This window comes from Pleurodeles waltl, chromosome 5, assembly GCF_031143425.1.
Source record: "Pleurodeles waltl isolate 20211129_DDA chromosome 5, aPleWal1.hap1.20221129, whole genome shotgun sequence".
NCBI classification, from domain to species: Eukaryota; Metazoa; Chordata; class Amphibia; order Caudata; family Salamandridae; genus Pleurodeles; species Pleurodeles waltl.
In genome coordinates this window covers 469,459,701-469,531,789 of record NC_090444.1, presented here as the reverse complement: position 1 = coordinate 469,531,789, position 72,089 = coordinate 469,459,701, and positions in this window count along the sequence as shown.

Sequence of the window (72,089 nt, the reverse complement as noted above, 5' to 3'; positions counted from 1 at the left end):
GGTCTGCTAACCAAGCCTAGGGCCACTACTCTGAATAAAAGGCATATGCAGAAGTAGTACAAGTACAACTGCCAAAGACAGACTCCTGTAAGTCCCTAGTAGCTAACAGGGCACAGGGGAATGAAACTACCTCTACGTCCCTAGTAGACAATAGAGCAGGGAAGTTTTGACTGTCCACTATATGTAATATGAGATGCCAGGTGCAGAGCCAGTCTCCGTAGGCATACTGGCAATACGTCTCCTTATGACAGGACCTTGGGCGAGGGTAACATGAACAACTTGCACCATTTAAATATCCCTTCACATGTGTGTACATGCTATCACACTTGCCTACACTGGAGACTGTAATCCTCCCCCTCCCAATGCCTGATAGCCTGCTGTCTGCACTGTGGGACACTGCACATATTGGCAGATGTCTGTGCTGTACCAGATGTGGGTGTGGGGCCCACATCCCATGGAAAGTCCATGGCATCCCTGAGGGTAAACTAACCAATAGATTCAGGTTTCAACACTTAGGGGGTCATTACAACATTGGCTGTAAAAGCCACTTACCGCCGTGCAGAAGACCGCCAACACACCGTCGCGGCCACGGAATTCCACCATGGTCATTATGACCCAAAGGCCGGAATCTGCCAAAATCTAGACACCCACACAAGTCTGCCACACCAAAGGTCAGTGAAATACTGGAGATAAGAAATCCTCCACCGTCACGCCAACAGGAATACGCCCACACTATCATGACCCACGAATCCACGTGGCGGTCTTTCAACCGTGGTATTCCATTGGCGGTACACACCGCCGCACTCAAAATACACACACATTTACAAAACACTACCACATTGGACAATTCCAAATATACACACCTGATACACATACACTCACACACCCAATACAATATAAAACACACACCCACATCACCCACAAACCCCTACGACAACAATTGTGACTGAAGCAAGAGAGAGACACCACCATCTACAAACAAGCATCCACAGGCACTGAACACCATCACCCACATAACAGCCACGCACCTCACACAACACACCACTAAATATCACCCCACACATCAAAACACACACCACCCCACACATCACCCACACCACCCCATGGCACCGCAAAGACACACCAGGTTCTCTGAGGAGGAGCTCAGGGTCATGGTGGAGGAAATCATCCGGGTAAAGCCACAGCTATTCGGATCACAGGTGCAGCACAACTCCATAGCTAGGAAGATGGAGCTATGGTGAAGAATTGTGGACAGGGTCAATGCAGTGGGACAGCACCCAAGAACACGGGATGACATCAGGAAGAGGTAGAACGACCCCCTGGGGAAGGTGGGTTCTGTGGTCTCCAGACACCACATTGCGGTACAGAAGACTGGCAGCGGACCCCCACCTCCTCCCCCACAACTAACAACATGGGAGGAGCAGGTCTTGGCTATTCTGCATCCTGAGGACCTCGCAGGAGTAGCTGGAGGAAAGGACTCTGGTAAGTCAAATCTTTCACTACTTCATCCCCCACCCTACCTGCGTTCTATCACATACCCCCACCCTCGCCCTCACCCCCATCGCTCCTACTCCTCACACATGTCCCATTATTACAAACCACCCATCCCATCCCAACACCAAGCCCTGCATGCAACACCAAAGCATGGACACCCATCACCAAAGCATGGCCACTGCACATCCCCATACACCCCCTAAACCATCAACACACAAGGTCCTACACAGGAATGCAAGCACTGGGGTACACGGTCACCCACCCACTGCACACCATGGCACACACAGATGCAATAATCATGCTTTTACACCCCTGCAGGACCCCTACCCAATGTCACCGGACAGGAGGGTCCAGACATGTCCACTCCACCCACAGAAGAGGCCCACAGTGATGACAGCAGCTCTGTCCAACTGGATCTAGACGACCAGCCCGGCCCATCTGGGACCTCAGGACAGTCGGGTCCCCTCACACTGGCACAAGCCACTACAGGGCTTCCCCCTCTGGAAACACCAGCACAGCACCCACCCAGCGGGTCCATACATCTGTCCCCAGGACACGTCAAGCAGCAGTGTGTCCACCACTACAGGGAACCCAGGCAAACCCACCACCCCAACAACAACAGGGACCTGGGGACAGTGGCAGTGGGCACATGGTTCAGGGGACAGAGGCCCAGGAACACAGGGGAACTGGGAGGGCTGCTGTGCGACAGAGGGAGGACAGGCCCAGGGGACCCACTCTCCACGAGGCCCTCTCCAACATCATGGGAGCCTACCACCATTCCCAGGAGACGATGGCAACGGTACTGGCCAAGTTTCAGGAGACCCAGCGGCTGCAGGAGGAACAGTATTTGGGCTTCAGGGAGGAACTCAAATCCATCAATTCCACCCTGGGCACCATTGTAGGGGTGCTGAAGGAACTCGTCAACACCAGGAGGGACACTGTGGCACAACAAGGGGCCCCTGACACTAGCCTGGACGATGAACTGCCCACCACCTCCGCCGGTGCTAGTGGACAGGAGGCACCGCCACAGGACCACCACACCAGCACCCCACCCCCTGCAGATGGAGAACCACCCCGCAAACGGTCCCTGAGATCCAGGACAAAGACAGAGAACGATGCCAAGACCCCCGCCAAGAAATGAGACCACCATGATTGACCTGTGAGACTAATAGACTGGACTCTGCCATGGACATTCCTCCACCATCACCCCTCACCATTTTACAACCCCCTCCAATAATGAGCACTTAAATAAACTCCCTTAAAGCACAAAACAATCTGGAGTCTGTCTGTTATTTCGAAATAGTGTATTAGCAATTACAGTGCCAAAATGCTCTTTTAAATGTAATGTCAACATACCTATGTCACACAGCTATAGTCCATGAGGAAACAAAGCAGATGTCACACAGTGGGACCCACGTCTGTGAAATCATAAGGGAAAGTGACAACTCAGTGACCATACACTGGGTGAAAATGACAGACAGTAGAGAGGTGTTAGATTTAAATTAGATGTGGCAGGCAGTGTTGTCTTCTTACCTGTGTCTCACTGGAAGTATTGCAGGATCACAGTTTTCCTGTTGTCGATGTCCTCTTCTTCTGCTTCCTCGTCTTCACTGTCCACAGGCTCCACAGCTGCCACAATACCTCCATCTGGACCATACTCCTGCAGAAAAGGCACCGGTCGTCACAAAGCCGTCACAATGATCTGGCATACCTTCTTTGATGAGTAGAATAGTGAACCACCTGTCATATGGAGGCACCGGAACCTAGCCTTCAGGAGGCCGAAGGTCCACTCTATAACCCTCCTAGTTCACCCATGGGCCTCATTGTAGCGTTCCTCTGCCCTTGTCCAGGGATTCCTCACTGGGTCAGTAGCCATGACAGGTTGGGGTAACCAGAGTCACCTGCAAATGGTGAGGGACAACTGTTAGACACACACTAACTCTTAGGGACATCCCCAGACCCAGACACCTAGTCACACTGTATTGGGTCCATGTCCTCACCTAATAGCCACACCCGGTGTCTCTGTAGTTGCCCAATCACATAAGGGATGCTGCTATTCCGCTGGATGTAAGCGTCATGAACTGAGCCAGGGAATGTTGCATTAACATGGGAGATGTACTGGTCTGCCAAACACACCATCTGCACATTCATGGAATGGTAACTCTTCCGTTTTCTGTACACCTGTTCACTCCTGCGGGGGGTACCAAGGCCACATGTGTCATATCAGTGGCACCTATGATGTTTGAGATATGTCCCAGGGCATAGAAGTCACCTTTCACTGTAGGCAAATCCTCCACCTGAGGGAAAACGATGTAGCTCCGCATGTGTTTCAGCAGGGCAGACAACACTCTGGACAACACGTTGGAAAACATAGGCTGGGACATCCCTGATGCTATGGCCACTGTTGTTTGAAAAGACCCACTTGCTAGGAAATGGATTACTGACAGCACCTGCACTTGAGGGGGGATTCCTGTGGGATGGCGGATAGCTGACATCAGGTCTGGCTCCAACTGGGCACACAGTTCCTGGATTGTGGCACGATCAAGCCTGTAGGTGATGATCACATGTCTTTCCTCCATTGTCGACAGGTCCACCAGCGGTCTGTACACCGGAGGATGCCGCCATCTCCTCACATGCCCCAGCGGACGGTGCCTATGGAGCAGAACAGCGAGCACAGAGTCAACCAACTCTGAGGTACGTAAACACAGCTTACTCTGAAAATATTCTTAAATCAAAATTTCCCTGTATGAGTGTTTAGGCAAGGCCTAGGTATGTGTGAGGAAGTCAAAAATAATGCCATGTGGGCCCCTGAAATGGCGGCTGCCTGACCTGTAAGGTGGGACAAGGGGATATGAGGTAACTGCGCTGGCGTTGAACACCATCGCAGTAGGCGGTCGAAGACCGCGGCGCAATTCTGCATTGGTTAACATTGGACGCTAAGGGTCCCAGGAGCCAATGACGATGTACGCCGGCGGTGACGGTACGCACCGCCGCGGACGTGACTGCCATTTTCTCTCTGTTCAATCACTCGATACCTGATCTTTGACAGGAGAGGACCTACACTGCAAGTGCTGCTGTGACCTCAGTCTGGAAGAGACAATGGCTCATGTGTCTGGGGAAAGGGCCCCTGCCTTCACATCGGATGAGTTGGAGAAACTTGTGGATGGGGTCCTCACCCAGTACACGCTACTCTACGGTCCTCCAGACAAACAGGTAAGTACACTGTGAGCATGCTGTATGGGCAATGCCTGTGTGGAGTGGGGTGGATGAAAGATAGGGGGGGTGAGAATGAGGCGTGCATGAAATGACGGTGAGTGCATGTGCGTCATGGCAAGGGTAGGGATGCGGGCCAATGACTGTGACGGTGCAGTTGGTAATTACTTCTCTTTTTCCCCTGTACAATTCCTGTAGGTCAGCGCCCACCAGAAGAAGGACATCTGCCGTGCCATCGCCAAGGAAGTCCGGCCCCTGGGGGTCTACCACAGACGGAGCACCCACTGCCAGAAAAGATGGGAGGACATTCGCCGCTGGAGCAAGAAGATGGCGGAGGCCCAGCTGGGGATGGCCTCCCAACGTGGGAGGGGTGCCCGTCGCACCATGACCCCCCTGATGTTCCGGATCCTGGGGGTAGCGTACCCGGAGTTGGATGGGCACTTGAGGGCATCACAGCAGCAACAAGGGGGTGAGTACACTCTCATTCTGCTGATTCAGCACACATTGTAGGTGTCTGGGTGGGGGAGGTGGGCTGTGGGTTCCCCTAGGCCAGGGCGAGTTTGGTAGTTAAGTTCCCTTCTTCAGGCAGGCCCTGTGGCACCCAACCCCACCTGTGTACAGTGCCAACTACACCTAGTCAGGCTCCTGTGACATCCATGTGTGCAGAAATCAGCCATAGCCTTGTAAGCCATGTCCCAGGGATTGAATAGTGGACCCCAAGTGCGCAGCGTAGTGCAGGGGGCTTCTGTGTCTGTCGTGTCCGCCAACTGTAGCGGTATTGCATGCACTGAACATGTCTTTCTTCTGTCTTCACCCCCCCCTTTTGTGGTCTCCCTGTTCTTGTGTGCATTAGCATTAGGAGGAGCAGTGGCACCGGAGCAGGAGGGAGCTGCATCCCACATGGCCCTGGAGGGCGACACTACGGACTCCGAATTCACCAGTGGGACGGAGGGCGAGGGGAGCTCCACGGCGGGGGCAGGAGCTGACACCCGCGATACGGACTCCTCCTCTGATGGGAGCTCCCTTGCGGTGGCGGCCCATCTGTGCCCCCGTATCTACTGGTACAGCCGCCACTCCCCTACCAGCACCGCCCTCCCAGCTGCCCCTCAGTGTTTGCCCTGTGCCCGTTCACCCAGGAGGGCGGGCATCACCTTCGCCCCAGGCACCTCAGGCCCTGCCCCAGTCACCCCTGCTGCCCTCAGTGAGGAGGCCATTGACCTCCTCAGGTCCCTCACTGTTGGGCAGTCTACCATTTTGAATGCCATCCAGGGTGTTGAGAGGCAGTTGCAACAAACCAATGCATACCTGGAGGGCATTCACTCTGGTCAGGCAGCCCTTCAGCGAGCTTTTCAGACTCTGGCCTCAGCAATGATGGCAGCCATTGTCCCTGTCTATAACCTCCCCATTCCAACTTCCTCCACCCAGACCCACACCCCTGTACCTCAGCCTATCCCACGCACACCATCAGACCAGCATGGACACACCTCAACACACAAGGGAAGCTCTGGCAAACATAAGCACCACACATCCCACAGGCACTCACGCAAGCATCACACACATGCAGACACAACAACATCCACTGCCTCCACTGTGTCCACCTCATCCTCGTCTCCCTCCTCCCTCCCAGTCTCGTCTCTACTCACACCTGCATGCACTACATCCTCAGCCACTACGTCCATCACCAGCACACACACCACCACACCCGCTCACGTGCAGTCACCACCCCCACTACCATTCACACATCCCCTGTGTCCTCTCCCAGTGTGTCTGTGAGGCCACCTCCCAAGGTACACAAATGCAGCCACACACCCACCCAACAGCCATCCACCTCACGACAGCCTCCAGCCCATGCACCTTCACCCAGAGTCAGCAAACGTACACCTCCTACAACCATAACCTCTTCCTCCACTCCCAAATCCCCTCAAGCTACCTGTCCCAGTGTTCCTAAGAAACGTTTCCTGACCAGCCTTGACCTCTTTTCCCTCACCTCCCCCACCCCTTCAGTCTCCTAGGGCCCGACTCTCAAGGTCCCAACCTAGCACCTCAGCCACAACATCGGAGGGAGCCAGTAGTCACCGGATTATGGAGTGCACTAGGCAGCAGGGCAGCCAGTGTGACAAGGAGTCACAGCACGGACAGTCCCCCACCTGTCAAGCATAAAAAGTTGGACAGTGCCCGGTGGGCGAGGGGAAAGAAATCAGCCACCAAAGCCGCTCCCAGGGGTACAGTTGGGAGTGTGGAGACAGCTGCGACACCATCCAAGGTGGGGAAGGGGCACAGTAAAACCGGCAAGTCTGGGAAGATCAGCACGGCGGACAAGACCGCCCAGGAGATGACCGCCAGCAGCCCTGCTGCCCAGGAGACGACCGCCAGCAGCCCGCTGCCAAAGACAGGACCACCAGCAGCAGCCCCGCTGCCCAGGAGACGACCGCCAGCAGCCCCGCTGCCAAAGACAGGACCGCCAGCAGAAGCCCGCTGCCCAGGAGACGACCGCCAGCAGCCCCGCTGCCCAAGACAGGACCGCCAGCAGCAGCCCCGCTGCCCAGGAGACGACCGCCAGCAGCCCCGCTGCCAAAGACAGGACCAAGACGACCGCCAGCAGCCCAGCTGCCAAAGACAGGACTGCCAGCAGCAGCCCCGCTGCCCAGGAGACGACCGCCAGCAGCCCCGCTGCCCAGGACAGGACCGCCAGCAGCTGAACCGCTGCCCAAGCCAGGACTGCCAGCAGCTGAACCGCAGCCCAGGACACCGCCACCAGCTGAACCGCTGCCCAGGACACCGCTGCCAGCAGCACCGCAGGCCAGTTCAAGACCGCCATTAGCTGAACCGCTGCCCAAAACAGGACCGCCAGCAGCTGAACCGCTGCCCAGGACACCGCCACCAGCTGAACCGCTGCCCAGGACACCGCTGCCAGCAGCACTGCAGGCCAGGACAAGACCGCTACCAGCTGAACCGCTGCCCAGGACACCGCCCCCAGCAGCACCACAGGCCGGTGAGCGCCAATGATTCCGATGCTACTGAGTCCGCCACGGGCAGGATGAAGCACTCTGGGCATAAAGCCCCCTCCAGAACCAGTGGAGAAAGGCATCCACTACCTCAGTCCTTGGCAGGATGAAGCACTCTGGGAACAAAGCCCCCTCCAGAACCAGTGGAATATCACATCCACTACCTCTGTCCTTGGCAGGATGAAGCACTCTGGGCACAAAGCTCCCTCCAGAACCAGTGGAGTATCACATCCACTACCTCTGTCCTTGGCAGGATGAAGCACTCTGGGCAAAAAGCCCCCTCCGGAACCAGTGGAGAAAGGCATCCACTACCTCTGTCCTTGGCAGGATGAAGCACTCTGGGCACAAAGCCCCCTCCAGAACCAGTGGAGAACTGTTATCCACTTGAGAGACTGTGGCTTTGCACTCCCCAGGATAAAACAGGGGGCAAACTACCCACTGTAGAGACTTGACAGACTGTGGCTTTGCACTCCCCAGGATAAAGCAGTGGGCAAACCACCCACTGTAGAGACTTGTGAGACTGTGGCTTTGTACTCCCCAGGATTGAACGGTGGGCAAACCACCCACTGTACATACTTGTGAGACTGTGGCTTTGCACTCTCCAGGAATGAACAGTGGGCAAACCACCCACTGTAGAGACTTGTGAGACTGTGGCTTTGCACTCCCCAGGATTGAACTGTGGTCATGGAGGCCCCCTCGTGGATCTGGCGTTGTGCACTCATCCGGCTGAGGTGCCCCCCCCCTTCCCTTCCCCCTGAGGTGCCTGTTTTATTTCTAACTGATGCCCCTGCAGTGTTCTCTCTTGTTCGGGTAATGAGTGTGGGCCTCGCCCATGCCTTTTCAGCCCAGTGATCCACGGACTATGATGGTGGAATCCCTTGGACTTGTGTTCTTGGTGTAAATAATTGTATATGGTATAAATGTATATTTTTGTAAATATTTTTGATGTATGTAATTGAATATATCACAATTGTTCGACTCATTTCCTTTTGTCCTTTCATTCTTCCAATGGGGTGTGGGGGTGTAACTGTTATGTATCAATATGTATTAGCGTGTGTGTTGTAGTGGGTGAGGGTGGGGGTGGGGGTGTTGTGTGTGTGTGTCACTTGTTCTTTCCCTCCCCCCTCCCCTGTGTCGTAGGTGCAGTACTCACTGTGGTCTTCGCTGCCGGTGTTCGTGCTCCTGGTAGAGGAGCAGGAAGATAAAGGCTGGCAGAATCTGGAGCCGGGGTTCCATGGCGTCCTGATTCCTCGTGGGGTGTGTAGAGCTGAGCGTTTTCCCTTCGAAGTCCTGTTTCCGCCGTGTTTTTGTTCGCAGTGAATCCACCATGGAAAAGGTGGCGGATTAGTGTGTGGTAATAGTGTGGGCGGTACATTGTCTTCCGCCTGTCTGTTGGCGGTTACCGCCGCGGTGTTTGTTTGTACCGCCGTGGTGGTCGGAGTGTTAAAGTGGCTGTCTATGTTGGCGGTTTCCGCCACGGTCGTGATTCCATTTGTTTTTCCGCCGGCCTGTTGGCGGTTTTACCGCTGCTTTAACACCGACCGCCAGGGTTGTAATGACCACCATGGTTGGCACATGGGGTAAACCTTCAAAGGTGTAGTGTCAACAAAACATAGGAAATGTGCCCTATGCATGCTGTGATCCCAGTAATGCATGTACTTTCATCCATATCCAATTACAGTACATACATTGGACACACAGAAAGAGAGGAGAGTGTAAAGCAAAACTATTCACAGGCAACACAACAATCCATATGACTATAAAAATGATTTCCACATGACACCATACATATATACACATATATAGGTGATTGTATCAAAAAATCAATGCAATGTCCCAATGCTTGTTTTTTTAACCCATTGCATCTGCCAAAAATGACACATTCCATCCGATGTGTCGGAACTTCCTCATGGTGCCTCATCATGCATCATAAAAAATCCACGCACTGGTGTGTAGTATCAAAAAAATTACGCATTGGCTCAAAACGTATTGCACCAGCAAAGGAAGTGATGTAATGAATCAGCCATGCTGCAAACAAGGAACTGGAAAGTTACTTTCACTTTCTCGCACACTCACTGTCTTTGTGTCTGTGCTTGGGAGAGGTTGTGTGGTACTGTTGGTGGAGTGAGGAGTGCAGTCCATTGAGTTTTCTGTGCTGCCTACTGTCCCTGTTGTATTTCTGAATTCTGTTTTATCCTTGGTATAGATTAGTCTGTTGGAGTAGTTGGGGGTAGTTAGGGTTTTTCATTTTTCATTCAGTTAAATGTGGGTTTGAAATCGTCAAGGAAGGAAAGGGAAGGGCCTGTAGCATGAGTGCAGGGGAGTTAGGGGGCTTTATATGGTTGGTCACCCACTACCTCTCACATATGGTGGCTATGGGCGGTCGTGTGATCCAGGGCTACGGGACGGAGGCCCGGAAGCTGCGGAGGGGGAAGGTTCGCTTCCACAGATCTTCGAGGTGGAGAGGTCAACCCACCAGCTGAAACATTGATGGGCAGACCTCATAAGCAGGAAATGTGATGTCGACTACCTGGGAATCGAGGTCGGAGAAACTGTTGGTAAGTACCAATTCTTTGTGGCTGATTCCTTGTATTGCACTTGCAATTAGATGTCTGCTAGCCACAGGGTTTCCTTTACTAAGTTAGGACACAGGGCAGGGCTGCAAGTGGTGTTGCTGTGCCTACACGCATCCCTGACAGGTGCAGCAATGTACCGTAACTATGACATATGGCACATTCCTGTCCTTGTCCCCTGTGCTTGCTCACAAATTGCTGATGAGCACCAATTGAGGCACGCTTGTGTCATGGTGCAAGGGTACATGGTTGACAGGGGCGAGTGTTCATGCGTCAGAAGCAACACCTTCCTGCCCATACACAATCATCAACTGTGTTTTTCATCATCTATGTGTACTGTAGAAAGCAGCACACATAGGATGAGGAAAAGCTTGGAGTAATCATGTATTTCTTTCTCATTGGGCCACTGTGACGCTTCCCCTGAGGATCCATTGGAATCACATGAATTACGAGCCTTGGAATCATGGCCTAGCACACTGTGCTTAACAGAAATGTTGCTCTAGTGGTACAGGGTGACACTTGGGCTTGTAAATGTGGCCAATAGTGTCAGTGGTTCACATATGTCAGGGCACAAATTCCATCAAACCCCACAATAGTCATTTTATGGACAAAGCATGAAAACATGTGTGTTTGTTGTCTTAGACCATGCAGCAAGGACATTTAATGATGTCTGTTAAATGATGGGACAAGGATGTCTAACTACTGTTGTATGTTGCATAGTCATGTACATGTGAAAAAAGAGTACGACAGGAGCATTGCTAGTCATGGCTGAATGTGTTCTGTGAGTCATGTACATGCACAGTGCCACTACACTCACCTAGCCTTAACAAAACTTGGGGTAGTTATTCATTTGAAACCCTCACAATATGTAACTGAGACATATATGTATGATACCATCACACATCTGTACATATCATCCTGCCTACCATTGCATGACGTTCAGACATGCCCAATGGCCCATTTGAATTGTTACAACCACAAAGCCATAATGTTAATGTGCAAGTCATGTGTAATGAGCAATATTTGACAACAGTGTTAATTGTTCAACATTCACAGTGCTATGTCGCATGTTATGTCTTGCAAGTGGCCCGAGCAGTACACAACATGAGAGGTCAAAAGCTTCAGTGACCCCGATGCTACTAGTGAGTGTCATCCTTTATGTTTAATGGCTAGTGCAACGATCGTGTGTGATGTATGCTGTGTGCAATGCCATGTACAAAGTGCATGTATACAAAGTGAAACTCCATAGACTATACATGTGTATGGACAGTAAGGTGGAAGTTGGTTCCAGGATGTGCCTTTGCATTTGACTTATGTCAAGATGGTCCCGATTGCTATGACCTAGGGCCCACAAATATGCTGGTATGACCAAAAAGCGAAAAAGCAAAGACCACAATGCCAGGATCTTTGAACATATGTGGTAGTGGAATCATAACTGAACATGGCGGTTCACTGTATACCAGAGTAAAGCTTTTCATATGCACAGATAGGCTGTTGTTACTGAGGGTGCAACCTATGTCTGATGTGTCTGGCCAGCCCACACATGGTGTATAAGTAAAAACACAGTGATGACAGTAAGAACATGTACCAGAAGTACAGGCTCCTACACATCTATGCAGGGTGACAATATGTGGTTTACAGAACATATTCCTGCTGTGTGTGTCACAGTAAATCATGTACTACCAGGACTGAGAACCAGGTGAATAGGGCCCTAGGGTTGGCAAAATTATGGTCAACATACCACACTTGGATTTGCCGTTGATTTGCCCACTCCTCTGGTGTGATGCCCCATACTCTATATTGTGTATGACAACAATGCTATCCCCTGTCATCTTCAGAGAATTGGAAATATGTCTTAGACTAGAGGGATGTCCGTACAGCAGTGACATATGACATGCCAATACCAAATTCAGCTTTGGATAGTACCCGCCATGATAGTCGACAGGATGTAATGCAAACTGGTGCATACAGTGATCAGAATTAGCCATTGCTGTTCTAAGATCCATTTGCAGATGAGATGTAGGGCATGCATGCACCTATCTATTAAATGGCTCTGCTACATGTGGGTGTGCAGCAGGGTGACATGAATTGCGCACCCATATGTACAGGCAATGGGCTGCATAGTGAGACACAAACAGTTACTTTGGGAGTATGCTAAGAATAATGGCACGGTTGGCCGTGTATGTACATTAGTGTATTTGGGAGCAGTTTCAAGTATCTCTGTGTGATGTGAGGGAGCTATCAACACTCCATTCTCATATATGATATCTGGCACATGCAATTTCCATATAGCAATGTGTACAGATGTGTATCCTTGCCATATCAAGCACATAATGGTATGAGACATGCCACCTAACTTACAGTCCTTGCTCATATGACTTTGCTAAATGCCAATGAATCCAAGGGCAATGGAGTATGCAAAAGGGACATTGAGGACCAATGCAACATGATGAGTGTGCCATACCATGATAACAAAAGAATAGTTTCATAACCATTTTCAATAATGACATGGTCATTCAAAGATGTCTCATGATAGGGCTTTGCTATTGTGTAACATTTGCATGGCCTTGATATCCTAACCATAATCAATAGGGAGATGATAGATATTGGGCAGATGTCTAGTCACATTTCCCTCCAAGATATTATTTTAATTTGGGATGTGCATCATGTGATGTCTGCAGATAGTACATGGACTGATTGATGTTCATTTGCCCAAGGGACCTTTGCATGACATGTATTAATCCTGTTTACACAGACAACATAACCCCATCCCAGAAGAGAAACTTTGAAAAAAGGGCTGAGTGTTATCGCCACATCAGCAATGTGAGAAAAGCATTCAAGAGGATGGGGAAGACCTAGGAGCATGAGAGAGACTGGGGGTGAGTGTTTGCATTATTCAGCACTCCGTCCATCATCCTTTTGTGTTGCTAAAGTTGTCCTAAGTGGGAAGGGTATGCCCAGATCTGGGTCCCTTGCTCACTGCGCCACTGGATTCAAGATAGCCTGGCTGATGAAGGGTGATACCTTAAAACTGGTCCCAGGATGCTTGTTTCCGGTCCAGGGAGGACCTGGCTTGGCAGTTCGGGCTGGACTGTTCCCATGAGGAACAGGGTCAAGACTGATTTGCATATGGCTGGGTCCAAACTGGGATGGCATGGTGAGCAAAAGAATGATGGATTAAACCCAGTTCTGTGACTGGGGTGAGTGTTTGCATTGCTCAGCACTTCGTCCATCATCCTTTTGTGTTGCTCAAACCATTGACACAGTCACCTCCACCCACCATCGACAGGGCAAGTCTCTGGCCACAGAAAGGGGTAGGCCTGAAGTGGCAGGTCAATTCACAACCACCATCACCACAACTTCCCCAACCACACCACAGGCCCCACCACTAGTCCTTTGGGTGGATTTCAAGCACAACATCAGACTGAAATAGCTGGAACAAAGCTACGCATCTCAAACATGGAACATAAACAGTTACCAGGTGTTCATCATCCTCTGGAAATTCAAGGCTGATGTCATAAAGAAATGAGGAGCAGGATGGCCCAAACAAACACTTAACTCCCTTTCCCTTGTACATAGTTTGTTTTATAGCTGAGGTTTTAGATAGTTGGTGTTAGGTAAGTTAGTGTATTGTAGTTTTAGTCTGTAGTAGTTGTTATTAGGGGTGGGTACTCTATTTGGGGTTTGTTATTATTGGGTGTTATTGGGGAGTATGGTTTAGATCTGTGTATGTTTTATGAAAAAATAAAAAACAATTATTTTTTTCCCAACAAATACAATTAAATATATCTTTGTTTAGTCCGAGATGTTTAGATAGTTTACGTAAAGCTGTAGTTACTGTTGTTCTTGTCTACAGATATGTTTTAATGGGGATGAGGGGTTGATGGTTATCATGTGACATTTAATGTAAAGGATAAGTTAAGGTAAGTTAAGTTACTTGTAGGTATAAGGTATTTTAAAGTAGTGTAGGTTAGGTAAGGATAGTTAAGTTAAGTAGTTTAGGTAGTTTTTAGTGTAAGTTTAATAGTTTTATATACATTTTATTGTATCATACAATATTGTCTCTATCATGATTTACTGTCCTGGATTTAGCAAGTCCGCACAGGTTATGATTGGTACACGCATATGGCTTTGCAAGCAGTATTTAGAAACATGTGACAAGGAGTGCTCCTTATGAGCAAGCACATGCCAGGTTGGCAATGGGATACGAACAGCTATCTACAAACATCATTTAGCAATGTGAGTGACAATCTGGATGTGAATGGATGCACATTCCACTACAGATATTCATGGGCATTTGCTCTGTGTTGGTAGGTCATGGGGCATGCAATTGTGTAATGTTGTTGTCATTGCACTCACCGTAAATCATGGATTAGTTAGACACACACTTAAGCCTGCCCCTCACAGAATTATGCCTGCCCCTCACAGACTTAAACTAGCATCATTTGATTGTCACATCAATGTGAGATTTTTGCTACTGTCCTTGCTTAGACCAGTCACTTGTGGTGAGAGTTACATCAGCTGTCTCAGTGACTGCATGATACCTGTTACATTACATGCTCAGGAGCCCCAAAACCTGTTTTTCATCAATGAAAATATCATATTCTTCAAGTATGTTCACTCAGTCTGTGTCTTTGTCTTAGATTGCAATCCAAAGATATCTCTTTGGTAAGCAGTCACTGTATTAGCTTCACACAATGCAACATGTTCATATTGTTCCTGCTTCAGACACACATACAACACCAAGGTTGTAGTAAGTAATTATTTGCATGTGTTAATTTACGTGCAGTACTGATATACATTCCATGAGACAACAACCCCAGCAGATATATTTATCCATTGGATGTCCAGACAGAGCCCATGAGGGTCAACATGTCATGGGACATGTGTAGGGGAGGAGTGCTTTAGTGAGGAGGAGGACCACATTACCATTAGGTACAAGTTAATGCCTTGTATGGAAGACAACTTGTCCTCATTTGGACTGAGATACCTCAGGAGAGCCTCTAGGGTATCCGCCACAGTCTCCAGTCCCACCCACACTGTATTTACCAGCTCCCGCTGTACTCCTACCACAGTTTTTCAGAATGTAAGTGCTGGGTCCTGGGAGTCCAGGGCAGGGCAGTTGGATGTTGGGTGGATCATCTGGAGACCTGCAACATTGTCTAGCTCCCTGTGACCAGAGATGGTGTCTGTATGGCGCCCAGAACTTGTTGGAGGGTATACAGATGTATGGTTTGCAGCTGGTCATCCGCATCATTGAAGAAGTCCAGGACAAGCAGCTGACCAAGAGATATAGGCCCTCATTCTGACCCTGGCGGTCTTTGACCGCCAGGGCGGAGGACCGCGGGAGCACCGCCGACAAGCCGGCGGTGCTCCAATGGGGATTCCGACCGCGGCGGTAAAGCCGCGGTCGGACCGGCACCACTGGCGGGGTCCCGCCAGTGTACCGCGGCCCCATTGAATCCTCCGCGGCGGCGCAGCTTGCTGCACCGCCGCGGGGATTCTGACCCCCCCTACCGCCATCCAGATCCCGGCGGTCGGACCGCCGAGATCCGGATGGCGGTAGGGGGGGGTCGCGGGGCCCCTGGGGGCCCCTGCAGTGCCCATGCCACTGGCATGGGCATTGCAGGGGCCCCCGTAAGAGGGCCCCTACATGTATTTCACTGTCTGCTGCGCAGACAGTGAAATACGCGACGGGTGCAACTGCACCCGTCGCACAGCTTCCACTCCGCCGGCTCGATTCCGAGCCGGCTTCATCGTGGAAGCCTCTTTCCCGCTGGGCTGGCTGGCGGTCTGAAGGAGACCGCCCGCCAGCCCAGCGGGAAAGTCAGAATTACCGCCGCGGTCTTTCGACCGCGGAACGGTAACCTGACGGCGGGACTTTGGCGGGCGGCCTCCGCCGCCCGCCAAGGTCAGAATGAGGGCCATAGTGCCATCCTCTGCAATAAAATGGAGGTAAGTTAATGTTGAGCTCTGGTAGATGTTGACATGAGTGATCAGGTTTACAATCAAGGTTTCCAAATGAACACTTTAAATGCCTCATTTCAAGGGTCCTAGCAGCACACTGCACATCTGGAGTGTCATTGAATTTGATGCTCCACTGGCACAGTGTGCAGGCCCCTATTTTAGAAGACCAGACCTCTCCAACTTGTGTAGCTTGTCATTGCCCTGTAATTGTGTACCCCTTTCACACATTACACTGCATGCAAAGTTGAGTTCCGTGGGTGTTGATGTGGGTGTTCCCCTGCAACAACCATGGAATCCAAAGGAATGTGACACATTCCCAGATTTAGATATCTAGAAATGCGACAGATTCCTACACAGCTTCAGGGGTGGATGCGTAAGCGTTGCGATGTTTTTTGTACATAAGGCCCTAAATTCCTTAATGTCACTCTGTACCTTGTAAATATACACATAGTTTTACACCCAATGTGCTACCTCTTTTCTGGCAGCCATGTTGTTTGTGCACTGCATTTATAATGTACTCCTGGGTTATACCAAGAAGTGGAGGCTGTCTTCTCTGAAAGAGCCAAAGTCTCATTTTCACCTTGGCACTCGTAACCAAGAAATGTTAATATCCTCTTAGTTCAGCAGAGAGGCTTCTGCTGTATATATTTCAGTCAAGGTCCTTTCAAACATTTTCTCATGAGAACCGGGGGCTCATGTTATTTTGTTTTAAACAGGTGACTACTTCTTTGGCTACGTAAAGAAAATGTGTAAAGGCCATGTGATTTATAGGCGTGTAAACATATGAAAAACTTTGCCAGGGAGAAGCTACATTGGTTTGTTTCACAATTACTGACTTTGTTGCTTTTGTTAATAAACATGTTCCAGATTTCCAGTAGGCTGAGAGAGTGGCTTTGCTTAACAGTCTCTTTGACTTTGTTTTGCTCTATTTTACTCTGCATCTTCCTGTCTTTGCCTTTGTCTGTCTCTCTCTGAAGGACAGAGCCTGCCACGGTATGCCTGTGTGTCCATCTGACTAGTTCTGTTTTTATCTCTGTCTTTCTGTGTCGATATTATGTCTGTATATACAGTCAACTAATGTTCAATCTATTTATGTACTATTAGTCTACGACAAATCCTAATATTCATTCTATTAGATGGGTCTACAGCACGCCAAATAGGTGTGAGTGAAAGATGATTTAAAGACAATATAATATACCTGTATATTTGGTTTTCATTGGAAGCTCTTATACAAAACACTGGATTCAAAATGGTGCTATTGACTTCTTTGATGTCAGAGCAATGAAAAACAGAGCTCAGAAACTCATGATCTAATGGATGTGATCCACTGCTTCTCTAGGTTTCCATAAACTCAATAGAGGTGGTGGAATGCATTTGACTGTCACCTTTGGCCACCCTTCTGGATCTCCAATCATTCGAGGGAGATAGGGAAATGCAGGAGGAGATCTTGTGTCACCAACTGTCATCTCTTATTTTAGCTGTTGGTTTCAGCATTCCCATGGCTCTCAGGAGAACATATATAGCCAGGTACCACCGAGGCCTCCCGGCAACCCCAGAGTTTAACAAATTTTAGTCAATAAAAACACAGTTCTTGGGCTAGGGGTTGTAAATGGCCGTCTGTAAACGGCAATTTAAAATCCATCATCACTTTAAAACATTTATATGCAGTAAGCACATCATATTTACAGCTTAATTTACATGTGTCGATGTCTAACCTTAACAGAGGCACTAACACATCTGGTTTCCTAACTCTAAAGTCCGTTGCTGCGTATCCACTTCAGTGACAGCGGATGAGATCATGACTGCCCCTGATGGTGCCTCCCAGTCCCAGATCCACCCCTTCGGCTAAGTGACGAGGGGTAGGTCCCTCCATATGGGAGAGCCCCACTACCCGTACCTCTCTGGGTGCAAACTTTGTGCAGGGGGCTTGCCTGCCTACCAGGATACTTACTTCAGATGCACCCTTCAGACTCCCCTCAAGGGCCAGTGCTAGCTTTATGCCCACTGTTTATGCACGGGTGGTTGGCCCAAGGGACCAGGGGCCAGATTTAAGAAGATTTGATTTTGCGACTCGGAAATTGCGAGTCGGTGCGACTCGCAATTTCCGAGTCGCAAAATCATATGCAGAATGGTGTCTCAGACACCTTCTGCAAATCGTAAGGGGGTCGCAAAGACCCACCTCACTAATATTAATGAGGTGGGTCGCAATTTGCGACCCCCTTGCGATTCCCTGCACTCACAGGGATGGTGGCATGCTGGAGACAGCAGACCTCCATGTCTATGACTGCTTTTTTAATAAAGCAGGTTTTTTTTTTGTATTGCAGCCCGTTTTCTTTAAAGGAAAACGAGTTGCTATACAAAAGAAAAAATGAAACCATTTGTTTTTGTTTTTTCAGAGTAGGCAGTGGTCCATTGGACCACTGCCTGCTCTGAAAAAATATTTATGGAGACATTCACAAAGGGGAATGCGTTAGCACCCACTTGACATGGGTGCTAACTGCGAATTGCTTTGCGACCGCGTTCGCGGTCACAAAGCAATTCTGCATCGCGTGCGAATCGCAAACAGGAAGGGGAACATGTCCCCTTCCTATTTGCAAGTCGCATTCCCATTTTGCGAGTCGGAACCGATGCGAAAAATGGGATTGTGCCTCGCGATGTGCGTTTTGCATGGCGCAAACTGCGAATTTCGCAGTTTGCGCCATGCAAAACGCTTCGTACATGTGGCCCCAGATGCCAGTGATCGCTTGCAAACCCCTGTGCCACTGGTTGTTGCCTTCAATTCTTTCAATTCTCAGGCAGAATCCCTCAGAGGGTCCCGTGACCTCGGTGTTCTACTCAGTAAGAAAGGTAAGCTGAATTGCCCCATCAATCATGATCTCACCCTGCCACAGGCCAGCATCCACCCCTCTTCCGCAGTCGCTCACCAAGCCAAGAAGTTCTCCAAAAACATGCCATTGCCAGCCTGTGACATGTGCACCCCATCCCTCAAGAAGAGGCACTCCCCTTTTATGTAACATTGTGGAATGACTGACAACCTGGGTGGCCTGAATAGCTTGTCAATCTTTTTATTTATCCGTATCATCAATTCATTCTGAGCTCTGACCGATTTGCCATCCTTTCACTGCAACTCGGGGATGATACTTGACCAAGCGAGCACCACACACAGAAATTTCTTCACCAACCAACCAACTTTCAAAACCACCAGTTTAAATAGCTGCCCCCACCCAAGAGGAACCAAGTCATTACCACAAGGTGCACAATGATTACGTCTGCAGGCGTGCAACCTAATAGCAGCATTGTGTCCAGTGCCTGCCTCAACTGGGCAAGCTGGAGCCCTCCATAACTGTGAAAGGCAAACCCGAACCCTGCCTGCAATGTGTGTGATACAGACACTTCTTGTATACAGCTCACCAGCTCGCCGCACATAAGAGTGGCCGATGACCCAAACATCTGTGATCCCCTCAGCTCCTGTGTACACCAGAGCTCTCGAGACATCTGACCAGTCACTCCATTCCCCACACCAGACACCTAAAAGAAAGAGCAGGAGAAGACAAAATGAGATGAGGTAGAGCACTCAAAGCAAATGCAGTCTCACATAATGTTTATAACAGTCCAAGGATCACCTGCCAATTCTCTGCCTCATAGCCACAGCCCCATCGCCACTGCCGCCGTGGCTGCCCCGATTCTAAAGGAAGGAGTTCTGAAGTCAGATGAGTCAAAACCTGCTGCAGACAAAGTGCTTCAGTATTTTTGAGAATCAGTACCTGGTCAGCGGGGTGCAGTCTGCATGGACTAACACAGGCCCTCCCCCCCCAGGGCCGATGAGTCATGAAGACCTCAAAGTTGTAGATCGGACAGCACTCACTGCCAGTGGCCCTAGGGAGCAGTATGTGGTCACCCTCCATACTTGATCAACCTTAGAATGAGGAATTTTAATCACTAGGGCCTGCGCCCTGTCCAACCATTGGATGTCCACCAGCTATAGCCCTCCCTCAGTATCCTCCTTCCTCCTGACCACAAGCTCACTAAGCCTAAGGGCCCCATAAACGGCCAGGGTAAATGACTCCTTGAATAGGATGACCTCCCCAAGGGAGCTACATGTACCTCCAAAAGTCCCCAGGATGTCAGCCAGCTTGGTCGCGTATCAATGGCGTGCCTAGAATCTGGTCTGGCCCCCTCAAGCTGCTGCCAGCACTTCAAAGCCTTCCTTACCGGGAAGGATTCAGTCCCATCAGGTAACCCAAGTAGTTCAGTGAAGAAGGAAATTGCAGCGGTGTGGTGCCTAGCACAAACAACTGACTGTCCCTTGCCTCTAGCCAGTTCTGAATAAGCATTAAAAGCCCCCCCCCCCAAAGGCCCTCCTGGTCCTGGGTGCTAAACCAGCTACCATAAGGTCTTGTAATCTTTGGCACCAATCAGCCACAGGTGCTTCGGGAAGGGCGTGGGGAATTCTTCCGATCCTGTGTGGTAGAGCCTGAAAATGTTCATCTTAAAATGGGACAGAGCATCAGCGGCGTTGTTCAAAACACCAGGCAAATGTTTAGCTCTAAAAAGGACATTTAACCGCAGGCACAGCAGCACAATTTCCTTCAGAAGCCTCAGAATCATTCTGCATTTTGCAGCTTGTTGGTTGATGCACTTTACTAATGTCATGTTGTTCGACCAGGAAATCACTGACTAATTGTGAAAGTGTACAGGCCACACTGTCAAAGCCAAGATGATCGGGAACAGCTCCAGAAAGCCAATATTGTCCACCAACCCAGACTGCACCCATTTCTTGGGTCAAAGCTGCGCACACCATGCAGCCCCAAACATGGCTCCAAACCCCTCATTGCCCGCTGCATCCATAAAGAGACCCAGCTCTCCATTGGACCTAGACTGACCTGACTGCTCAATGAAAGTTGCACAGAAATAACTCCCAAATCCTTATATCGTACTTGTCCTCATTGGATAGCCTTGTGTGATGATGTTTTACTTTCAAGCCAGCCATGGCCTGGCAAAAGAACAAGAGAAGGGGATGCCCCATTGGAATGATCCATAGAGCTAAATTAACTTGCCCTAGTAGCCTTTCCAGCTAATGGAGTGTGACCTTCTTAGCTCTCAAGCATGTCTGCAGGGCTTGGAAGAAAGTATCAACCTTCCCCACCGGAAGGCTGGGCACCCCAGCAACAGAATCCCATTGAATTCCAATCGTGGTGGCTGGGCCTACAATCTTGCCCTGTGCTAGTGGGACCCCAAACTCCTCCATTAGTCTCTGAAAGATCCCCAAAGCTTCAGTGCGCTGCTCAGAACTGGGGGGCATGGAGCAGAAAATCATCAAGGTAGTGAAGCACCCACTGGTGTCCGGACTTCTTCCTAAAAACCCATTCAAGAAACTTGCTAAATTTCTCAAAATAGGAACAGGACATGGAGCAACCCATAGGCATACACTTGTCAAAGTAGTAGTCCCCCTCGAACTGGAAACCCAGCAGATGGATATCTTCTGAGTAGACATGCAGCAGCCAGAAAGGAGACTCAGTATCAGATTTAGCCATCACAGTCACGGGCCCCAGCTCCTGCAGCATCTGGGAAGTTTGATCCAGGGACACATATTTGACTGAGCATAACGTCCTGTCAATAACTTCGTTCCCAGAATGGACTCTGGGAGCTGACAGGTTGTGGATCAACCTGAACTCCTCTAGTTCTTTCTTAAGAACCACCCACAGGGGGGAATGAACAAGGCCATCTATAAGGACTACATCAAAGGGGCCTGCTACGCGTCCCAAACTCAGCTCCTTTAGGATATTTGCCCTTGCCATATCCGGGCATCTGAGAGACTGCTGGTTCCTACATTGGGGGGAGGCCACATAGGGGGTTATTCTAACTTTGGAGGAGGTGTTAATCCGTCCCAAAAGTGACGGAAAAGTGACGGATTTACCACCAGCCGTATTACGAGTCCATTATATCCTATGGAACTCGTAATACGGCTGGTGGTATATCCGTCACTTTACCGTCACTTTTGGGACGGATTAACACTCCTCCAAAGTTAGAATAACCCCCATAGTCTGTTGGCTGGATCTTAAAGCCCTCCTTACAACCCTCATACAATATCTGAGCAGCCCCCTGGCTAGTGTAGGTATTGGCCCAAGGGACCATTGCCATTAAGTTAACTGGGAAGGGAGCTTTGCCAAAATCCGAATCGTCATTCCTGCTTCTTGTTGCTCCTATCTCTGGATTTTTAAAACACTTAAGCCTTCATAACAGGCTGGCGGTACCTTTCCCCATAATATGACATTGGCGGTTTGGCTCAAGTCAAACCGCCAATGTACCACTCCGTCCGCTATGGAGGTAACAGCCACCGGGCTGGAGACTTCAGTCTCCACCCAGGCAGCCTTCACTGTCCCACCTGTGGGATTATGCCCCCACGCACTGCCATGGTTTTCCTGGCAACCGTACCCCCACGAAAACCATGGTGGTAGGCACTATCAGTGACAGGGAATCCCTTCCTTGTCACTGATAGGGGTCTTCCCCGACCCCCTCCCTCTCCCCTGGTTTCCTTCTGGCAGAATTCTGGCTATGATCATAATATAGTGGATGGCTGGTAGCCGTGGCACCGGTATTTTGGTGCCATCGCCGTGGCGTTAGGCGGTTTATGCCGCCATTTTTAAATGAGGGCCTTAGATACTGGGTGGGAGGTGTGACCATCGAACGGACAGCAGCATTTGAGTCTACAGGTCCCCTGAGGTCAGGAGCAGGTGTGCTGGTTAAAATCCCAGCAAGCCCCTTTCTTTGGCTCCCTTGCTGGTCCACTGGCGGACCCTTACCCTGCTCGAAAGGGCTGACCTGCTGTACTGTGCGGCCGAGTCATATATCAGAGTTAAGTGATTATATCAATCTGATCCCATCCCAGGGAGGGCCTATTGGCTTTAATCCTCCTAAACTCCTTACCATAATCCTTCCAGGCCGTACCACCATATTTATCATGTGTACCCACAAGTGTGTCTTGATAACAAGCCAGTTGGCCTCCCATATCATTGAAATGCTTCGCCAAAGTAGCCTGATAGGTTGAGAAACCTCTGACCCAATTAACCAAAATCTCGTCAACCTTCTTATGAGTCCAATAGCCACATTTCCTACAGTGCGCACATTCTTTATAGTGCTTAACCTTCTGTATCTCAGACTTACCAACAAGCAAATCTAAAATATCCACGTAAGTCCCTTTCTATATTTTTTCCTTCACCTTCATTGGAACAAGCAAACCCAACTGCTCATGTTCAAAGTGAATATCACCTGAACTCATAGGGGGTAAGGACAGCCCCGTACCTGTACTTGCCATCCTCTGGGCAGAGGCAGATGCCAACGTAGCTGCCGCTCCCCCGGGATTGGTTACACTCGTTGCTGCACTCAACACCACCAGCGCTTGGCTCAATGGCTGAGTAGAAACAGGGACCACTTGGAGGGTCTGAATCCCTGCAGGGGCTGATGAAGTAGCGGGGATGGTCCAGTCAGCTCCCCACCCTTGAGCCTGAGCCCAGCTGCACTCCTCTGCGCTCCCTGACCATTCTTTGTGCTACCCAGGTGAGAAACCAGACATCACACTTTCTCTATAGCATCACCCTCACCAATCCCTCGCTAAGGCCCCCCCCACCAGAGGTTCTGGCAGCATGCCCACCGCAGAGAGCCATGGCAACACAGATGCTAAATTAGCCACCAAGTCCAGCTGTACCTGTCCCCATGCATAGGTAACCCCTTTAGCAACACTACCAGCCACCACACATCCAGTGAAATTTGCAGTAGTACACTGTACAGCCACCTGGCCAGCACCACCAGGAGTTGGGGCCGAGGCTCCAGGCACAGCCCCCAATGACGGGACCAGTGTATTTGCTGTAACAGACTGAACTGTTGCCTGAATAGAATTATCCTAAGCCAGGGTCAGACTCACCGGTGTTACTGACAAGTGGCTAGGGTCCTGATTCCTCTGAGTGTCCTGGTTACTGACATCTAGCCCTAATGGATTACCTTTACACCTCCCCTGCCTACAACCTCTCTTCTGAACTGGGGGAATGCCTCCCTGGGTGGCACTCCTGCTCTCCTTGATCTTACTGCCTGCTCCCTGGGCACCTCAGGTGGCTGTGACTTCAATGATGCAATGGCCTGATCCATCACATCCGTTTGAGCATCAATGCCTCTAACAGCGCTTTGGGCCAGGATTGCTTAGCACTCCTTTGCCTATTTGCAGCCATGCTGATCAATCCTTGCAGACAAACACCGCTACAACCACCCTAGCACAAATTCTCAATGGCCACAAAGCATGCAGCTAGCCAGGGACTAGAAAACAACTGCCCAAAGGCCTAGCAAAACCAGGAATACAGGAGAAAGGTCTAAAAATTGGCCAGCAACACCAACTAAAACAGTACCACTGGTAACGCCCACCAAATGTTGCCAAAGCCCCTCAGAGAGAAAACAAGCGGCTAGTAAGGCACCAGAAAACAACTGCAAAAAAGGGGATATGATGCCCAGTGACTCTAGGAAGCCAGGAGGAAGAACACAACAATGACACCAGCAACACCAGCTAACACAGTTACAAATGCTACCAATGCTACTAATGCCCCTCATGAAAATTACTTACCCCACTGCCCAGGGACTACAAGAACAAAATCCCTCCCTCACCTGCAGCACCTGAGCCCCTGCCGGAGCCACCATCGGCTCACGCTCGGGTCAGGTGAGCAGAGCTCAAACCTGTGTGGCTCCCAGCAAGGTGCAATTGGGCTGTTACTTTGTCCCATGACGGTGTAGAGCTTGAAGCGGAGCGAGCCTGGACCTGCAGTCAAAAAAACAAAAGAAACAAAGAGAAAAGTGAAAATTGCCCCATGCGTTCCATAAATGTCCTGAGTGTGAAGTGGAGATCCTCCTGCGGTCAGTGAGCGGGAGAGAAAGACCCACTTGCCAACAGCGACCCCTTATATGGGTGGGGTCGACGTGTGTATTTTGTTCACACAACCAAGAAGCAATAGAAGTGCTTCTGGGGTGCACTGGCGTTCCCTCCAATTGTTAAGCACTGTATTAGGGGATCAGAGGTGCATTGCGCAACACTCCCAACCAGGTGCCCCCGGCCAGGCGTAGACCCACCATATGTTGGCCTCCCCAATATGAGGGAGTCCTGTACAGTCTGTGCTGAAAGAGGCTCTGTTAGAACCCCTGATAGAGCAACACTAGCTCTCACACTGAGAGCCGAGAGCAAAGTGGAGCAAAGACTCGGAGGACGAATATCAAAAACTGCAGGATACCCTACATTATTTTAGAACAGGATTGAGAAAAGTGTTGCTGAGGGTGCTGGAGAAGGGTGTCAGAGCATAAAGTATTTTGTTTTTATTTTGAATGGTGAAGACTCTTGCTGAGGGTATCACAAGATCATGGCAGGACAATAAGAATTATTTATATGACTGAATAGAGGAGGGGAGAGATAGTCAGAAGGTGTTGGGTGATGGATATTAGGAATATGTTATTGTTAATGTACAGCATGGATGCTGAGGGATGTGAGGCTATGTTGAACATGGCTTTTCTCTGACTCTTCTATTCCTGCACTCCTGACTCATGAGATCAGCTCAGCAGGGGAACATGTTTTTGGGGTGAGGGCATACACAACATATAATTGTAGATCTGTCTATAACATGGTGGCCTCCCAGGATTAGCATCACAAACTTTACTCTGATTGTCTATTTGATGTGCTTTGGCACCCCTCTATTAAACCAACCATATATTGGCAGATCCACATGTATAATTCTCTGTAAATCTCTTTCAAGGAGGCACCAGAAACGTACTGCTTTGAAGAGGAGAGAAAGCATATTTGTAACACATTTGCATGGTAATTGGAGCAAACTTTACTTTTTAGAGATGACCTGAACTTTACATGGTCTTTCAAAACTCTCACTTAAAATAGAAAAGAGTTTCAGATGTTGACAATGGCTACCACTAAGATACACCCACTCATCCCCTTTTTCTTGTACCTTAGGAGAGAGAGTATTCCAGAAGAAGGTGTCAACTTTAGGTCTGGAGTACAGCAGAAGATGATGAGATGCAGGAAGAAATGTACTGCCCCATACCAGAGACCAGGTGTGTTGCAAGATTCCATACCACGTGAAGCCTCTAAAGTACTTTTAAAAGCCTAGGTACAGGTCATTGCAATATATAAGTTTTGATTCTCCTTTGTTGCGTTTGCAACCACTCTGTTATCTAGGGGAAGCAATGGAAGAATTCTATGTTGCATTCTCGGAGAAGCAAACCATGAACTCTCCATTGGTGTGTTGATGAGAACTCTTTGCCATCTGAGACCTTTTGCCACTTCTGATGGAGTTAGGAAGGGGCTGAGAACTAGGCACCTAAAACTCTGGGTCCAAAGTTCTTTTTGCCACCTACCACCTAACATGGTTTTAGCACTGGTTAGTTTTAGGAAGCTTTCATTCATCCTTATATTGACAATTGGAAAGCAGAAATAGCTATGTTTGGTCTTTGCCCACTGACTAAAAGTAGCAGAACCTGCTATCATATGGTAGGTAATGAAGCTGAACAGCAAGTGATCAAAGAGACAGATCTAAAGATTACAGAGCATTGGATTAGGCTGTGTTCATTAGAAACCCCACTGGAGATTAAACACCTTTAAAAAGAGGGGCTGTAAGGCAACCATTTAGGAAGTGCTCTCTAAGAAGGCTGTCATATATTTTCAAAATCCATTTCAACAAGGCACCCACGAGTATGACATTGCTGACAGTGTCAAGAGGTATCGTCAAAATGCATAACTGACAAATTATATGCTTCCTTTGTGCTCAACATTACTGAAAGGGGTATAAGCGTCTCCAGTCAGAGCATTGAGAAGTTTGCCAGCACTATCTGTGCATCGCCAATGACACATGATCCACTGTCTGGCCTCCCTACCGTTCACTGAGCACTGCTAGGCTTTTTCCCACCACCAGACAAAAAAGCCTCCAGGAGCATGACTCTGACTGAGAAATAACTGAGAAGCACAATCATCCATGTCTAAAGTCAAGTGATTTGCTGGCCGCCCCATCCCTCCCCCCCATTCCTCTCCCCCATCAGCCAGCCATGCCTTCATTCTCTCTTCATCCTTGCCTTTCCCAGGGTATTCATCCAGTAAAGAGTGTACAAAGACAAGAGCAGCTCCTGTTTGGGCTTATTTGGGGACCTTAGAAGCTCAGTCAGAACCTCTGTACCTTTTGTTGCCTGTCATCATCATCATCATCATCATCAACACATCGCTTTATTCGGTTAATTTAAACCATCAAAGCATAAATCACACAATACAAGAATAAAATTTAAAATCATAAATAACTTACATTCAAAAATACATAAAAGGTATAAAAAAAGAAATACTAGAATCAAGGAGGTATTTCTCTTCACACAATACATAACTACCTAAACCTTGTTCCTCAAAATAGCCAAAAAATCATCCAGCGAACTAACACCCTAATCATGGGGCCTCGTAGTAATCAAGAAGAATTTTTTAACTGGCAAATTCGAATACGCCATGCAGCTGCAAGGAACTTGCTAACTGCACAGAACAGGGGACAGGATGTGTCCCTCATCATAATCCTTAAAGCATCTATACAACTTCTGATCCCCATGTTCTTCCAAACTGGACGTAGCCACCTCTGATGAGAAATCCTATATGCTGGGCATATGAACATAAAATGCACAATGGTTTCCGGAGAAGTGCTACAACTCGGGCATAAATCAATTCTCGGAGCAGAATGCCAAAAGATTTAAGAGGCAGGCATCCATATCTGAACTGAATATACAGACTCTTGCTTAATGGATCAGTAATAAGATCCATAAACAGTTCAAAACACGGATGCCACTTGGTGTCAAGAAATTGAGAAGTCAATCTGCCATGAGACAAATGAAGCAAGTAGTTTCCCCTGACATATGCCCAATAAGCTGTTTTTAGATGCTTCTTCAGCTCTTTCCTTAAGTTATAAGGATGGCTCCAGTAGTTACTAAGACCCAGAATGTAAAACCATTTTGATATGTGTTTGAACCAAGGAATAGTAACCACGTTAGGTCTATCTAAAATATCTTGGATGGATTCCTTATATGTGAGTAGCTCAGGAGTAGTCAAAACACGTACCCAGAAAAGCAGCGGTCTTAAAGCTATAATATCTGAGATACGTGCAAGTCCGAGGTCCCAATACATTGGTAACAAAGGAGTATTACGTGGACAAGCCAATAGTGATCTTACAAAATTATTTTCTCCTATTGAAAGTTTACCAGCATTTGAGTATCCCCAGACTTCTGCCCCGTAAGCCACAGCACTCTGAGCCTTTGCCCGATAAATTTTTACTGCTGGAGTGACTACTCTCTCGATAGTCGACTTGTGGAAGCGCAGAATTGCTCCAGATCTATGTTCCAGGAGGGCTGAGCTTTTATTAATCTGGGCCTCCCACTGCATAGCCTTACTAATTCTGACCCCCAGATAATCAATGGAACAAACCTTACTCAATGGAGTCCCTTTGTGAAGGATGGTATATCCTTTGGTGGGACCACGTCCCATGGTACGAACTTTAGTTTTGGTGTGATTAAGCTCCAACCCAAAGTCATCACAAAACAAGCTAAACCTATCCATTAATACCTGTAGGCCCATCGGTGTTCGGGAGATCAAGAGAGAATCATCAGAGAATAGCAGAATCAGGATTTTTGTGTTATTCAAAGAGGGCGCATCATTTTGGCAATTAGTAATAACTTGCACTACCTCATTGATGAACAAGATGAAAAGAGTCGGAGCAAGGACACAACCCTGTCGTACCCCTCTCCTGATATCTATTCTGTCAGTGAGTTCCCCCTGGTTGCCCCATCTTACTTGTGCATAAGTGTTCTCGTGCAATCTTTGGAATAAATGTACTAAGTTCTCTGGGGTACCAATTTTGTTCAGAGCTCCCCACAGTTTCTCTCTTGGCACAAGATCAAAAGCAGATCTCAGGTCTACAAAGGCCACATATAAATTCTGTATGGCTAAGGTGACATACTTCCAGAATAATAGTGACAACCTAAAGACTTGGTCCATAGTGTTAGTTTTTGAACGAAATCCAGCCTGTAGAGGGGATAAAATCTGATTCTTCAAAACCCATTCCGTAAGTCTGGCCAGAATTTGTTTCGCAAAAATCTTTTGGAGGATATCAATAAGGCTAATCGGTCGATAGTTCGCTGGCAAACCTACATCGCCTTTCTTGTAAACAGGGATTATTTCTGCACCATGCCATGAATCAGGAATGGGACCACCTGCTGCTATGGCATTGGACAATACATTGATATACCATGCCCATATAGTGGGCTCAGATTTAAACAGATCCCCAGGTATCTCATCAGGGCCAGGGGCTTTAGCTGGCCTCAGAGAATTAATAGCATCAGTTGTTTCGGTTATAGAAAAGACAATGCTCTCCGAGGAGCTTTTTGTAGAAGTTACATCAACATCATAACTGATAACCTTAGGGTCATGCAATACAGTATAGGCATACATTTCAGAGAAATGGGTCACCCATCTATCGGGTTGAATGTATGAGCTGATAGAGTAATTTCCCCCTCTCGATCTGCAAGCCAGCAGTCTCCAAAAAGAACCATCATCCTTATTTTTAACTGCAACCAATAACCTCTGCCAGATTCCATCTTTCCAGCTTTTTTTTGCTTGCTTCAGGGCCTTAGCATATTTAGATCTAGCATCCACAATATATTCTTGAAAGAGGTTTTTAAATGCTTCTTTTAAATTAGATCTTGCTAGAGCACAATCCTTATTATACCATTTGTTAGAAGAGATGATATCAGGCAACCGCTTTAGGCGAGTTTCTTCATAGAAAATACCCTGTATGGTATCCACCAATTCCGTATGAATTGTCAGAATAGGTATAGTAGCGACCTCTTGTTCCCCAAAAACCGAAAAGAGATTTAGAAAAGATAAATAAATATCCCTGATCTGATATGGATTTGCTGCCACATTTTTCCAGCTAACACGAGTTCGTCTATGATTCAGTCGAGGGATTGGAACATTAGTAATCTCTATGTGTCGCGTTTTTAGAAAAGCTTTGTTGGTTAGTACAAGGCACAAAGTATTATGATCACTGTCATGGCAAGAAATGATTTCCATATCTAGAGTACTAGACCAAAGCCTGATATCCACCAGAATGTTATCGATAGTACTAAAAGAAAGCCCTCGCTTAAATGTAAGAGCACGATTTGGATCAGATCTAGTGCGACCGTTGCATTCTCTCAAACCATATTTTAAACAGAGTGCGGCCAACTGCATAGATACACACGATGCAGTAGAGGGAACCATTTCCTTGGGTTGAGGGATACCCCATAGTTCATCTTCCTCACTAATTAAGGTAATAATAGTGCCATCAGGTACAAAAGAACAGTTAAAATCACCTGCAATCATCAAAAAATGTGAAGGATCTAAGGACTCTACAAACTCAGACAGATGTGTGAGTATCTCAGATTCAATGGTACGTGGAACAGACCTTGCGTGTACATTTAATACAGTTAACCTAAAGCCAGGACAAAATGTGAGCTGTATACCCAACAAATCATGAGAGTTAAATTCAATCACAGAATGATCGCAATCTAGCCTATTATTCAATGAGATCATAAGTCTTCCTATACATCTGCCAAATCCTCTAGTAGCGGATTGGGCAGGAGAGAAATAAGACGTGAAACCCTCTAGATGGTACGATTCCACAGCCCAAGTTTCCTGAAATAAACAGACATCGTAATTGTTAACAAAGCCCAACCATTCTGGATCATCTAGCTTTGATTCTATTGCCGCAATGTTCCAGGACATAACATTAAGTTTTGGTTGTGAAATCACCGTTTGAGTTCTTATTTGAGGTACAGTCATTAAACTCCCTTTATATTCTTCCTGACATTCTCCATTTGTTGTAATTGGCATTTTTGCATGAGAAGCAGATAGTCAATCCAAATCGGAAAGTGAAGGGGAATGATTCTCAGCCTTGGATGATAAATGGATAGCTGGTAGAATAACGACTCCATCTGCCTGATTTCCAATTGAGCAGCAGCCCCTGTGCAACATGCCTCCAGGAGGGTGTCTGCAGAGTCTAAGGACCGACTTCCTACCAGAACTTAGAGAACTGGTCCGTGCATCAAAGGATATGAGGTTGTTGACAATACTGCTATCATAAAAGAGTATGGATATAAAATCAAAATCCGACCCCAGATGATTATGTCTATGGACCTCTTGTATATCAGACTGGATAACAGAAAGACAACTCCTTTGTGTACGTATCCAAAAGATTACTTTGTTAATGAGAGAATCCTTGGATTCTATGTTGCCCTGTGGCAATCTGGATACCCCAGTTAAGTATAAGCAATTACCATCCCTCCTTCGACCGTATGTTCCTTTCGGATCAAGCGATTGTATAGGTCTCACGAAATCAAAGGAAGAAACTCGAGGGGGACTTGCATGAAAACCTGCTCTAGGAAATCTCTCATGGACTTTGTTCGAAACTGTAGGACAAACAGTACCTGAGTCCCGCCGCCCAACAGAGCAAACATATTTATTGGCACCAGGTTTAAAGGTTCGCTCATTAGTATTATTAATGGGCTGGCAGGATGGCCTGTCGTTGGTTCCCCTGTCCCGGTTACAAATAGGAATGGAAGTCATTTTGCCATTACAATGAGATAAACTTGGAACGTTAGTGCTGGTTACCGGATCGAGTTTAAGAGCAACCTCATCGACCAAAATACCCTTGGAATCTCCCCTCTGGTCTTTGTGATCGGAAATTTGATTCAGAAGTGTTATCAATAATGACTTAATATCATCCAGTTTGTGGGAGATGATTACCAATTGGGAATCTTCATTACTGCCCACCTTTCAAGCCTAGATCCCCTTGTTAGTTCCATCTGCGGTTAAAATTTGAGGGCATTCCTGTCTTATATTGCTAGAGGAGAGAACCGAAAACCTATTGGAGCATGGAATGTCAATAATAGATGGTGACATGGAACTAAGGGGTAAGACGTTCTCAGCATGAAGTCGTCCTGCTAATTCCACGGAAGCTAAAGATGACGAAGACTTCTTTGGAGGAGAGGGGAGTATATCCTGAAATTTGGGAGGAGGATGCAAGTCCACCTCAACCTCCATCCTGGGCATAGATGGTTTTTTCTCAAACAGGTCAGGAATCTTCTTGGGCGGGGAGGTGTCTAGATTGGAGAGAGCAGCAATGGAAGGACTCTTCAGTATTGCCTCAACCTCTTCAGAGTCAATTGTTTTGAATTGGTTTGAGTTTGTGGCACAACGCCCAACCAAGATCTTATCAGGCCGTTTTTTAGATTTCTTAACCACTGAAGGGGATGCTGGTACATCAGCAGCCTTCCGCTTCCCCATGTCATAAATCTCTGTTAAATGCACACTCAGGAATATTGGCCCAACGTTTAGACTCCCACTAGTAGTGACCTGCAGTGAAAGATGGGAAGAACTCAAAGGGCTGGTTAGCCCAAGAGCTACAGTTCAGCACCCTTTCTTATAGCAACCACTGCAAACACTACTGTCAATAAACATGTACAAACCCACTAACCACCTACCGTGCCAGCAGAAATTAATACTTCCTTCTTAGGAGGCTGGCCCAGCCCAGCCTCTTCCAGGCGCTGACAGGCGCAGGATGGGCCCGCCCTTGGCCCGTGCGCGTCCCGCGCAGCGGTGATGTGCGGTGCGCTATAAGCGCCCGCGATGAAGGGGCCGCTCCCCCTGCAGTCAGCAAAACAAAGTGGATCCTGGGACTTGGGACTTGGTGTCCCTCTGGTCGCGGGAGCAGGCGGCGGTGATGTGCTGCACGCTATAAGCGCCCGCGATGAAGGGGCCGCTCCCCCTGCAGTCAGCAAAACAAAGTGGATCCTGGAACTTGGTGTCCCTCTGGTCGCGGGAGCAGGCAGCGGTGATGTGCGGCGCGCCGAGACCCAGCCTTACACCAAGATTGTTCAAACAGAAACACCACACCCCCACATCATACACCAACAGCTACACACCTACATACTGCTCAGTATCACATATACGTCAGCATCAACACAAACTTAGAACTCTTGCTCATTAAGGTGTATTCTGTAGGCATCCATGCTCATGATATAACTGACACCATCCAAGACAACCCAGATGCATGATTCATCACAGAGAAATGACTTACACATACTTACATCCCATCCTTATCGCTCCCTTATTGTCGTTCCCATGACTACAATATGCAATGCTCAGACCACATCACCGAATACACAAAGAGGATTTGCCATCATCCATAAGTATTCTTGGTCCTGCATCCTCAGCAACCCAACAACTCCAGCATTAATCGAGCTCCTGGCCTGATACTACCCTTTCTCAGCATCTGAAACTACCACGTTCATTCTGATTTACATATCTCCAGGGTCCAATAAGTACTTCATAGAAGAAATTTGCATCCTCATCACCTCTGTCTCCACTTAGCACACTCTCCCAATGCTACTCAGAGTATTCAACTTTCGCAGTGACTCAAAGCACAAGTATTATAAAATATTCCTCTATAAACTTCTCAATACCATGAACACCCACTGCAATGCCATACCCTGAACGCCATTTGAAATGTCTCATATTTACCACAGTGCAACATTCTTATATACCAGAACTGGACAGATCTACTCACCATCCCATTTTCTAACATACACACCGCACTAATTCAATTGAGGACAAACAACAAGACCGTCCTATGGATACACTCTAAAAATAACTTACTAACCTGACAAACTCCCTTCAGCCCACATCAGATGTTGGCATCATCCCTAACCTACAGAATACTAAAAAAAATGAAGCACTTTTTGCACTGCTGAGAACTTATCCAGAGAAACACAAACCTTCAGCACCCTTATAGACCCAAATAATTTCAGAGAATAAGCACTTCATATGCAAACAAGAAAAGAAATGGAAACGGGCAAATATCCATGAGGAACTTCCTTAATTCAAAGCACACTGCTTGTGATTGATATGCACTGCAACCAGAATCTACTTTCTACAAAACAATCAATGAAGGACCCTAACAAGCAAAGCACCCTCTTCTATAAAGTTAATACTGTACCAATACATTTGAAGACTCCCCCCAATCCCAAGTAAACGCCTATAATCACTTTTTCAGTCAAATCAACAAAATTAGATACTATGTCAACATCAGGAGACAGATACCCAAAGTGTCTCCAATCCCTCAGTGTTTCACCTCTACGTGAACAAGCCTTTGATCTCATCTCACATGCAGAACTCACCAACAACCTTAACTCCTTCAAGGGAACCCTTCTAGAAGACAATACTTTGTCATCATCCTTGGTGAAAACTCTTCAGGGATATGTCCTATCACCCATTGTCATGACTTAACACCTTCCATAAGTAAGGATTATTCGTGGGGCTATCAAGAGAGAAAGGAGTTTCCCCAAAAACACAAGACCAAATTCAGAAAAATTATCTTTTTCAGACTTACGAATCTGACTTTAGTCATCATTGCAACACAGAAACAGCCACTCTTTAGGCAATCGACAATAGCATTTTCATCAACTACAAAATTAGCTTTTGCCTCCTCATCCAGGTTTTGCAGAATTTGACATATTTGCCACAAAGTAGCGATAAACATCCTGGAAATATGCATGGATTTCTCTGACATTGTCCTGTGATGTTGTCCCTCTTACCTCACCAAACTCCACTCTCTCACACAGATGGGAACTTTGATTGGCCAGATACTTCATGCTTCCTGTGGAATTTCACAGGGGCCAACTGCTTGCCCTATCATCTTCATCCTCTACATGGAACACCTTTGATCTGTACTCACCATCAACAGCATCAAGATCCATCAGTAAGCCAATGACACTCAAACATACCTCAAACCTTCCTCAACTGATAACATTCAGCAAATGCATACCTTCTTTGAACTAAGCCAAAATGAGATGTTAAATACCTGCCTCTAGCTCATCCCCAGAAGAATTTCTTCTTTTCACCAACACTATCAAACAATTACACATCTAAGGTTGGCTATCTCATCTAGACTGCTTCACCTCCCCAACTGACCACTAATGGAAAATCACTTGGAGTCACTCAATACAGATATTGCCTTCACAAACTGCATCACCAATTATTACGGTCACTGAATTGTGTAGCCTTGCTCCCCATGGAGCAGCATCTTTGCCCCATCCTCAGTGCTGCTCTAACACACAGTGATGCTTCTCTCCATGTGGTGCTAAATTGCTGTCCCACCTAGCTGTACCTGAGGTGACCATATCATGTCACATCTCTTCTTGTGGCTCCATGTCATGCAGTTCAGCCAGCCACGTAATTTGCTCCACTCCCAGTTACTGTCACAGGCCTACCTACCTCATGTACCATGTGGATTCTTGGTCTTGGTCATAGCAATTTCAGCAGGAAAGAGTATTAATGCCTGATTTCCTATGTGTGTTTCTGTCTTGTTCGTGCAAAGGTTCACCTTCCCACACTCATATGCTTGCTGATCATTATACTTGTTGTTAAACTCACAAATGCAGCAATCATTCCACGGAGGAAAGGTCTGGTAATGCAATGCACTCAGAACTCTGGCCCTACTTGGTAAAGCATGGTGGTGAATATTTATTTTATTAGTTCATTAAAACCATAAAACATTCCTTCAACATAAAATTACGCAAAACATTATTAGTGCAATAAAACATAAATAGTGCAATAAAACAACACATAATTAATACATTGGGCAGGTTAGCCGCACTGAACTCTGGCTACGATTGTAGGATTTAATTACAAGGTTAGTTAAAAATGTGACTACATTAACTAACTGCCCTTCCTCTTTCCAACCTGGTTTTTCACAGAATGCAGTTTTCATATTTCGTGATAGAATGATTTAGTACCCCTGTCGTGGTTCCTGTCCACTATTTTTTTTTTTGGGCGGGGCTATCAGGGAAATAAAAATTTCCAGAAATTGGACGAGCCTAATATTCAGTATGGTGTTTCTTGAGTTAAGTGTTTCAGTTAGAGCTTGTCTACATGATCTGACCCCTAATTCATTTAGTTCTTTCTTCAGCATTTGTCTTCTTTCAATGGCCAAAGCTGGACAAATACAGACCACGTGCACTAAGGTTTCTGCCGCCAGATGGCAAAGGCGGCATTCTGGTTGTCTGTTTGCAACACCTTCTTCCATTTTGGCATGAGGTCCAACGTTGGCATATCACTCAGCCTTAGCTTTAGAAATCGTTGTTTAATTTTCAGTGAGTAGTGGGAATCTAATAATGGTGATTCTTTGAATACGTTATATGAATTAGGAACCAACCAGCCATGAGACCTTTTAGCCAGTTCTTCCCTATCTTCCAGCCAGCTGTGTAATTTGCTTGATTTGTTTTATTAAAAGCTGGGCTAGGAAGCGACTGATCCCATACATCAACTAGATTCAGATGTATTATGCTTTTTTATAGATACTTTTTTATAATTACTGTTACCTCTTTTCAAATTAATTTCCTGCCACACTAAGTTAGCCAGCGTCCCTTTTGGGCATGACACAATTTATAACAACATTTGAAAAATGCCTCAGGTCGAGCCAGTGCTGCTTGACCAACACAAATTCCAGTCTGATCTGGGCTGGGGAAGCATATCTGGGTAACCAGAAGACATGCTTGTAGGTCTTTACCAAAAGTTTGTACAGGAGAGCTTCTTCCATCCCCCTCATTATTTCAGTCCCATAGGCAAGAGTTGGAAGTAATTTTGCTCTCATTATGGCTGTCAGTGGATTCAGAGAGTGGCCATGATTGGTATTTACAAGCGTTCCAAAAGCGTGAATCAGTGCTTGTGCCTTGTTTTTTATCACTTCTTTTTAGGACACATAATTACCTCTTGCGTCTATCATAACTCCTAGGTGTCTGTACAAGGTTACTTCCTCTATTGTCTTTCCATTCAGATACCCCTTGCATTGGCTAGAAGGTCTTACGTTAAGGGCAATCATTTTAGTTTTGCTTTGATTTATTTCTAATTCATGTATTCTTGCATATCCTTCTAGGTTATTCAGCAGTTTTTGCATGCCAATTCTAGCGTTGCTAAGCAATATCAGGTCACCTGCGTATAGCATGTTGGATAGTTGGTGGCCACCAAGAGAGGGGGAGTGGGCTGACTGATTATTTAACTTGGTAGAAAGGTCTGCTATGTACAGGTTAAAAAGAATTGGTGCCAGCACACAACCTTGTTTTAAATCAACTGTTGTTTTAACTGCCCTAAATAGACATGAGCCTCCCCCAAGTTTAACCTTCACCCACGTATCAGAATAAATCAATTTAATGGCATTTAAAATGGTTGATGGCATCCCCCATTGCTGTAGTTTTGCCCATAGTTTGCAGGGGGGACCACAATCAAAAGCAGCTTTAAAATCAACAAAACACAGGTATGTAGGAGTCCCAGTTGCTTTTGCTCTGTTGATAGTCAGACGTAGTGCCATAAGGTTCGTTAACGTTCCCTGGTTCTTGGTAAATCCACTTGGATTTATGGGAAGTATGTTATTGTCTGTAATCCATGCCTCTAAATGTTGCAGCAAGATTACAGAAAAATACTTGAGATCGACGTCTAAGAGGACGATTAGTCTATAATTGCTTGGTGAGGCAGACTTCCCTCCCTTATATATGGGGTGGATTATTGAACCCTTCCAACTTGCCGGCACAATTCCTGTTGTGAGAACGTGATTGAACATTGCAGCCAGGAAGTCAGCCCATCTTTCTGTTGCTTGTTTAAACACAGCTTATGGTAGACTGTTGGGGCCGGGCACGCAATCAGTTTGTGACCTCCCGACGCATTTATTATCTCTGACGCCCTGATTGTCAGGGTATTCAAAATGTCGGGTTCCCAAGTGTTGGGATTCCCCAGGGTTAAAACTGCTTCTCCAGTAGAAAGCTCGCTTAGATTTGACTTAAGGTGGTTTGCCCAAACTTCCTGTGTTATGTTGGCATTGTTAGCTGCTTTTGGACTCTTTTCAATAGAATGAATTAGTTTCCAGAATCTTTTAAAGTCTGATGATTTTGACGCATGATATAGCTTGGCCCAAAGAGTTTCATGCTGATGTTTTTTTAAAGTACCATATTTCCTTTTTTAGGAGTTTCCTTTGCTCTCGCATGGCGCTCAGTAGTGTTCCATTCTCCAGGAATTTGCGCAGTTGCCTCAGTAGCCTACCTACCACTTCTTTCCTCCTACGAACAGGCTGCTGAATGTATGTGCAGTTGCGATAGTTCAATTGTGCTCTGTATTTTGTATTTCCCGAAGGACCTTGGCTTGTGAGGTCCTTGACGGAGTTCTCCCAGACCATTATCAAAATGGGGGGTGTATGGCCATGGATTCTATCCTCGACAGAGCTTCTTCTGCTTGACTTTTGATGGAGTTGGATGACCATTTCAATCGTTTAAGGTTTTCAGTGCCGATCTCCCCTTTTGCATCCTAACTGCCTGCGGTTTATGATTGCTTTCTACACAGTCCACGATTCTGAAGTCGTTCACCAACGTGTACAGAGCAGGATTAACTAGTCTGTAGTCTAAATATGATACAGTTTTTCCTGAGGATCTTGTCCATGCTGGCGGGGTGTCGTCCAGATTCCGACCATTTAGCACAAATAGGCCTACAGACTCACACATATGTATGAACTTCTCCCCTATCTTATCTTTCTTACTGTTCACTGGGAGAGTTTGTCCAGGCACCGTTGCTACTGTTCGAAAGTGATCCTCACCGGGATTATGGAATAAGTAAAGGTTAAAATCACCCGAAATTAGCCAATGTGCTGGGTGTATTGTACTTTTTATATACACCAGAAGCTGTAGCAGGTTATTAACTTCAGCTGATTTCTTTTTTGGATTAATATATAAATTAATTAGAATCAGTGGCTCATGTATATTCTTTCCCCAACCATCTAGACTGACCAGTTACAACAGTAGATCTTCCTCATTAAGCTCTGAGGTCTTGGCGAGAATACTTGTGCTGACATAAATTGCTAGGCCTCCCTTTGCCCTACCGGATTTGCTAGTTTTCATGGCTGGTTTTCAGAAATTCTGTGTATCCAATAAGGGGTGTAGACTTCTTGGCCCATGACTCCTGTATCAGTATGATGTCAAATGAGCTAAAGAATTGGATTATTGCTGGGTCCTCCAATTTTGCTTGTAGGCCACCTATATTCCATGAGCAGATGTTTAATACCCCTTGTGAAAGTTGTTCCTTTACTATTCAGCTTTTTCCAGCCGCTCCTGAGGATAATGCCAGAGGTAACCATCTGCAGTCAGACTGTGATTTCTGCTTGAAACTAGTATGCTTCTTCCTTCTTCCTTCCATATTTTAACTCTTAAAGGGGACTGAGCTGCTGCCCTTTTGCTAGTCTTTACTTCAGTGGCTTCACTTAGATTAAGGGTAGCGTGTGCTCCACGCAGAATTGACCATGCACCTATGGACTTGTTGGAGTGATGATTTTGTATCTCTCACCTTGATATATGACCACCTCAATACCCCAGGCTCTCAAGAGGTCCTTCCTCTCCAGGATTTGATTAGGGAGATCAGGCGCTGAAAAGATAACAAGTGTTGGGTCAGTAAGCTGGTTGCCTCTGGTTTGGATGAATATTATAGCAGCAATGTCTTCCTTGGACACATGTTAGAGATTTGAAGTGCTTTTATGAGTTTTAAGATGGTGGAACGGTTTAGTACAACTGAGGAGGATCTTGAGGTGAATTCCGGGATCCAAAGCAGCTGATGGTTCAGCTCGCGGCTGCTCATGCGTTGTTGAATTGACCAGTTTCGTCTGTGTAGCAAGTTTCTTTCTGTGTAGCAGGTTGTTCATTTCTCATGCTACTTGTGTTGGTCAGACTTAGTCGGCTAGTCTCTCCTGTTATATTGTTTTTTAGCCTTACGCTCTGCTGACCCCTAAAGGAACTTGCTCTTCTGTCACTGGGGTCACTGGCTACTGTGGACGGATGATGTTCTGAGTCCTTGTTGTTGGGATGATGACATCTAAGTCGAGGGAGTTTTTTTACTGCTACATTTGAGTTGACATTTGAGTTGACATGGGAAGTACTATCCACATTTTGCCTTCCACTTAAGGCCAGGTCCTCCTTATTTAATTCTATAGGGGTAATCTCAGTGGCCTTTGTGGTGATTTAATAGACAGACCGAGCCAATTTCTTGCCCTTTCTTGCACATTTGTGTTCTCTTTTTGAAATTTTCCGGGTTGTGGGATTCTCAGAATTCCTGGAATTGATAAAACTAGTAAATGTGCTGGTGCCTCCAGGACCTCCATGCTGAAGTTTGCCTTTACATTACTTTCTGCAGAGTCCCTTTTACCTGCTGCAGTCGAGGATGGGGCCACTTGGGAGGTATGGGGCCTACCCTATGATTTCTCCACAAGGGGAGCGGATGTCACTATAGTAGCGAGTGAGTTGACATATGTGCATTCCTCTTTCTGGGCAGTGCAAACTTCTTTTAGTATTCCTTCCAGAATTAGCGTCAGTTGGGATAATCTAGCTACCACCTCTTTGCATGAGCAGGTGATGAAATCATTGAATTGTTTAGCTTGGGCCCTTGTTATCAGAGCGTTTAGTTCTTCCAGCTTGCTGTCTATTTCAGAGACAAATACCGCCAGTGTATTTAGCAGATCAGCCTGGATATCCATGTTGTTAGAGTGAATCTGAAGTGCCTTTACTGTTGCCTGCATTGAGTTCAGGTTTGCAGCCCACATTTAATTTGCACTGATTACTGCCGAAGGTTGTGGATTGACCTTGTGGTCACCCCTTGGATCTCGTTCAGTCGTTCTTGCATTGAGTATTTCACTCAGCTGCTCGGCTGCTCCCGCGTTCGTCCACGCACACCCCCAGGCCCGCCGATTCTGCGCTGCACTTCCGCTTCAAGATGGCTTTCCTTTTGCCAACAAGCTGAAGGGGCCACTTGGCAAAAGTTTCACATATCTGAAGGATGCACTACACATTTTCTGAATGTAAAAATCAGGTGCTACATTTTCAATAAGGCCAAAGAAGTCTGACCATGTTCGGAATTAACTGTGACCATCTTGAAGATATGAAATTTACTTTTCTATGAGGTCTAGAGCTCCCTTGCTATATAATTGAGATAATTTGTTTCTGGAGCTAAGACCTTGTTACAAACCCTTGTTATATTTTTGAAAAGTGTTTCTTTTCCTATGAAAACATGATTCGGAATTTGGAAATGAATACAGTGCAATATTTTAAGGATCTAGAGTGAATTTTGGAAACAAAATTAACCACTTTATAGCACTATTTCAGCGGTAACCTAAAAGGAGTATAAACGTACATTTCTGTTGTTCGTTTGTAGTCTAAACTATGTGAGACAAAAGAAAATATCATCATCATCTTTTAAGACTGTTGCTTGTACAAGATACATAGGTTTTCTGTTTAAGGTACTAATATGTGCTTAGGAAGGGTTTTGTTGTTCCCAGTACGAATTATGTAATCCTGATGAATTCAGCTTGGCATTTGACTGTGTTAGTACCCTCCCTTTCCATTCACTCTGTTCAGGACTGTGGTGTGTGCAGAGGAGAGGTGCCAGATTCACTTGTAAACTTTCTTACTTTCTTCCTGGAAGTATAATGTGAATACTTTTGGGAGTGAAAACCAGGTTCAGCATGGTCCCAAGCTCTTCCTCCCACAAAAATTAAATCCCTTCTAATAGAAGCTCACTTCAGAATAACAGCACAAGCGAAGGTCCTCTTCCATAGATAAGGAGACAATGTTGTGCTCAGTGGCCTTCATAACTACTCTTTAGATCATCCGAAAGGCACCCTGCACGCGGCTGCATGTCTCATCCGACAGTTGAACATGTTTCTCAATATCATCCCAATGCCAAACAGACTACACTAACTCCCTGCCCCGACCCGCACCATCCTCAGCGCCTGCGGCATAACCTACAAGGTCATCAGAAACAACACCTCTAATTTCTTAGATGAGCTTACTACCAGTAACAGACAGAGCCACACCAGGAGTCAGGAATTCATCAGAATAGAGGCAAAGACTTTTAAGTAAGAAATTACCAGAGGGCAGACCTTCCAAACTACGCACCCAGGGTCCCAAACATTAGCCAATCAGAATCACTCCAACCCAACCGGCAATTCATAAATAGACAACACATCTCTTCAAAGGGTATTACAACCACATACATTAGAAACTTCCTGTTACCTACCATGCCGTGGGGTCTCGTTCTCTGTTCGGGGCCTGTGCTATGAAATGCCACTTCACACATACAAACAAGCATATCCACTATAGGCGCAGTCAAATAACTTTTTTTTTGCCCGGGCATGCCCTAATCTGAATGCGAGTAGCCCCACATTTGACAGCAGCCCTGCTACAATTGTGACTGATTATATAGAAGGCGATCATTGCTCCCTTCTGAAATAGAGACGTTGGCCCCATCAGGTTACATTACACTGTGGGCCAGATGTTCCAAACTTTTTGAACATCGCAAACAGCGAATTTCGCTGTTTGCGATGTGCATAAAGCACATCGCGATGCCCAATCCCTGTTTTGCGAGTCGGTAACCTGGTTACCGACTTGCAAAATGGGACTGTGAGTCGCAATTAGGAAGGGGTGTTCCCCTTCCTAATTGCGAGTCACAGTGCGATGCTGTATTGTTTTGTGACCGCCAACGCGGTCGCGAAACAATCGCAGTTACCACCAGTGTCACACTAGTGGTAACCCATTCACAAAGGGGAAGGGGTCCCAATGGGACCCCTTTCCCTTTGTGAATGGCATGAAAAACATTTTTTCAGAGCAGGCAGTGGTCCTCTGGACCACTGCCAGCTCTGAATAAATGAAACAAAAACGTTTCATTTTTTAGTTTTGTAATGCATCTCGTTTTCCTTTAAGGAAAACAGGCTGCATTACAAAAAAAAACTGCTTTATTTAAAAGCAGTCACAGACATGGTGGTCTGCTGTCTCCAGCAGGCCACCATCCCTGTGAGTGCCGCCACTCGCAAGGGGGTCACAAATTGCGACCCACCTCATCAATATTAATGAGGTGGGCCTTTGCAACCCCCTTGCGAGTCGCAGATGGTGTCAGGGACACCATCCTACATTCTGGATTGCGACTCGCAAATTGCGAGTCGCAATCCAGATTTTTACTACATCTGGCCCTAAGTACCTTTGTCCTCGTGTTGCAAGATTGGTAATGCCGTTTGATACTTTTGGATAATTACTCAGCATAGATAAGGTTAATTTAATATGTTAGGGTCACTGATATAGAAGCCACCAAGCTTCATAACATGTACAATTAATTATTTTCAATAAAATACACCTCCTCAGGAAGCTTTTTTATAGAGCCAAAGCCTGAATGTCTAGCTCAGTGCACCTAGAAGGCATGGCTCAATTAGCAGAAGGAAATGAGAAGATGTTTTGTTAGGTTTGGAAACAAATGCCTTTTAAATGAATGTGGAGGTTAGCTTTTAGATCCCGCACATCACAAAGCTGGCAAGGCAGTTTCTGTGCAAGAGATGAATCACTGGAAGCAATAGGGAAACGAGGGCCACCTGCATTCACCGCTTCTACAGTATGACCTCAGGGTGCAAGATCTGAGGCACGGAGTCACAAAAGGCCTTGCTGTGAAGTCTGCGGGCGCATACATCACTATTAAAAAGTCCTCGCTTAGAGATGTACGTCTGATTAGTTACTGTGGAAACTGTAGAAACTGGACATAAGCTCTGCATAACACATCGTATTGTTTAAATGTTTTATATATATTATTTGCTTCAGCAAACAGCTGTGAGAATGTAATGCACAAGACACTTTTAGTGCGAAAATACAATTCACTGAATTCTTCGATTCTATATAGCCACACTGGAAGCTGTCGTTGTTTTTTTTACAAAGCATATGCCTTTTAATGGCCAGTGTTAACTCTCAGCACATGGTCGTGTCACATTGATATGGATTCCTGCATATAAATGTGTACCAGACTTTGCTCCACAGTTTACTGAGCCATCTCACCCGATTGCACTGCAAGGTCAGCGTGGTCTTAGTACAGTCTTCGCAGATGTGGAGAAGAGCCATGTTTACAGCAAAAGTGGCCACTAGCAAAGAAGAAAAACACAGCAACAACACCTACTTTAAAGCGTAGCAGGAAAGGTATGTTTCACATGAATACACCATTCACCTCCCTGTGGGTCGTTTTAGAAGGATTCCACGGAGAATCAAAGTAACAACATTTTCTGTAGATTACGATGGCATTCATAGCATTTGCTTGCAATTCTTATGGCATATAATACAAAACTGTTCTTGGCCACCAAATTAGATGTCAGACAATGGCAGGGGATGAGTTCAGTGATGACCTGTCCTCCACGCTGGTAACCGCCCTCTATCACTAAGAAGAAGTTTGCTGGGGGAAGATGAAGAGGGCAACAAACAAAAGAAATAACAAAGATATAGCTGAGCTTCTGGTTATGGTGAAGTGTTAGGCAGTACAGTGGTCAGAACCCTCTGTAAATATTGGGGGCATGTCCTGACCATCAAGATGACATCCACAGTATAAAGTAAATAGATGTACCCTATTGTAATACCTAGCCAACCAGCCACTCTTAAGGCCGTCAGGGGTGATATGAAAGATCAGACTAGTGGAGGACTCTGGTCTGGGGATGCGGTGGGCAGTGGAGGTCAGACAAATTGTTGTGTTGACTGCCACTGTCAGCTGGCAAATCACTTATTCTCCCTGTGCCTTAAAAATAAAACCATATGACGTTGTGTAAAGTAATCTGATGCTCATGTAAAGTGCTCTAATGCCCTTGGGCCGAGTTCACACTATAAAAGTACTGCAAAAAAAGACCTTGAATTGTTGGAGAAAGTGGGGGTGGCATTGGCCTCGCTGCTGCAGTGGGGAACAGGCTGCATGATGGTCCCATAGGAAAGTGTAGACTGGGAGCTGGTCTTCCTGGTTGCGCCATGTACTAACAACCTGCTCAGTTGGCTCCATTGATAATCTGGTTTGCTGGATGACAGAGAAGGCAACAATAGGGTGGTTTTCTTTGCTGAAGAAGTTAATGTGGCTCATCTGGACTCGCATCCCTTTTGCTCCCTTGGCCTTATGGCCATGCCAACCTCACTTCCTTTGGGTGGCCTGGACTAGAAAGGAGCGGACCCCTGTGGACCTAGGAGGCCTGTTGTGGGGCCTGGTGCTCTATAACTCGATAGTGGTGTCTCTGTGGTCCCAGCATACACAGGTGATATGTGGAGTTGCTGTGCAGGAAGAGAGCACCCTTCTGCAAGGGACAACAAGGGGCTGGCTGGACTCCAAATAGGGTCCCCTCTGGGGCTCACATATGCAGTGGCCATCGGTAGACATACTGATTTGGACCCACAGGGAAGGGTCACTTTTGGGCCTCATGTGTTTAGTGTGGAATGGTTCTTTGAGGTGAGCTTGCAGTGTTGAGCTGCATAGCTGGTCATGCCTCCAGAATCCAGCCCCCAGTGCTCTGGCATGGGAGATGCTTGAGCCATCTGGATCCACTGGGCAGTCTGTTGGGGTGTCTGAGTCCTGCTGTGGGGAAAGAACCATTTCTAGGAGATCTGTGGCACGGCTCTACCAGACAAGATTGGAGGTGTGGGTGTTGAAATCTCCCTTCTGCTCCAAGATTTAAAGAAGGTACCTGAACGAGTGACTGAAGCAGAAAACTGAGTCTCCACTGGAGAGGACTCTCTTCACGTGTTGAAGGCAGAAGCTCCCCCGCTGGTAGTCAAGATATCAAGCTTGAGAAATGAGCAGAGGATGCAGAAGGCACATCAAGGCATAATACCTTTTTGGTTAGAGGGGATACCTGAGGGACTGGAGAGCACACAGCCTAAGAAATTGCTAATGCACTGGCTCATATGCAGGGTTCTCCCAGGCAGGCTGTTGAGCTGCTCTGTAATTGATCCCCTAGTGCTTCCACAAGCCGTGATCGTCTGCCTAATGAACTACGACAACCAAAATGCAGTGCTTCATGCTGCAAGGAACAAATCTGATTTTAGCATTGTCTAGTCCATAGTTGTGATCTTTCTTGACTCTATGGCCTTAGCAGAGGAAGTTATTTGTGTCCTTCAAACAGAAGCTAAAAGCAATGCAACTGTCGCATATACTAATTTTTCTAGCAGCAATGAAAGTCCTGCAAAAGGGATGATCCCACTTTTTTGTGACACCCCACCATACCCGAGAGTGGGCAGAGTGAAGGGTCATCCTGGGCCCCTGGGAGAGTGGGATTCCTGCTCCCCTCCAGCTTGCATGTTAGGGAGGGCCACTTGTTTGGTCACATGGAGACCTGAAGAAGATATTGCTGAAATCCACAGTCAATGGCCCATGGTGGTCCCTGGTGAAGAAATGTCTCATTCACCGCGACCAGTTATTACAAGAAGGAATATGAACAGGCACCTACTGAAGAATCTCTGCAAGACGACATGCCAAATGAGACTTGAATGGACAAGGGGCAGTGACCTCTGCTGAGCCTGAGCAATCTAGGCAGTAAGACATTTCTGAAGCACTCTTTCCTTGCAATGGTGGGAGAGCCAGGCACTACACTTTTCACATTGTGTGATTACATATGCTGGGATGGCATACAATACTTCTACCATAGCCTGCCTCTGTGCAACTTCTTTTATCACTTGCCCCCGACACTTGGTAGCTATTCTGAGTAGTTTGGGCAACAGATACTTTAGTTCAGGAAGAGTGGATTGCAGAGATGCTTTTGGGGAAGTTAGTTGATTTTGTTTGGGTTTGTGATATACTTTGATGGGCCATTAGGCAGTCGAGCTGGTAGGCACATGCTTCTACCCTCTTATTTTCTAAACATATGACGTAGGCACTCTTGGATACATGCAGGCTGCTTACAAGAAATAAGAACTGCCATACCTCAGGACATGAAAAGGTATGCTCATAAAGCTTTGTTCCTACAAAAAAACACAACTATTACACACCAACTGCAATTTTCTGGGTTGCCATGGGTTTGATGGGTTTACCACTCAGGCTTTATTAAAGGCTCCAAAGGGATAGCATTACTTCTACACAAAACATTTTTCCTGAAGGTCAACACAGTCCACTCTGATAAACTTGGCAAATATGTGGCTACAATGGGTCTCATGGTAGAGCAGCTTCTGGGTATGACTATAATTGGGGGTGACTTTAACATTGTCCTAGACCCTCACGTCGCTGCACATGGCTCAGGACACCTTACAAGATCTCTGCACTGTCTCAGTGGATGTACTCCATGGGACTGTGCGATCCATGGGGGTTGAGGCACCTCTAGGAGCAAACATATACATGCCACTCACACGCTCACAACTTGTTCTTCCATCTTGATTATTTTCTACTAGCTGCAGAAATCCTGCACAAAGTAATGGATACATATTAATCAAACGTGATAGAGAATTTTCAAGTACCCCATGTGAGTCTAATTCATTCTTTAGCACTTCTCTAGCATCTAAAACCCAAATGTCCAGCAGCTAAACCTGGATGAGATCCCGGATATCCATCCACTACTCAACACCACAGATGGTAAGTGCTGGTCTGCCAAAGACTTGGATGCACAGAACTCCCCTGTGCATAATGTCACCTGATGACTTTCACCAGATATAAAAAATCACTTCCAAGGCTTCTTTGCAGTACCATGTCCTAATTAACTCCCCCTTTCATAAAGTTAGTTGATGAGGATACTTATGAGAAAAACCACTACCTGCTGGGGAGCTTGTATGAACGAAGCCCATTCCCATTAATGCTTAGATGACCAATATCCCTTTCAAGACACCAAGTACTGCAATCGTCCTCTACTTATAAATTTGGGGACAATTACTAATGAATACCAGTGACGTATAAAATGGTGTGGAAAGCCAAATCTTGTTTCCCGTTTCCATACAATGCGAAGGTAATCAGCTCACCCTATGACAGTACCCATGCTAAATAGTTCAATGACAGAGCACAGCTACGTCCAAGAAAGCACAAATTGTTTAATAAAGACATAGCGTGATTGTTAAATGACGATGTTCTCTTCGTTGTTGAACTTGTTCCACACTAATAAGATGGTCAGCAAATAGTTTACAGTTGGCTCATCCTGTTGTACATGTAATATTGTAGAGGCTAGGACCACAATAAAGAAAACTAAGGGGGTCATTACAACCTCTGCGGTCTTTGCTAAAGACTGCCGAAGCCGCAGGCGCCACAATACTGCCAGTGGTGGCGGTATGCGTGGCGCCCTATTATGACTTTTCCGCTGGGCCAGCGGACGGAACCAGCATTTCCACCCGATGGCCTAGCGGAAAAGTCACATCAACATTGAAGCCGGCTCGTAATAGAGCCGGCGGCAATGTTGATGTGCAGCGGGTACAGCAGCACCCATCGCGCATTTCACTGCCCGTAATTCGGGCAGTGAAATGCGCGAAGGGGCTGTGCCTGGGGGCCCCTGCACTGCCCATGCAAAGTGCATGGGCAGTGCAGGGGCCCCCAGGGGCACCCCGAGTCCCCCTTACTGCCAGCCTTTCCATGGCGGTGTTTACCGCCATCGTCAGGCTGGCAGATGGGGACTCATAATCCCCAGGGGCGGTCCGGGACTGCCGGGGTCATAATGACCCCCTAAAAGTGCTAACACTGAAGGAACTACAGTGCACCTCACCAACTCAGGAAATACTTATGGATGAAACCCATATGAGCAAAAAATGCAAGAGCCCAAGGGACACAAGTTGTGAGTTATTGTACACCAACTCAATCGAGGGATAACCAAGCAGCTCATTGTTTTTGGTTCATGAAGTAACAATACAAATATTGTTCCTCAGATTCAGTCATTGTGTTTGGCCATCGAATTCGGGGTGGTAACTGGAGGATTTAAAGTTTGTAGCCAGTAAACGTTTAGGCTGCATTGCCCAAAACCTTTAAATAAACTGAGGCACCTACCAGTGACAATCACTGTAGGTAATCAATGCAGTTCTGCTTTTTCTCCTAATAAAAAATTTGCTAACTATGCATCAGGAGGAATCTTAGAAAGTGGAATGAAATGAGAACACTTGGCAAACAAATCCAATACTACTAAATAACAGTAGATTTCTGAAAGGATGGAAGCTCCTCTCCAGGAACTGACATATATAAGAGGAAATAATAAACAGAAGATTTTGATGGGATAATTGAATCAGAGCACACATTACACATTTTTCACATCATTCTACATCTAAACACACATTTGGCCACCAAACACTGTCTTTTTACTAGCTCTAGAGTCTGTTTTCTCCAAAGTGTCCTGATGACAGACAATCAGAACAATATGATACCACCCTTTCACTTAGATATTATCTGGCACATACAATTTGCCCTTATGATTTAATAACCACTGCAACAAAGAACTTCTGTTTTTTTTGCAGGTCCTCTTGTATCCTTTTATGAAAATTCTCCAAACGTTAAGGCTATCTAAAGTTCTGAAAAAATCAGTTATTCCTTACATAGTGATATTAGTGAGTGCAAGAATGTGAGGCAACTTTATTATGAACGTCCATGCATCATTTCTTTGCGATGACGCATACCTCGCTCCAGGTCTGTGGACGATTTGATACAGGAAATGTGAAAAAGTATCACATAATAGACATCGTTCACTGAATTCAAAAATCCAAGATTTATGTGATTTGTCCATACGCTAAGCTCCCTCAAGATAATGTTTCTAGTGTGAAATGCCTCTTTAATGGTCAACAGTTCTCAGTTGCATATCATTGAATTATTTTCCCCAGCATTGAGTGTATGACATAAAAACACACCTGATGTAGAGTATCGATAGTAGGATCTCTCTGGGACAAAATGGCCTTGATGGCAAAAGAGGAGGCATCAGTCCATAGAAGGGGATTGGCATGACATAATATGTATGCTGATGTGAAGATTTTTTATGTATCACATGCATCTTGTTGTTTGGATATCACAGAAATTGCACTTGAGCCTTTGTGAGCTATACAGTATGAATGGTGTTACTATGGGTGAGGTTGAGGACAATTCAAATCTGCAGCAACCTATTGTCAAACCATGATGATGTCTTTATCTGAAATAATGAACCCTGAAAAAGTGATCAAAGAGGACTCAAAATACATTTCTCTATCATAGAAAAAAGGGCGTGGGAACACAAAGGCTGTAAAACATCTCGTTCATGTTTTCAATATTCCTCAGGGATAAATGAGAAAATCAATATGTCATCTAAATAAATGATTAAATAACTATGCAAGATATCTTGAAAGACATCATGAAAACAATACTGAATGTCTCTGGGGCATTTCATAACCCCCCCAAAAATGAAAAGAAAAATGTAGTACCCTTGACCAGAATACCTGGTAATGCATTATGTGTCCCAATGACAGACCTGAATATGCACCCAAAAACACAGACACACACTAAAACACACACACACAATCCATTTTCTACTAATGCTTCTACACAGGCTGACTCCAAAATCTTCTACACAAGAGGACTCCCACAGAGCTCTGTCATACATTCAAATAGGCAAAGAATTGAGACATGGAATTCTTGATCAAGAAACAGCCTTATCCTGCAATAAAAGCCAAGACTAAATGACACTGACATACCATAGTGAATAAGCATTACTCTTTCTGTGACAGTTTCTCCCTTGTAAGCCTGCACACATACTGTTATTAGCCCACCTTTTCAAAGCAGTTTAATTTTGAACAACAACTCCACTGAATGATGGAGAGCGCTTACAACACAAACAAAAATTATTTGTGTGAGAAATGAAAGTTTCATTAGTTCATCAAGCCCTTTTGGCTGGGCTGCTTGGCAATGTAAAGACAATCAATAAAGCTTTATTGTGATACTACTACATGGCTCCTCGTCGGATGAACGGAGAATGAACCAGATTTCTGAGGACTGTTATATTTTTTTTTATGTCTTTATGAACTTTTGTGACTTTCATTTCTCACATAAATAATTTTTGTGTGTATCATAAGTGCTCCTCGTCATTCCGTGGGGTTGTGGTTCACAATAAGTGATCCCTGAGCAGTGGGTTCACAAGGGGTTCAGAGCTGAAAACAGAATTTTAATGAGGTCACACTGGTGCAGTCATCATTGGCATACACTGCTCTTAGTGCTTTCTCAGTTTAATTTTGAATCCAAATTATTTTCAAGAAATGTTGATGATTTTATTAGAAACACAATGCACATGATTTAAGGTTGCTCAATTCTGTATAATCCATTGCTGGCTAGGTCTCCATCAATGATTACTTTCCAATCCAAAGTCAAATGAAATGAACAAGGGACTGTCTGTGGGCAAATGGTTGAATTTATGAAATCAAGCTAAAACTTGTAACTGAATGACAGGTCATGCTGACCTTAGAAGGCTTAGTTTTCTTGGTACCATGTAAAACATCCTGCCAGGGTTGTCATTTTTTATTTCTAAATTGCCATTTTTTCTCCTCTACGATAATAAAGGTATTTCTGAGAGTATCACAGTGTGAAAAGCATGTAATATTAGTGTAACTTGTGTGATTCCTGGTCCTGTAGGCCTTTCAAAATTAAGTGGTAGCCCTCCTGTATGAGAAGGTATGGTTTACCTAGCTATGAGACCTTTTTATTCATATGTATTTATTTATGTTTCAAATGTATAAAGCGTGAACAAAGCCCAACGGGCAAATGAGCACTTTACAATAGACCTTTACTACATAAGGAGCAGTTTACAAAAAAAACAGATAAATGATCATTACAAAGTTTCCAAAATGCAGTAAAAGGCATAATGGTACAGCAGACAATTAGAATAAAAGCAGGGGATCTAAACCAGGAATAAAACGTCCAGCAGAGTGTATTGGCAGCGAATTTCGACTCCCATCCAAAATGGGCGCCAATAAGTCATGCAGTAGAATGGTGATTTGGGTTTCAATTATTCCTAGTAGACATCTTTCCCTGGCTAGATTCAGAAGCCCCTATTGGCAGAGCCCGGCCTGATCTAAGGCCCCACATGAATCCCCGGTATGGTTACATTGCTTCCCAGCACCACTTTTCTTACCCCATGAAACGAGAGGTGGGTAGCCCACTCCGAGCTGGGGCAAAGGTCAGAGGCCAATGGACTCCCAGCCTCACCAAGGATAAAGGACGAACCGCTTATTGATCACTGTCTCCTCCTGGGCAATCTGTCCCAGATGTTACCAGGAGGCCACCATTCCACTGGTGATTCCCAAATCTAGGGACTCCATCACTAAGGGGGTCATTCCGACCCTGGCGGTCCATGACCGCCAGGGCCGGGGACCACGGAAGCACCGCCAACAGGCTGGCGGTGCTTCCTGGGCTATTCTGACCGCGGCGGTAAAGCCGCGGTCAGAAAAGGGGAACCGGCGGTTTCCCGCCGGTTTTCCCCTGGCCCAGGGAATCCTCCATTGCGGCGCTGCTTGCAGCGCCGCCATGGGGATTCCGACCCCCTTCCCGCCAGCCTGTTTCTGGCGGTTTTCACCTCCAGAACCAGGATGGCGGGAACGGGTGTCGTGGGGCCCCTGGGGGCCCCTGCACTGCCCATGCCACTGGCATGGGCAGTGCAGGGGCCCCCTCACAGGGCCCCATACAGATTTTCACTGTCTGCTTTGCAGACAGTGAAAATCACGACGGGTGCCACTGCACCCATCGCACCCCTGCAACTCCGCCGGCTCCATCCGGAGCCGGCTTCCTCGTTGCAGGGGCTTTCCCGCTGGGCCGGCGGGCGGCCTTTTGGCGGTCGCCCGCCGGCCCAGAGGGAAAGTTGGAATGGCCGCTGCGGTCTTTTGACTGCAGGGCGGTCATTCGGCGGTAACCGCATGGCGGGCGGCGACCGCCGCCCGCCGCGGTCAGAATGACCGCCTAAGTCTGGCTCAGGGATCTGCACAAGCTCTAGCGTTCCTGTTCAAGACAGATCCCGATTGACTGTGCCCCACTCGCAAAGGATGCAACAGATCTCCGGGGCAAACACAGTAATCTGCCTGTGAAACCAGGAAGTGTGGTCGCAACAGGCGAGTGCAGGTTGTGGTCGGGACTGGAGAGCACCAGCAGCAACATTGCTGGTGAGAGCTCTGCACAGGAGTCTATACCCCTCTTCCATCTTGCATTGTATAGCTGCAATCTACTGTCTGTGATTGTGAGATGTGTATACCATTATCTTTTTCAACCCTGCACTTATATACATAAATTCTCTATCATAAACGCATGAATGTGAATCCACGCAGAAGCAAGCTTGACCTGCTACGACTGACTGGAATCCCTCACAGATTGTTTGTGGTTTGTTTGTGGAGGCTTTGCATTGTCATAATACATTGTGAGTTTTGTGATCTGCTGAGGATGTAAGGGACAGCCCCATATACCTTTGTACTGTGCTTTAGAGTAAATGTGCCCTAAGGTAGCATGTGAAAGTTCTACTACTTTCTACATCCTGCTCATTTACTTAGCCAATTTACGTGCTGGCTTCAAAGCCCTACCCTCCTCAAGGTCTCAGGATCACTGGTCGAAATTATTTCAAGGTTGGTAGGTCAGGAACTTTATGTCATAAATGTGTTGTTTCAAAAATAAACACTTAACCAGAATAAGGTAGGCAGTCATTTCCATTGGGAACAGTAACTGCAAAATGTACAAGAGGACTACTTTTGGAAGAGAAGTGCCTTTCACACCTCCTTCAAATGTTTCACTAAGGAAATGTCAGAACTGAAAGCTACTGTGCAGATTTGTTTCTTCCATGTTGCATTTCCAGAACATAAGATAGATTGGTCTGGCACAGAATATTTCTTGAGGCAGACGAAAATGTGGGAGAAATATAATTAGTAAGTTTGATTAACTGAAGGAAAAAAATGGGTTTTAAAGAAGAATCGCTTTGGTAGGAAGGACATGCGGCAGGTGCTCTGGCCCTGGACATGGTCAGACTGGCCTTTAGGGCAATCAGGCAGTGCCTGGAGGCCTAGTCTGATAGGTCAGTGTGTGGGCGATTTTGTGGCTATTTGTAGGCCTGTATTATCGTCTTCTGATCTAATTCACTAGTGGGGGCCACTTTAATTTGCATGCCCAGGCCCATTTTCTGTTCCAGTCTAACCCTGGCTCAAAGAACATTATTACCTGAAAACAAGCAAAACATTCAAAACAAAGACAGAAATCACAGTTTTTTACCAATTGCAGATGGTGCAGCACATCCATTATGTATCAAACAGGCACAGTCAGTGACATACTCAGTTTAATATTGCCCCTGATAGTTTACAGGAAGAGTTACAAAAAGGATCACAGCTCCATCAGAGGCCAAGGGCAAAGGGGATTGAAGGGGAGCAACGAGGTTTGATATTGGCCAGGCAGTCGGTTCATCTCCTTCACGCCTGCAAGGTACAACTAAAAATCATTTCACTTTAACTATTTGTTAACCTAAGTGAATTTCGACGTCTAGTTCAATCACATGATTCAAATTATGTTTAAGGATACATAGTCACAAAAAATGCTCCCACCCTGCCCCACCGTTATTTAGCATGTGCATGTAGTCAATAATTGGGCTGAAGGGAACATGCAGTAAACTACCTCCCATCATGTGGTAAAATGCTACTATACTTCAAAAGTCACTGCGGAAAAACGAATCAGCCAAGCAGGCGTGGCTCCGCCGTATGGGCGGAAGAGCGTCTCTCCCCCCGTCAGCAGCAACTGCTGCAAATCCTTTGACATGGAAAGGATAATAAACTCTTTTTATTATCCTTTCCGTGTAAAAGGGGTGGGGCATTAGGGGTGACGAGCCGAGGGGAGTGCTCTGTGCACTCCCCTCAGAGAGCATGTGTGTTTGGCTGTCCGTCTCGGGCCCGCCAAACACACATGTGCTGTAGGCTCTCTCCAGCCCAGCAACATGGTTACTGGGCTGGAGAGAGCCCGCACAGTCTCCCAATCTGCCTCGGAGAGCCCTGGCTGGGCACTCCCAGCCAATCCTGATGCTGCTTTGAGCAGCGTCAGGATTGGCCAAGGGCAGGCTGGGATCCTGTGCCTGCAGCAGCGACGGGAGAGGAGCGGGGTGCGGCTCGGAAGCAGAGGTACGTTTTTTGAATTATTATTATTACGTTTTTTTTTTTCCCCTTGCCCTCTCACGCCCCCAACCAGCCATGTGAGCCGCTCCTGCAGCCAAGGACTGATTGTGAAGGAATTATTCTGAAGCTGGATGTCCATTCGCTACCTGAAATGAACCCCAAGTACAATGAATTCTTACTTCTCGCTAATCTTCTCGCTAATCTTCTGTTGAATCCACCTTCTGGCCTTCATATCAGCACACAAGCACAGCAGCAACCATGAAGCACTACAGCTCTCGGTCTCTGCTCACACATGCATTGTCTGATCTTCACATGCACAGCCCATTCATTTAGATGCATACAAACATCACTAGGAAAAACCATGGTACTGAGTTTGCAAGGGTGGACGTTGGATAAAGTAAAGCGATCACCCCTTAATTTGAACGTTTTGAATATAACATTCCTCCCGAAAGAATGAATGATCGAAAATACACATCAGCAGCTAGTACTATCGCAGAACTGATCTTTGTCTCATATTCCTTGTCCTTCCCGAGCGGCAGTGGATTTTGGCATCTGGAACCGTAAGTCTCTCCATGATCTAGTTCGGTTGATGGCCAAAGCAGCGCTGCAGTGACAGTGTCACTTTTCGCAGTTTCTGAAACTTTGCTCGCTCTGTATTTCTACAGGGGTTGGCAGTAGGTACCGGTCTGATTGCATAGTTTTGATGTAGGAAGCAACAAGATGGTGAGAGGAGAGAGGGCTCACTCCATCTCCCAAAACACCTAAATAACCACAACGAGTGATCTGAACTAATGATTAGGGGACTCCTATTTAGATTTTAGGAGAACCATCACCCACTAACATCATTTAGTGGCATGCTTTCTTATCAGGTTCCCATCTGAAACACCTAGTGCGTCTGCGTGTGCCACAGCGCCTGATTTATAGTGGAGCGGGTTCAGGATGGTTAGGGATCTTTAAAGTTAAAATTGCCTTAGGGTTTCCCTATTCCAAGAGGAAAACTTGTAATCATGGGAGTCCTGGGCAAGGTTAAAAAGCAAAGGTGGATGAAGTCGTGTTTGAGTAATTTATGCGGCAAGAAAAGACATATTATGCGGCGTCATGGGGCACACTTTGCGATAGTATTACTTCATTATTTTTTAATTTCTAGACTTGTTAACACTGTCTAGGCTTTGGCTGCACCGCACTAGTACCAGTTTAACACACAAGTATTGCAATAAGCAACAGAAATGTAACCAGTTAATCTTTGCATTGGGTCTCCCCCTGCAGGCAAAAGCATGTCGCTTTATTTTCAATAACTTTTGAACCCTCCGAGCTAAACAAATATAATTTTTTTGTTAAAATCTGCAAATTGTGCAGCCGATGGATTGTGTAGCAAATACAGCACACATCTATTACAATGCAGAGAATGCTGCAGCCGCACAATCACACATTTCCAGTGACCCTGATTATAGTTTGTCTTTGTGACGATTTGGGGATACCGCTGTCTCTCTCTCTCTCTAGCGAATGAGTAAAGTCGTGGCTTACTGTTTCTTTCTGGGGTATTAGCTATAACGTGGATCTGGCTACAAGAAGCAGTGGAGCGCTTTCCACAGAACATTTTTATTGCAGCAGTAACGGAGCCAAGCTCCCGCGCAGCCATACATACAAGAGAATGATGCGTGGGGTCCAGCTGAGCGCAAGCTCTGGTTTTGTTGCAGTCACATTGTATTAACACATGCATCCAGCCTCCACCGCACCAGGACCAGAGCGAGCCCCACCCGAACCACATGCCAGCAGATCTTCTCCCACAATAACCGTGAGAATACACATCTCAATAAACCTTCTTTCTCACGCTGCTAATGGTTTTAGCACAGTTGTAGAACACCGATTAAGACGGTAACAACATTTCGGCTTTTTCCCTAAATAAGTTCCCTACAAAGGACCATAAAATTAAGCCGAGACAATGAGCCGGTGGGTGGAAACAAAGGCGGGAAACCGCGAAAGTGTAAAGCATTGATGCGCATTGTGATGGGGCATGTTAGATGTGTAACCGAGAGGAGGCCCGGGGAAGGGAGAGAAAGGTCAGTGGAGGCGAGTAACCTTGCGCTCTTTGTGATGCGCGGCTGTTGTGGCCCCTGGATTCCAATGGCCAGCCTTGTCCTGGCCTGTTTTAGGGCCCTCGTAAAGCACCTCCAGGCAGCGTGGCTGAAGGCCCACTCGAGTGGCCATGACAATGGGTGGCCATTTCACTGCTCGGGATGGGTTTAATGATTAAGAGCCCCATTGCTGGCGCTCGGCCACAGACCCCGAGCTCTCACAGCCATGCGGTCGCGGCGATTCAACATATTCTTTTGACAGGATCCAGAGTGGGTTTCACTCAGCCGGGTGGCAGACACATCTGCACCCAGTTCTTACCTCCCACCCGGCACATACTGTTAATGTGTAATTAATGATAGATCCCTCCTTGGGGAGACTCCCCATTGTGGCGGGCCTCCCACCTACTTGCCATAGCACTCAGAAAGGAGGTCGCCTTTGTGCCTGTCTGTTCTCTTTCAGCGACCATAATGCGCCCAGTTCCAGGTTTATCCGGCCAGATTACAGCTTAATCTTGTCGGCCGCCTTTGGGAGGTTGTTGTTTCCCGCTCGTTATCCCGGCATATTGGCAGCAGTGCCAGGAACAGGCACTGGAGGCCAGAGAGGGCAGGGTGCTGACAGAGCCCAGCGGAGAGGCTAACTCAGCCTGCATTCCCTCGCCACCGCCTCACCTCTAACAAGAGACAGGAGGTGCCTCGAAGGACTCAAGAACAGCAGAGTGAGATAGTAGCGACCTTGACCTTCCAGATACTTTAGGGAGTACGGTGTGCATGAAAGAAGTGCAGTAGCAGAAGTGGTGGGGCCCTGAGGAAAGCAAATAGATTAGGCCCCACCTTCCTAGTTAGTTAGACTCCTGGGGTGGGTAGGCCTAGACCATCCTGTCCAAGTGCCACTCCACCTACTGCATTATTAAAAAATATGACTGCACAGAAGTGTCTCTTTTAGCACCTTCAGATCACCCTTACTTTCACAGCCAGGCATCAAGATCAGCATAAGCTTATTGTAGCCACGGGTAGGTCGAATGTCATGTATACTTATGGAAGAAGGACATCTGTACCAGCAGTTAACAGCCCATAATGGCCTTTTGGGCAGCTAAGGATCACAAGAGCACCATATCACATTGTGGGATGTATAAATCCTTTTTTTTCCTTGCCTTGGAGCTTTAAGTTGCCTGGAAGTTGTCTTTTGTGGTAGTATGTTAAAACTATATAAACCTGAATTTTGTAATAGGATGCACAATTAATATCAACAATTCGAATTATTTCCCAAATAGGATCAAATGTGCTGCCTAGAATAACTGTAACACAAAGCCAGTGCTTCATTTGTGCTTGTTGTTTCTGGTGCAGAGCACAGGCACTTATTTTTTAGGGCAGGCACGTATTTTTCTGCCTCAAGCATTTACTGTGAGCAAAAGACAGATATGGGAAAGACTGAGGAAGACAAAAACGAAAAAGCGTCACAAAGGGAGAAAGCAGAAAGCTGCAAGAGTGAGCGGAAGGGGCAGGGAGAGGTTGTAAATGGATTGAAGAGGCCCGAGATGGCTTCAGGATTACCCGTGATCACACATTTAATTGCAGCAGCGCTGTGTTTAAGAGGAGAGCTTAATGTTTACAAAATAAGCACTGCACAAACCGAAGTGAAAATAATTGACAAGGCACTCAGACAACAAACCGAGTGAGATAAATGATTGTGCGTACTCCAACCTTTATACAGTCTTACCTCAACTCCTTACTTTTTAGCCCAAGACTGATGAAAAATGCTGTTTAGCAAAGAGCAGGGAATTCGAGGCAACCCAGGGTTTTGGCAGAAGTAAGTTAGAAGAGTAAGTTTGCTATATGAAAGTCTTTAGACAGGAAACCCTCAGCATTCAGGTAGCCTATTGAGAGGAGAACAGTTCAGGCCTGAAAAGCAAATATGGCTAGGCTGACATAAAGAAAGAATTGGGGAGATTAACAGCATTTGTAAATGTAAAAGGCAATTATTGCATTTTCCTTTTAAGAAATATATAATAGAGACTATGGGAAACCTCACGATCCTGGGCGCCCAATCACTCTTTCTATAATGCACATTCACTTGCATATACTGCTTTAATAGCGCTGTACAGAAATTCATGACAAACATATCATACATGCAACACAAAATTGATCTGGTTTGGGCACACAAACGCATTTTGATGGTGCTTAGTAAGGTTGCAATGAAGAAATAAAGTTTAGATGTTTCAATATGAGCATGGGAATTCCACGGCAATGATGCAACATTTTTCAATAGTAGCTCTGTCATTGCAACCAGGAAGGACGGTGGCCTTTCGTCGTTTGTATTTCAGAGGACAACTGGCCAAAGAAAGTGCATTTTATGCTTTTCTTTTTGAAAAGCATATTTTTGTAGCATGTAAGGCATTTATTTACTCACCTTGTCTGTTATCTCTTTCTGTTACATGTAAAATATATGTTGTATGATGTCATTTCTGGAATGTCTCAAAGCAGAATTAACATCAGAAACCTGCATCTATTTTGCAGACTGTTCATTCTATGAATAATCTAAAACAGTTTCCAGGACATTACAGCTCCTTTTTGCAGCAAAAACACCAACAAAATGCCAACATAGAAGATAACACTGAATCCTTCGACAGCAGGAAACAAAACAATGCATGTTCGACAGCATCACAAACAAATACTGGGTCATTGACATGTATGTATTCACTGCAAGCACAAACACCCTTGTACAAATAACATTTGATATGGATAGCAGATGTGTTTGCAGCCGATTAACAAATTAATGGTAAATAATGCTGAATAATGCTCACAAATGCTAATTTCAACTTATTCCAAAATTAAAATCGAATTTTTAATTTTTGCATGGGTACTTGCAGCAAGCTAAAATATGGTGGCTGTAAGTACCAAAAGAGAAACCAGTGTAAGTGTACTTTGCTCACATCTCCTCACAGGCATTGAGGCCCGAACACTGTCTACTCTATTTTCAGCTCTACCTCCCAGTTCTGACTGACCTTACACATGTATTTATTTTCACTCATCAATCTATCACTCCATAAAGGTATCTATGTATGCACCCAGCCAAATCAGATTAACCCAGTCAATTATCTATGCACCCCTTAAGTGATCCACATACGTATTTAGCCATCTTTTCATGCACCTGGGTGCCGCTTTATAACTGTCCGCATATTGTCTGTGATTCTTTGTGTGTTGTCCATGTGTACGTATTTGACTCAATGTGCTGTTTCTGCTAGTGCTTTGTGTCCTTGTTATCAGTTTTTGCAAGCGCCTTGTGCCCTTCTTTCAGATTCTACATGTGGCTAGTTACCCTTGTTCCAGTTTCTGTAAGTGCTTTGTGCTATTGTTTTCCGACCTAGATTCATCCACTTGCACTCTGCTTGATCCATTAATCAGGACTGTATTGTGATAATCCTGATTAGACAGACGTGGACGCAGGCGCCGGGTGGCTCACGTCACGCGGAGTGCAGCGCGGAGTGTAACGCTGCCGCTACTGCTGCTGCTGCGGCGGCGGCTTTGGGGGTCCGAGGAGAACGCTCGCCGGGTGGCTCACGCTCGGAGCTCAACGCGGAGTGCAACGTTGCCGCTACTGCTGCTGCGACAGCGGCTTTGGAGTCGGAGGAGGATTTTGTGTACCCCGGCAGTAGCTTGGCATTCCGGCATTCCGGCAGGGGGTGTGGGCGACCCCCCTGCTCCTTTCTACCGCTGTGTTGCCGCTGTGTTGCTGTTGTTGTTTCTGCGCGGCACGGCGCAGCGTGACCAGGCGTGACCTGAGGCGCTAGGCGCTAGAGGAGCCAGAAAGCCGGAAGTCAGAAGGAGTCTTGCCACCCCCCTGTGGACCTCCTGTGGGCTCCCCCTGAAAGACGCTGAGTGGGTGAGCAGACCGGGAGAGACCGGGACAGACCGGGAGTAATTGGGAGTAATCGGGAGAGACCGGGTAAGCAGCCTTCCTGGAGGTGGGGGGGGTCCCTGTTCATACACTGTTATACGGGACCCTTCTTGGCCATTGAACCCCTCTCCTGTTTCTACCCTCGGCTCCGGTTCCAGCTCCGGTGTTGGTGCTCAACTGCGTCACGTCGCCTCACCCAGCCTCACCCAGCCCCACCCAGCCCCACCCAGCCACAGCTCTAGCCGCAGCTAGTCTTAGCTTTGGCCTTGGCCTTGGACTTGGACCTGCCGGCGTCGTCGGTGGTCTCTCCCAAAGACTGAGTAAGGAAGGAAGGAAACCAGTAAGGAACCAAGGAGCCAAGGGGAGGGGAGCGAACGGTGAACGGAGGATGGTTGGGACAAGAGGAAAAACAAAGAAGGCTAGGGAGACCATTGAGGCGCTCATTCACCTAGAGGATTTTCAAAGATCAGAGCAGGAGCTCAAAAGTTTACAGGGTCTAGGGTTAGACCAGGACCAGGATCAGGACCAGGACCAGGACCAGGACCAGGACCCCAGAACCATCCAGCTATCCCAGGGGGGATTTGCAAACCTAGGTGAGGACACAGCAGAGGTTGTCCAACTCGGGTCTCCTGCCGACAAAAGCGATTGCGAGCCAGGAGAAGTGTCAGGTGGGATACTAGAAGTGGTGACAGTGTCTCGTTTGCCAGCCCATACTGACTCCGATGACATAGGGGGTGCTTTACTGAACGCAGGAGAAACTGCAGGAGAAACTGTGGGGGGCCTTGTAAGTCCTCTGTGCAGGAGACAAAAGTATACACCGACGCACCCGGGCCCGGGTGGAACCACGGGAGTAAGGAAAACCAGATCAAAAATAAACACCATTACTAACTATTACAACCAAGTGAACTTAAACTTCGAACAGCCGCAAACGCAATGTCCTAAAGCCAGTGGCCTCCCATTAAAGCCACTGGGGGAAGTGGGTGGCTACAACGTGGGGGGGGGTGAACTGGAGCTACCAGAGACCAGGCTCCAGGACACTCGCCTACTCCAGCAGCAACCGGCTGGTTTACCGCAATTATCCTGCCCAATGAGTAATCCCCTTGGGGATGGTGAAGTGGAGTTAAATAACTTCCCAAAGTGGAGCAACTTTTCGGGAGAGCAAAGAAAAAGCAACAAATTACTTTATCCTGACCCCCAAAGGGGACCATTAAACTCCGGGAATTTCTCATTAACATTCTCTCCACGATGTGCCCAGGCAGAATTTATAGCACTCCAAAATATAATGGGTCCGGAAACAGATCACTCACCATCTAAACAGACCCATAAACCCTCAGCGCCACAGCTTCACCGTGGAAGTCAAATTGCTAAAACTAATTTAACGCTGGGCAGACTTAACAGTAGTTCCTTCAGTCTGGAGCTGTCCTCGCTCGATAACTCCGTTATTGGCAATATAGACCCTCAACTAAACAGCATAACATCAGAAGATCTAAACTTTCTGGAAGGTAGTATAATAAAAGGCCATAGAGGAGAGGAAGGTAAGAATCCAGAAGGCCAGATAACCAACGAGCAAAGTGGAAATAGAGATGACCTCTCATTAGACCAACCAATTCTAAGCATCATGAAAGTTATATGTACAACACTGGGCTCAATTGCAACAACGATCATGGCCCAGTCTAAAAAATTTGATGATCAACTTGAGCTGACCAAACAACTTACAACCTCAATACAGTCTATAGATTACAGGATGGCCCTAGTAGAGGGCGTAATTAGGGAAAACCTGTTGCATCAGGCAGTGGCTGACAAAATGGACAAGTTGGACGGACAAGTCTGTGGACCACTGCTGGAAAAATTATTGGAAGTCCCGAATGTAATCAAAGACATAATCGAAGACTGCAAACATAGCCTTAAAAGCACACAGGGGTGCAATCACGAGCTAGGAAAAACAGAATCTAGATTAATTGAATGGTCAACAGACAGAGAAAATAGAGAAAGGCACTCTGGCCCAGGACGAGAGAACTATCCAGTTGCAAAAAATCAGACACCTAAGACGGAGAGAACCAATGGAAGTCCTGAACTTGGAATCAAAGTCCCAAACACAGTAGAAAAAAGGACCCCGGGTAAAAGGCCTCAACTAACAGGCAGATGGAAAAACACATGGAAGAAAGCTAGAGGAAAAAAAAAAAGCACCAGCAGGAAAGGCTTTAAACATGTTACAACAGACAGGCTTAATAGGAGAAATCAGGAACACAGGTGATGAGATCGCCCAACAACAGCATAGAGACGAAAGCATTAAGTCGGAGAGTTTTGAGAAACCTACTGATAAAGTTTTTAACTTTATAAATAAAAATCCTGGATTATTGTGCGATAAAAGTTGCACTCATCATTCCCATATAAACCGTATACCCATTGGCCCTAGGGGATACCAAGCATCTGGGCATGACTTAGATAAAGGAAGGTGGTCTGGAAAAGATCCTGGAACAAATCATGGGATAAATGAGGCAAACGAGGTAAATGATCCTCTAGTCAATGAACAACCCAAATGGAGCCCAGGAACATCCAAATCAAGTATCGGTATCGATAAGCACTTCCCAGGTATAAAAACTGAACATTTAGTTCAGGTACATCATTCAAATACAGTAGAAGACCACTACGGAAAATGCCAGCAGCCTCCGAATTCCATTAGTGCGGGGGCAGAACAAGATAACAGCAAAGGTGAAAATAGAAGGGCAGAGACTCCAGAGTATATACGAAGCAAACAAAGTATAAGAACAACCATGTGCGTGGACAACATAACAGCCCCAGTTCCCGCACCCCGGACAAAGGTAAAATATTGCTCTCAGGTCAGCCCTGGAAATCATAATCTCAGCAACCAGCCTGGGTGGATCACTGATTCGCCTGCACCATCGCGCCCAGCACTGGACCTGGAAACCAATGAAACCAATGAAACCAAAGGAAAAAGGGACAATTGGCCTCCAAAAAGGCAACCCTACGAAGAACAAAGGAACAAAGAGTTGCAATTGGGGAGGGAAAAAGGCCAGGTAAATCGAACATTGACTAGTCGGGCAGCTACCACTCAAGACAGACAATATGAGAACACCCAACTTCAAGGAAGACAGTCGCAGGAAGGTGGCGGGCACACTGAGATCCGTTCTGAAAAACTAAAGAGCCTGAAGTCACGATCATGTTCACGCCTGAGTACTCCTCAAGAGGAAGTCACGACATCCTGAACAGGTCCAACATCTTACTTCTGGTCAACTCCCTGCCAGCCTTACAGAATGTAACAACTAAAGATCTCCTCTCAGTAAGATTCACACCAAAAAAAGAATTAGAGAACGGGGAATTAACAGAAACAGTCTGGGCCTCACCTTGGATAGTAGAACAGATCCTAAAATGTTCCAACACGATGAAGACCTGGGGAATATCCATTGCTACTCCGCAAAAAGAACCATATCCAACAATACTTTTTGAAAAAGCTTCAAACCGAAACATGATGGGTAGGCAAGAGGTAAAAGGCAATTTTGGTTCGATACTTCAGGGAGCAATCAGCTCCAAACAACAACTCCCTGAACAAATAAATTTGAGTAATATGAGGATCTGCCTGTTGGCCAATTCCCCTAGAAACAGTAGGGGCAATCCCCCACAGTTACAGAATTGCAAAGAGCAATCATCTAGAAGCTCGTAGCAAAAAATGGACAGTTTGAACATAAAAAATAAAATCAGTCCCATATTAAAAATTCTAAGATGGAACATAGCAGGTTTAAAAAACAAAATGAAAGATAAAGACTGGGTCGAATTCATTAAAAAACAAGACATCAGCTGCTTCCAAGAAACTTGGTCTATTCATGCTATTGACCTAGATGGGTTCTCCACTTTCCACTCACCCGCTATTAAGCAAAAAAAAGGAAGACCTTCGGGAGGTCTAATTATTTGGATCAAAACTTCATTACTGAGAAACTCCGTAGTAACTCATACTGTACTAAGCAAGGGAATCCAGACGCTCGCAGTCAAATACGAGGATTGGTCACTCGAAATAGTAAATGTGTATTTCCCTCCTATCAGCCGGGCTCAAGTTATGCCAGGGGTGCGGCTCCTTAAAGAACATATCCTAAATAATAGAACTAAGGATCGGAGGAACCCAGCACCAGGTCACACGAACAATTGCTCTCCCCAGCCTTGTAAAACCCTTTTACTGATATGTGGTGACTTTAACACTAAACCTCATTCTATCCTCTGGGATGAACAAGTAGCAGAGGAAGACTATGCTTGGAATATTCCAACGCCTCTTATCCAACGTTGTAATGACTCCAAGAAAGGAGAATTAATCTTTGAAGCATTAATAGAAGGAGGTATCCGCACATTAAATGGGAGAACAAATTCAGATAAAACTTTTAAATCTACCTTTCGAACTGGAAAAAGGCAAAGCATAATTGACTACATGGCAATAAACATCGAAGCCTGGCATTATGTCATCGATATGGAAATAAGGGACAGAATCGAGAGTGATCACGACCCACTGCTAATGGAGATAGTCCATCCGGACACGAGCCCAGGGAAGGCGGAGTCTCCATTCAACGGAAATAGCCTAACAATAACTATGAGACCAAATAGGAAAAACATATTAAGGTCAAATGAGGATGAACCTTATATGAGCGTACCCAGTCAAACCTGGTTGTCATCACTTAGCACGTTCTTAAACCCATCAGTTAATGACGCTTTACCCCTCCTGCATAACTTTAATAATTTGCTATTGCAAACAAAAAAGGAAAAGATCAAGCATCCTCAAATCAATCCTAAAATGATGGAGGGCTGGTTCGATGAAGAGTGTTTAAAGCTAAAAAAGACTTTATCACAAGCATTGAAGAACCGGCACTTGAATGACTCCAACGAGCAACATTTTTATGGATGTAGGCAACAGTACAAAAAATTATTAAGATACAAAAGGAAGATATTTCCACATAAACTTTGGAAAACTTTACTGCAAGCAATATCGGCAGGGAACTCCAAAAAGTTCTGGTAGATAGTCAGGTGGGGATGTGAAGGTCCCCCGAAAAATCTAGAACTGAATATCAACCCTCAACATTGGGTAAAGCATTTTACCGCCTTGTACCAGGAAGTGGCCAAGACGGCACCAGGGATGACCAATAACCCAAACATCCTCACTCAAGGGCTGGCAGGCAGAAATCAAAGATTAAGTAAAGTATTTCCTCTTCAAAAGACTTACGCAGCATCTTCAAATCGGCTTGCTAGATTGGTAAACGAAACCCAGAATGTACTAGTCTCCAACGAATTCTCCAGCACAAATTACACGCAAGTAGTCCATGTCATTCCACGTGCAATGGAGTTAATATCGGAATTTAGTGAAAAAGAGATTAAACAAGTTATCCTCCTCCAAAAGCCGCATAAGGCTGCAGGCCCAGATGGTATCCCTTCAGACGCTTACCGTAACCAGCTAACGTTATGGTTACCTGCTCTAGCCCGTCTATTCAACAGCGTTTGGCATCACAAGGTAATCCCTTCCTCTTGGAAGGAATCAATAATCGTTCCAATTCACAAAAAAGGGCCTCGGGACATGGTGAGCAATTATAGACCTATTTTCACTGCTTGATAGTGTTGGAAAGATTTTTGCCAAATTGATTCAGTCGCGTCTAGACCAATGGCTAGAGGACAGAGATTTAATATCAACACACCAAGCTGGTTTTAGGAGAGGCCAAAGTACAACAGATCAACTTTTTAAGCTAAACATGATCTGCGCTAAATACGCCACCCTTAAAAACTGTCCATTATATCTGGTCTTTGTGGATCTCCAAACAGCCTTAGACAGCGTAAATCGCCAAACACTATGGCAGTTATTGTCGGACATGGGCATACAGGGAAAAATCTTAAGGCTGCTAATTCTATTGCATACAGGAAACACTGCCAGGGTCAGATATACTACGAGAAATGATTATACGGCTGAAATTCCAATCGAGCGAGGTGTAAAACAAGGCTGCGTTTTGGCTCCAACCTTATTTAATTGTTATATAAATAAAGTAAGTCAAGTTTTGAGGGAATTAAATCTGGATGTGCCAAAACTAGCCAATGAAAGTATACCTATCTTGCTCTTTGCTGATGATGCCGTATTACTGGCAAGAACAGAGATAGCAATGCATGGACTACTTAGGGGTTTCGAATCATTTTGTACCTCAAGGAGCATGGTAATCAATGAGGGGAAAACAAAGTTTATGATTCTCAACCAAAAACAGACGTTGCAATCGACCTTTAGGGCAAATAATAAGCCTTTGGCCCGAGTGGCCACTTATGATTACCTGGGCTGCAGACTAGACGAAAAACAGACATGGAAACCACAAATCTATAAAAGTAGAATTTCCTTGGCCCAACAAGCTTGAGCAGTACTCAGATTTGCAAAAGCTACAGGCAATCATTCCGTGAGTTCTGCACTGCTCGCATACAAAACAAAAGCAAGAGCCGCAGCACTTTACAGCGCAGAGATCTGGGGATTCAGAAAGATTCCATCAATACAAGTAACCGAGAACACATTTTTACGCCGATTACTTTGTCTAGGCAATGCCACACCAATGAATGCAATAAGAACCGATCTACAGATGAGAAAGGTTGAGGACTACATTGCTCTGGCTCCAGTAAGATACTGGATCCGTATTTGGACAAAAGAGGCTCTCAAACCATATAGAGACGTACTTAAGGACATCATGAAGCTGCAAAACCACCGGAAACTGCCCTGGTTCAAACATATCTCAACTATCCTGGCTGCGATCGGCCAGGACGACTTTTGGCTCCATCCAGAAAAAATCGGAAGGCCTAGTCTAGCTGTCATAAAAAAGGCATATTGGGAGCGAAAGACTGAGATTATGTGCGAGTCATTTAGCCCTTTATTCAAGCGGTATTTTTTGTTTAACCAAGAGCTCAAACCAGCAATATTCATAGACAGTATTTATCCGGAGGAAAAAAGGGCTCTCTACTTCAAATTCCGTATGGGCACCCTACCTGTGACGGCGGTGGTCAACAGATGGCAATCCGCTCCTCTGGGTAGATTAGAATGCTGTCCATGCCTTCATGGTGGCCCGGAAACACTTTCCCACTTCCTTCTATTATGCCACTTTACGCTCAAATTCCGTAAACTGTATCTACGTCCACTTTTCAGATCTTACGGAGTTAGGAAGTGCAAGGAGGCAGAAGCGCTATGTATGCGATCAGATGAGAAATACATTGTGACAAAGGTCTCAACTTATATCTTGGAAGCATGGAAATTACGTCTATCAATGCACCCATAGTTGGCATAAGCACAACAGCCTATGTTATCCCGTAGCTATCTAGCTTGGGAAATTGGTGCAGGGTAGCGTAAAACTGGGTTAGGCCTCGGGCTTCTATTAAATGGTTGGAAGGCACTGCAAGGTCCCAAATGATTCGTCCCAGAATAAGACATTTTAAATATTAGATTTATAATGTTTTTCTAGAATAAGTTAAGTTTTTATGTAAATTATGGCTATATATTAGGTTTTACGATAATGCATGGTAAATCGGACACATTTCGGTACATGTTAAATCAAAAATTCAAGCATAGTTTCCCTTTTTACTGAGATGTTTTATTTAATGTGATTTTTATCGAGTGTGATGGATTGATATTTATTGTGTGATTATTGTTAAGGCCGGATAGGCTAATAACAATTAAAATAAATTTTAAATGGTAAATGGCTATTGTTTCAGATTCAGTAAGTGCGTTACCCTTGTTCTGTCTTCTGCAAGTACCTTGCGCCATTATTCCAGCTTCTGTAAGTGTCATGTACTCTTGTTCTAGGACACCTTGCACATGGTAAAATTATTTTATGTGTCTCTGCTTCTTAAGTGTTTAAGGCTCAAACAGGTGGCCTCTCTATGCAGTGATTGCAGCCTCCCGCCTGTATTTGGAAGCCAGGGCAGGATCTATGGAGGCTGTCCAAACATGACATGCAAACACCATGCCATGGTTGAGTTGTTAGTAGAGTCTTAGGAGTGCGCAGATTTGGATGTTTAGCTGAAACTTAAGATTAGTTCTGATAGAAGATTGTGTCCAGGTTATTTACTTTCAATGTTAAGGCAGGGGCTTTTCAATAGATAATGGGCCAAACCAATGGGATAGTCTCGGTGTTTCTCAATGCCGCAACTTTTATTTTTGTCACTATTAGAGAGCAATCATCCAGAAGTGTACATGCTCCAGAAACCTGTTGATGTTTTCCTGGCTCCCTTATTAATATTCTGGTAAAAGTGAATCTTGATCAATATGTAGCTGAAATATTAGCAGTGTTTAATTTCTTGCACCAGGTTAATCACATAGAGCACTTTATTCAATGTTAAAACAAACTCTGCGGAACACTGACACCAGTGATCTGATAGAGTTGACTGAAAATTACTTTTTCGTGAGTTAGTATTACAAAGGAATTATTTTCTTCACTCAAGGGCAGTCCCAGACACACCCTCATCCACTAACTCAATAAAGTTTATGGATAGTAAGGACGTTGTCTACTGTGATATTAGGGAGTCTCGATGCAGAGTGGTAGCTTTCTAGTGGTGAGATAAGGTCGTTCTCCCTGGTGTTTGTACATGTGCTTTCTATGTGGCTCTAAAACCTCAGTGACAATGATGAAGTCGATTGTGGTGTTGCACCTCTGGAGCTGGTGCTCACACCTGTTTCAATATTTTTGTGGGAGCATTTAAGGTTGAGCAAGATGGAAATTGGTTTTTGCCTTCAGGTCTCAAGGTAGGTGGTGATTTCATGGAAGAAAGGACCAGGGACCACTACCTTGAGAAAAAGCACAGTGAGAATGACTATTAGGCCAGGGAGGGATACTGTTGAACATTCCTTGATGAATGATCCTGGGCATGGTTCAACTTGCTGATTCGAGGCTCTGATCGTGTTTCACTTTCCTTGTATCTCCTTCTCCTGCTGAACTTTTGGCTCCATGGGGATATACACTATGCAGATGGGTTTGTCGACATAGCTTGAAGTTGCTTGTTATGATTTTCCATATTTCAGCTCCTTTAAAGTAATTGAATCAGATGTTCTCACCACTTTGAGTGGCGCAAAGGGAGTTCAATTACAAAAACCTCAGTATAAATTTCTGCTCAGAGCATTTCTTGAATCTATTTTAAAACTAACTGTTTGTAGATCTAATACGTAACAAAAGCACCAAATTAACTTTTCAGTCTTATCCCTACCTTTTGAACAGACACATGTACGATTCCACAAGAATGGCTTCAACATGTTCTGGGTCTCAGAACTCTTTGTTTCACGTTTTAATCCTGACTTTTGGATGTAGGCTGCACTCGTTGAATTGATTAAGATTTGTTTTTATCGTGTTCATTTATTTCCTCTGGTTAATTTTCCAGAGGCAACAGAAGCGTGTGGCCAGTTTCCTCAAGGCCTGCTTTTTGTGAAGCCACTGTGAAGAGTCTCCCCTCAGGCCTTATAACAATCTTTCTAAAAATACAGAAGGGCGCTGGCCTCCTGTCAGAGGTAATCGGTCCTCCATAGCATCTCCATACAGTAGCTTCTTATCTGCATCTGTGTCCAATCGGCTGTGGTCTCAGTCAGCTACAAAGTAAGAGGAATGGGTAGCTACAAGACCATAATTTAAGTAGCCTAAACACATATCCTAAGTTATATATTCTACAGACCAGGAATCAGCAGTTTGTCACCATGGTGCCAAGTTCCTCTCCTCTCTTGACAATTGTAAGGTGGATGACTCAAAATATAAATGTCTGTTAGCGTTCTGAATCTTGCTCTCCTAGCGTTTTTTCTCTTTTTCAAGTATATTAGCTATTTCATTGCATTTATCAAATGTCTTTTCAACTGGGAAATAACTTTCACAATTTTTCATACATCTCTCAACACTTGATCTCTTGTTAGTAAATGGTCGGGATTGATCTTATTCGCACTGTTATGATATGTAACACCTCTGAATAAAAATGTCTGCGTCCAGTTGGGGGCAATCTCTTTTTCAAAACCTCACTACTGTTTTTTTTAAATGATTTGTCATGGAGGTTTACAAAATTAAACACTTTATTTAAAAGGTTGCCTTACTACGATTTTGTTATATTTGAAAAAGAATGTCTCTGGCCTTCAAGGCGAATCACTAACCTGATAAAGTCAAAACGGCAGGAGAACCACAGGTCCACCATGCCCTTCTTCATATGCACTGCACTCCTCATCGTGAACTTGGAAGTAGAGACGAGCAAAGGAAGCAGTTGGATAAAGTATGTGGACGACAAGAAATTAGCTTTCTGTGTTTTCTGAATCCTTATCAAAACCATCAAATGAGATCCACTCTGAGGTAATGGTGCAGTTGTGTACCTAATATAATGAAAGTAAAAGGAATAGGCCAGGTGTTTTCAGAAACTATATCTACCTCTGTAGTGTCAGTGGGAAATGTGGGAAGATAGTAGCTTTAGGATTTCAACTATTCCAGTCCTCTTTTTCAAACCTGAGGTTCCCTTAAAGAAGTCGGTACACAATTGCAGCAGATTACTAGGGAAATGTACTAAACTCTTACAAATATCACACATATGCATATAACTTGCTTTCTCCCAGTACTAGTTTTCCAGTTGAACACTCTTAAAATATAATGTAAGAAACTGGGATACTGGGTGAGGGGAGCGAACCCTTCTCAAGCAGCAACCGCAATTGTTCTCAGGATGAAGTAACAAGCAAATCCTAAATTAGCCTGTGCTCAACCCTAGCTTGCCACAGAACAGTCAAGTGTAACACAGAGGAAATGTGTAAAGTATTTGTGTAACATTTCAAACAGTAACACATTGAAAACACACCACAAAAGGATCCCACAACAGACTTAGAAAAATAAAATAATTTTAAATAAAT